The sequence below is a fragment of the Saimiri boliviensis genome, chromosome 12 (genome assembly GCF_048565385.1).
Source record: "Saimiri boliviensis isolate mSaiBol1 chromosome 12, mSaiBol1.pri, whole genome shotgun sequence".
NCBI lineage: Eukaryota > Metazoa > Chordata > Mammalia > Primates > Cebidae > Saimiri > Saimiri boliviensis.
In genome coordinates, this window is record NC_133460.1 from 57,622,506 (window position 1) to 57,694,594 (window position 72,089).

Genomic DNA, 72,089 nt, shown 5'->3' on the forward strand with positions numbered 1-72,089 from the left:
TAGCCTGTGTTTGCACTGATAGGCCCAAAACAAGAGGATATAAAGAGGAATTAGGGATCGTCTCTAGTCCCTGGAATATCTGGGTAAAACGTCTTCTGGGAGGAGGATAAGGGGCTTCTCCCTGAACCCCAGTAAATGTCATCCTAGGTCCCAGACAGAGAAGAGCAGAGAGGGGTTCCTGTAAGATGATGAACCAGGAAGGCTTCTCAGCAAAAATGTCAGGGCAAGACCTCTGGTCTTAGTGGAACCTACACATCCAGTTCCTTAGAGGAGGAGACAGCCAGAGAAAAGAAGGACATGGCTATTCATTGCCTTGGAGAAAATTCATCTCCATGAACAAGTCTCTTAAAGTGTATGAGGTCTCTTTGGGAAGTTTTGCTCCTTTAGGGCAAAGAATTTTAATATGGCTTTTGAATGTCTGGCAAGTGAATTAATGAGAAAGGATGGGGGATGATCCTTGGGATAATGTGTGGGGCCGCAGGCCTCTCTGGACCTTTCCAGAGATCCTGATCCTGCTGATGGGGTTCCTGAGCGGGTCCTCATCACCTCTGTCATCTTCCCTCACCAGCCCTTAGTCCAGTCTCTCATGAGACATAGATTGTGGAAACTCTCCCACCACAGACAGGTTAGGCAAACCCCTTGCTGAGAGGTTGGAGGGGCCAGCAGAAGGGAGATTGGTTCACGGTTTGAAAATGCAAATGCATGCCTGGGGAATTACTGCCCATGGCCAGGGGGATGCCGGAGATGAGAGGGCCTTTCACTGATTTTAGCTAATACTGAGAACTTGCAATGTGCCAGGTGGTCCTGGGCACTGAGAATGTAGCATCTGGCAGAATGGAGCTCTCGCTTGAGGGATGGAAGAAAGAGATAGAAAATAAATAAGTAGCCGGGCACCGTGGCTCAAGCCTGTAATCCCAGCACTTTGGGAGGCCGAGGCGGGTGGATCACGAGGTCGAGAGATCGAGACCATCCTGGTCAACATGGTGAAACCCCGTCTCTACTAAAAATACAAAAAATTAGCTGGGCATGGTGGCACGTGCCTGTAATCCCAGCTACTCAGGAGGCTGAGGCAGGAGAATTGCCTGAACCCAGGAGGCGGAGGTTGCGGTGAGCTGAGATCGCGCCATTGCACTCCAGCCTGGGTAACAAGAGCGAAACTCCGTCTCAAAAAAAAAAAAAAAAAAAAAAAAAAAAAAAAAAAAAAAAGAAAATAAATAAGTAAACAAACACATGAAGATTAAATTCAAGCATCATAAGCACTGTAAGAGTAGTATAATAGGGTGATATCTGAGAGAAAGAATGAGTGGGGGTCTGGCTCTTCTTGAGTGGCCAAAGATATTCTTTGAGGAGCTACATAGACCAGAGGAGGGACAAGAGATGATGCAGAAAGGCAAGTGAGGAGACTGTTGTCACTGTCCAGTGGGGATGCTGGTGGCTGGGACCAGGAGGGTGGCAGAGGAGATGAGGAAAGTGGACATATGTGGAACCTATTTTAGAAGTTTAACTGACAAGATACGTTGGTAGACAGGATATAGTGAGTACCAAAAAGGGAGAAGTGAAAGGTTTCACAGAGGAGTAAGGTTTTACAGAGAATAATTATATGTATTTATTTTTCTGCGTTTTCCATCAATGATCAGCAGCTTCTAATGAAAGAACACCAGACAATCAAATCAAATCTTTCATCTCAAGAATCAGAACAAAAGGAAAAAAAAAAAAGCACACAAATAGCCCCACCCTAGGGACCAACAGAGTTACCATAGTGAGTTTCAAATTTGACTCTGAGTTTCTTAGCAGGTGGGGCAAAAAGGAAAGAAAGTATAGTCAAGATAATATCTGTGATTTTTCAGAGCAAAAACCCAAAGCATACCATTGCAAAAAAGAGAAGCGTCTCTCAGCACTGGAGTCTGTATAATTTTTCCCAGGTGGACATTTTACAAAGAACTCTGCTTGCAGTGCAGGGTGGGATCTTCAACATGCCGGTGGCACCTGCATTATGACATTGTACCTGACTTTCCTGAGAGATGTTAGTAAGCAGCAGAGTGGGGAAAGGCATTATGGGAGCCTTATTACGGTTCACGGAAGAGGGAATGCTAAACTGTGCTTAAAAACCAGAGGAGAGAAAAATAACAGAATGAAATGCTAAAAAAGTATAAAGACTGGAAAATGGAAATTGCCTTGGGTGAGTCAAAAAATCATGTGTGTTTTTCCTATATTTGCTTTGAATGTTCTACAGGCAAAGTTTATTTTTTTCTGATTCAAAAAATTAATATATACATACATATCAGAAACAAAATTGAAAAATACTGAAAAGAATAAATAAAACAAAAATTTCTCCCCCAGAGATAACCATCATTCCATGCTTTATGTATTTCTTGTGAATCTTATGAGCTCACACACGTGCATACATGTACATACATTTGTGTGATGAATTTATGTTATATTTCCTTTCTTCCTGGTTGTAGGTTCTTTGTGTTTTAATGTTTCTGAAATCAGGATGCTTCTTATAGTTGATTTAATGTTTTCCTTTTTTCTGAAACATTATTAAGTCAATGATGCCTCTTGAAATTAGTGCCGGAGCAAATGTGGTATACAGCCACAATATCAGGGTTACTTGTATATATGTAATTTGGCCTCCTACTACTCCCATTTAACATTTGATCATGAATATTGTTGCATGCCTTGAAATATTCTCTGAAGATGTTATTTTTACTGGCTACATATATGCTACCATAGGATGTCCCAAAATGGACTTAATCCTTTCCTTACTGAAAAACAATTTCTCAACCACATACCAATAAGAGAGGTTACTCGCACATAGCTTGAAGCGAAACTATACAGCTCATGTTACCCCTGGAAAAGGGAGGGTCCATGTGTCCAGAGGGCATTTGACACAGCAGTGATCCGGTGGTGCAGAGATCTTGTCTCTTGCACTGCCTGAGCTGTGGCCAGGGCATGCTGTCTAACCTCACTGGCCCTGGTTGCCTCCTGTTTAGCATAAGAAGGCTTGCTGGAGTTCTTGCATGCTGATAGTTAAACCTTGGTTCCCCAGCCAGGCTAGAGGAAGCAAGTGGTTTTGAGGTTTGAGTTGTGTCATTGTGAGGAATTATGCAGACCTATCTTGATGCTCCCAAGCCTGGAGGGATGCTGTGTCCTCAAGATGCAGGGCTTGTTACTAGCCTGGCACACACATCCCAGCCTCCTCTCAGAAACTCTGCCCACAGGGCTGCTAATACTCACCCTCATCCCTATGTAAGGTTCAGCATTTTAGGCCAAATGGAGTTTCCTGATCAAAATATCTTCCCCAGAAAAACCAGAGCTTGCCATGTGAGAGAATAACCACCAGCCGCTGGGATTCCCATGTTGTGCCTGGCTGCAGCCACGGGCAGGTTACCAACCCCATGGGGATGTTCATCTCAGGCCCGGAGGATGTTAGAGGTGGAACGGGATTTGGAGGTTAGAGATGTTGCATTACTTAACTTTCCTCTTCGTATAAAATAAGCAGTCCTCAAATATTTGTTGAATGATGAGTGACTGAAAATGTTCAGTGTGGCTGCCAAGAAAGGTACCCGAGAGGAAATCAAAGGGCTTTGATGTTGGGGAAGAATGTGATCTGCACGGGTCTGTTTGTCTTGAACATCCTGTGATTCTGTGAATTGCATATAAAGGGAAGGAGGGAGGAAGCAGTTTTCTCCTCAGCCCCTATCACCTAGTGCTTGGGAAAGTCAGTTAACCCCTTGGGGACTCAGTCAACAAATGCATTCACGTAGCAGCATGATTCATTGAGTGCTGCTGTGAGTCAGCCTATAGGGGTCCATAGGGTCACCAGGGACCAACAGTCAAATATTCCTGCCTTGTGGAATGAAGGGAGGAGAATTATGGATGGCTCCAAGCTTCCTCAACTAGAAACAGGACTCTGGACTTCAGGTCTCCCAGGCAGATTCAAGATTGGGGAAGCTTCCCTGGAAATGAAGGCGTGAAACAGACTTATCCCCCTGACTGCCCCCCAAAATGCCAACCTACAGTGACAAGCCACTCGAGTGCATATTAATGACCTGCAGGTGGAGCCTTTAAGGGTAGCTTTGTTCCCTTGGATTTTATATTCATATATGTTTTTGTAATCAATATTTTTGTAGCTTCTAATCTCATCTCCTGGGGTCTCCGTGGGGCCCCTCAAATGAGTGTTGTTAAAGGCTGATGACAGAAGGAGAGTCCGGGGGGTGTAAAGCACTAGGACCCCATCTCCTACTGACTTGTGGTGTGACCTCAGCATATCCTCCCCTACTTTGGGGCTGAAACTTTCTCATCTGCAAGGGCTACCAGTCAGGCTGGCTCTCAAGAGGTCCACACTCAAGGATTCTAGGGTTCGGTCCAGTCATTTCCAGCATCCAATTCCTTTTGTTTATAAAGTGTACAGAGAAACCTTGGGCTGCTGAGCCATTGGTGTTGACCCCTCCATCCTTCACGCACTTAGCAAACACTCTAGAAGATTTTGCCCTTTCCTCTACACCAAATGGCAAGAAAAAGTTGTTTTAGGAGTGGTGGTGACGTTGACCAGTGACCTTCCCTTTGCATAGTCCTTAGGTTTACAAGCCATGCTGCTATTCACTGTCTTCTTTTGAGTTTTACAGATACCCTTGAAGGTGGGAAGAACAGGGCACGTTCTGTCCATTTTGTAGGTGAGGGATTTTAGGATGAGAAAGGTTAAGGACATGTCCAAGTAGGAGTAAACGGTAGAGTGAGTCATCCAATCCCTGACTCTAGATCCCCTTCTGCTCACCTTGCAGCCAGAAGCAGCTAACACATGCCCAACATTAGGTCAAAGGGAGCAGTGAGGAAAGTCCTGTGGGGAAGGGCAGGAGGTTTGAGTTGGGGAGACAGAAAGTGGGAGTCCTGGGTGGGTGGAGACCTAGAAAAGCCAGTGTTGTAGGGCAGCAGAGTCAAGGACCTTTCCCCCGAGGGCATGCTCTTCCTTCTTGCTCTTTATAACTGTGCTTCTGCCCAATTTCTGCAAAACATTTGATGTTACTTTTCTTTCTTTTTTCTTTTTTGAGATGGAGTCTTGCTCTTGTTGCCCAGGCTGGAGTACAGTGGTGTGGCCTCATCTCACTGCAACCTCTGCCTCTTGGGTTCAGGTGATTCTTCTGCCTCAGCCTCCCAAGTAGCTGGGAATACAGGCACGCACCACCACACCTGGCTAATTTTTGTATTGTTAGTAGAGACAGGGTTTCACCTTGTTGGCCAGGCTGGTCTCAAACTCCTGATCTCAGGTGATCCACTCACCTTGGCCTCCCTCCCAAAGTGCTGGGATTACAGGCATGAGCCACCACGCCCAGTGTGGTGTGAAAAGATTCTACTTTTCACAGTTACCAGGTGGACAAGACAGAGGAATGTGTCTTAATCCTAGCTAAATAGATTTGTGATAGGCTGAACAATTCTACTTGCTGTTTAGCGGATAGGAGTCAACAGGGAAGAAGGTGTCTAGAGGCCTGCCACTGGGCCCATCCTCAGCTCTGTCACTATACCACCTCCTGAGAAGGGGGATGATGGTGCACGTGACAGGCTGACAAAGGTCATTCGAAGTTGACACTAAGCTGGGTGAAGCTGAGGCTGTGTGGAATGACAGGTGTAGGATTCAAATGATCACAGGATGGGATGACTCAACCAAGAATACCAAGGCTCTGCTTGAGGATCCGCCCAAACCTATCCTTGCATAGGAGGGAAGCTGTGCACATGTGAATTCCCAGCATCATTTGTGGAGGAAAAAAGGAGGCATTTAAGTTTCAGTTTCTAGTGTACAAGGAATGACCTGTGAAACTGTCAGAAAAAGCTACCAGCGGCATGAATTATATTCCTAGAGGTAGATGTTTTGTCAGAGGGAGGTGGTGATCTTAATTTCTTCTGTGCATATTCATGGAAGTGGGATTACTGAGTTAAAGATTATGGTTATTTTAATAACTATTAGTATGTATTGCCAGATTGATTTCCAGCTGGTATGTACCCATTTTCCTGCTCACCAGCCATATACGAAGAATGTTCCTTTCACTGCATTCACACCAACATTAAATGTTATTCTTTTAAAATGTAAGTAAAAAAATAAAGTCAAATTTTAATTTGCATTTGTCTATTAACAGCAAGGATACATTTCATCTTAAGCATGCTGGTCATTTGTGCTTCTTTTATGAATCATAAGCTCATGTTATTTTCCAGTTTTCCTTTGGAGTTTTCACCTTTTTTTTTTTTTTTTTTTTTTTTTTAGTGATTCCAGTGAGCTCTTTATATTACAGATATTAACTCTTCTCCATCACGGTTGATGAAAATATTTCCCTTAGAAATATTTTCTGCAATTTCTCTTTTTCTCTCTCTGGATCCGGTTCTTGAACGTCTCGGTTTCAACTTGCGTGAAATGTCCCGTGAAATTCCTGGAGAGGCTTCTAGGCCATATGCTCGCAGCTCTGGTGCTCACATGTCAGAAACGATGTGGCTCATTCTCTCCTGCCTCTGCCACCATACGTGCGTGCCCCTAATCTGACCAGCAGCTCGGCCGCTGCGGAGAGGATGTACACACGGCTGGTAGAAGGCTGCCTGGCAAATCTTGACACCCTGGAAGAGAGAAGGTGGCAATGGAGATTCACTTTCTAAGAACGCATTCCTTTGTTCTGAAAGCAAGTCATGGATTTGGTGTTTTCTGGAAACTGGAACATTTAAATGCATCTCTAAATCAAACTGAGATTCTATTTTCCACATGGGAGTGTGGAGCAAGACGGAAGTGTCCTTGTGTTAGACCTGTGGCGTCATGTGGCAGAGAGCTCAGGTTCGGGTGGTGGTCTGTCACTTGCCTCTCCTGTCACTATGGACAGGCCATCTTACCTGCCTGCCTTCCATTTCTTTAGCTGGCCACTTGCATACCAGCAGGGCTGTGCTTACTAGGTTTAATATTGCCCTTCTAGGGGAGGTTCAATGACTTTGTCCACTCCCGTACTCCTCAGATGCGGGAAAAGGCAGGCTCTCTGTACCCCTGTGGACCAGCCAGATTCTTGAGCAGATTTTCCTGATCTGCTCCAGGAAAATGGTATGCCCAGCAGTTTCAGCAATTTCAGAGACCTTGGTGGCCCTGCGGGAATGGGGTCTCCCCAGTCACCCAGCCGTCCCTATGCGGCTCTCTACATCAGGGTTTGGCCATGGGCCAAATCGAGCCACCACCCGCTTTATAAATAAAAGCGTATTGGCACACAACACACATATTTGTTTATGTAATGTCTAGGGCTGCTTTTGTGCTACAATGGCAATGTTGAGTAGTTGCTACAGAGTCTGTATGGCCTGCAAAGTCTAAAATGCTTACTATCTGGTCCTTTACAGGAAAAGTTTGCCAACTCCTGCTCTAGATTGGTGGTTACAATGTCTGACACAGAACAGAGTTACAGGGCCATGGTAAAGCTGGAAAAACGAGGATCAGGAGGAGTCCAGCTTTCAATGAAGCCAAATCTATTAAATCTCCAAACTGCCCTTTACACCAAGGTTAGATCCATCCTTCAATTTTTCCATTAAAATATCTTGACTTTTATGAAATAAAGGGGATGGTAGAGACGGGGATGGTAGACTTGTAGTTGTTCATGTATTTACTTAGCAAGATGAGTGCTAAAGGCTGTGTCAGAGGATCTCACATTTTCTGATCTCAGGACCCATTTCATTTCTAAAAGTTACTGACAACACAAAGAGCTTTTGCTTATGTAGGTTATGTCTATCAATATGAAAAACCAATACTGGGAAATGTTAAAAAGACGTATTTAATAACGCACTTAGCAATAGCAATAAAAACCTACTATATATCAGCATAAATATTTTTTATTCAAAATAACTGTTTTTCAAAATGGAAAAAAATTTAATAAGAAAGATGGTATTGACCCTTTTGCAAATCTCTTTAGCATCTAGCTTAATAAAAGGCAGCTAAATTTTTATATCTGCATCCAGTCTCTTGCAAATGTTGTTTTGGTTGAAGTTTGTGAAAAGATTCCTGACTCATTCAGATTTATAGTTGGAAAAGAGAGGGATATTGCCTTTTCAAATAACTGTGGCTATTCTCTTTTGACACTACACCAAAACTCAGCATGTGGTAGTCTCTTAGTTTAGTTGTGATATGAAATCTGAGACCATTTCAGTGAATTTTTTTTTTTTTTTTTTTTTTTTTGAGATGGAGTTTCGCTCTTGTTACCCAGGCTGGAGTGCAATGGTGCGATCTCGGCTCACCGCAACCTCCGCCTCCTGGGTTCAGGCAATTCTCCTGCCTCAGCCTCCTGAGTAGCTGGGATTACAGGCACACGCCACCATGCCCAGCTAATTTTTTGTATTTTTAGTAGAGACGGGGCTTCAGCATGTTGACCAGGATGGTCTTGATCTCTTGACCTCGTGATCTACCCTCCTCGGCCTCCCAAAGTGCTGGGATTATAAGCTTGAGCCACCATGCCTGGCCCACCTGGTGGACTTCTTGAATGCATGTGGGGGACCCTTAGAAGTGCATAGAGCATCCTTCAAGAAGAACTGTGTTGGACACAGTGGGGGATGCTAGGTAAATCAGATTCAATCCTTGGTACCACCTTGTTCGCCATCTGATGGTGCAGGTTGACACTTGACAAATCAAATCTAAGTTGGAAGGGAAAAATACTATAGGACGTAATTTTTTATTGTGGTAGGATATGTAGAATATAAAACTTACCATTTCAGCCACTTTCTAGTGTAAAATTCTGTGGCATTACGTAAATTCACATTGTTATGGAACCATCACCACTGCCCGTCTCCAGAGCAATTTTCTGTCTTCCTAATCAGAAACTGTGAACTCATTAAACAATAACTCTTCCTTCTCCCCTCTCCCCAGCCCCTGGCAACCACCATTCTACTTGCTATCTCTATGAATCTGACTACTCTAGTTACCTCACATAAGCAGAATCATGTAAGATATGGCTTTCTGTGACTGGCTTATTTCACTTCACCCGATGTCTTCAAGGTTCGTCCATGTGGAATTTCCTTCTCTTTTCCTTTTCTTTCCTCCCTCCCTCCCGCCCTCCTTCCCTCTCTGCCTTCTTCCTTCCTTCCTTCCTTCCTTCCTTCCTTCTTTCTTTCTTTCTTTTTTTCTAGATGGGGTCTTGCTCTGTTGTCTGTATAGCAGCCTCAAACTCCTGGATTCATGAGATCCTCTCTCCTCAGCCTAACAAGTAGCTTGGACTATAGGTGCACAATCCCACTCCTGGCTATGTTTTTATTTAATTTTTTTAGACAAGGTCTCACTATGTTGCCTACACTGGTCTTGAACATTGTGGCTCAAGTGAACCTCCTGCCTTGGCCTCACAAAGTGCTGAGATTACAGGCCTGAGCCACCCTGGGCAGAATGTCCTTCCTTTTAAGGCTGAAGAGCGTTCCACTGGATGAATATACCACGTTATTCATTCATTTATGAATATTTGGGTGGTTTCCACCTTTTGGCAATTATGAATCAATATGTTAATTTCTGCAAACCTGGCTTAGTTCTCCAATCAGCTCCTGATTATCATGTCTTTCCTTGGCAAGAAGTCACAGGGTGACTCCAGGCAGGGCCCCCTTTGCATTCAGCCTGTCCCTATCTCTACCCAGGTGAGTCCACGTTAGTCAAGAATTCCAGCGTTCTCTTTCTAACACATACTGCTTGGGCCTGACACCCCTGCACCGCGTTTTCCTGTGGTTCGGTCTGCATACTATCTATACCAGAGTAGATTCAGCAAACCTCTGCTCTCCTTTCCTTTCATTTTGACAAGTCCTTATTGATCGTGCATTATTTGCTCATCAAACAGATCTGCAGTTTCAAACACTTACAGTCCTGGAGTTGGCTGCACGTTTGCCTGTTAAATCTGTATTTGCACAGGCTGGAGTTGGCGGCTCAGCTCAATAAAGACAAAAAGGTCTATGTGTTGGATGTAGGTGTCTTGGGGAGAGTTTCCAAAGCATGGGAATTTTTTAGACTAGCTGAGTGTGGCCTTACCTACCAAAGCCTCCCTAAACTGTGTTTATCCATCATTTAGATACTTTATTACTAGATTTATCATTCCACCCAGGATGTGGACGGTTGTGCTGCAGCATCCAGTAAACTGAGTGCCAAATGAGAAATGGGTAAACTAGACCTTCAGCAAGGAGACTTGTATGTTCTGTGAAACATACAAGAAGAGAAATTATATTGTGTTCTATCCTCCTTGTGTGTTTTACTGAAGCTCCAGGAAGGAAGCTGCCAGCCGGCACTCACCTTTTAATTTTGAAACAGCCCTTGACTCAACATCATTCATTGGCACGTCCCATTCACACACACTTACCCTTCTGACTGGGAAAGTCCCTCCTGTTTTCACAATGGAAAACAAGCACTTGAGATCTACTAATAATAGGGAAATGAAATATCTGCCTCATGTTTCACTATTTATAAAGCCCTTCCAAGTAGTTTATTTCACGCCATGCTCACAATAGACTTGCCATTAATGATGTAAAGTGATATCTAAATGCTCAGCCCAGGGTCTGGTATCCAGAGGGAATTCTGAGTGGGTGATTGTTAGGGAGGCATTATCATCCCCATTTACAGATGTGGCTCAGAGAGGGTAGGCCCATTAACCACAGCCACACAGCTTGTAAAGAGTTATTTCCTACACTGTAAATTTATCTCTTGGGATGTCACATTTAGTGTATATATATATACATACACACTATACATATATGCACAGAAACACTAAACATGTATATTATATATATATATATAGATAGATCTATATACGCAAAACATGATATATATATGATATCACATTTTGTGTGTATATGTGTGTGTGTGTGTATTGCTGTGAACAATAGATACATAATCACACCTTCCCCAGGACCTGCCCAGATGTCAGAACAATCTGATATACTAACTGCTTTTCTGTTCTTGTTTTAACTGGAGGCTAGTACCAACGAAAGGACAAGGGAGAGGAGGAAAGGGTAGAAAAGCAAAAATGATCTAAGAATTCTCTAGGTGTGTGGAAGTCACACACTTTACGTAATTTAATGCTTAGAATGAACTACAGGAGTATTATTTCACTGTTTTTTAAACAGAGCAAATGAGAATTGGGAAGGTTAGAAAATGGACTATCACAGAGCTAGTAAGAGAAGGAGCTAGGATCCCAAACCACGTGTTTTTGATTTCAAAATTCAAGCTCTGTCCACCATCACACAAGCCAAACTGCCGGGCTTGAGCTACCACAGCTGGGTCAGGAAAGCAGCGGGTCCTCAAGGGCATTTGGTCCAGTGGCCTCACCCTGAACTGCGTGGATGTGAGAGGCTCCGGGTAGCTTCATGTGTTTTAAGGAATTATGCATCCATGGGAGCGTGCCCAAGTGCACATACTCCATGGGAGGGTTTAGAGTAACCATGAGAAACCAACGGAAGTTTTGAGACTCACTGATTTATTCCAACACTAGTTTGTAAATGGAGAAACAGATGCCCAGGGAGGGGAAAGGTGTTCCCAAGCTGTGGCTGTTAGTGGTAGATCTGGGTCCCCGTCTTCTGCGTCCTGAAGTCCAGGCTACGCTCAACGCCCTTCCTCCCCCACCTGAGAGCTGGCAAAGCACAGAGGGCAAAGGTCAGGATTTTAAGAGTTATCTGTTTGGAATTGCACCAGCCGGATGTCCTTGGTGGACCTGCACCTAAGTGGCCTCAGAAAGTCCCAAGGTGAGCGACCGGGGCCTGAGAAGGGGAGAACAAAGCATCACTGGCATCTTATCCAGGCTCAAAGAGGCTTCCATTTGAAGTGTGAGAAAGGGTTGGAGCTTTGCTTTGTCTGAAAGGGCAGCCTCTGAGCTCCGTATCTCTGAGGTTTATAATTTCAGCTTGTTTCTCTTCCCACTCCACCATGCTGGTCATTATGGCAGAAAGAGCCCTTGAAGGAAGAAAGACAGGTTTGTCTTTGCAAGAACAATTTCTCTGCTGTCTGTAGAATGCCACCCAATATGATAAGTGAAATGTGGATACTTCAGACAGACTTCACTGCTCTGGGTATTTATTCAGTTGCCTTAGTTATCAGCAAGTCCAGCCAGAAGGCCAAGAAGCAGGTTTTAACTTCTTTGACAGGTAAGGACTCACTGGGACGTGGTAATGGATCTTCCAGTGTCATCATTGTGCAGTCCTTTGGATTTCTCCCAGCTTGTCCCCACTCTGGCTCAGGTTTGGTCCTGGGAGGAAGGTGGAGCAAGTGGGGAGGGCAAAGTGAAGGAAGGCAAGGTGATCCCGGGTCCCCTGACTGCTGATTCAACGCCTTATACCAAATGATGTGCACTCAGGCACCACTTCCATTTAGGGACGCTAGTTTTCAACCACTAAATCGGTCTGTGGCAGTGGTTTTACCTCCCTGGGGACAGTTTTGGTGTGTTTGGATACATCTGTCACAAGTAGGGGGTGTAGCTATCATCTAGTGCAGCAGTCCCTAATCTTTTTGGCACCAGGATCAGTTTTTGTAGAAGACGGGGGAGATGGTTTCAGGATGAAACTTCCACCTCAGATCATCAGGCATTAGATTCTCATAAGGGACTTGCGACCTGGATCCCTCACATGCACAGTTCACAACAGGGTTTGCACTCCTATCAGAATCTAATGCCATCACTGATCTGACAGGAGGCAGAGCTCAGGCGGTAATGCTCCCTCACTGGCTGCTCACCTGCTGTATGGCCCTTTCCTACAGACCACGGACCAGTACCAGTTCATAACCCCAGGGGCTGGGGATCCCTGATCTAGTGGATAGAGGCCAGGGATGCTGATACACATCCTGCAATGCACAGAACAGTGCCCACAGCAAAGAATCATCTAGTCCAAAATGATAGTATTGGTATTGATAGTACCAAGGCTAAGAGACCCTGGCATAGGAGCTTTGGCTGCATCACGGCATCAAGGAGACCCAGCATCCATGGTCATTCGCCATGCTGGTTAGCAGTGAGATACACACAGCAAAGAACTACCCAGTAAAAATGCTGGTAGTGTCAAGGTGAAGAAACCTGAACTTAGGATATTTGTGTTCTAAGCACCAGAAACCAGCTCCAGACAACTTAAGTATCAAAGGGAACTTAGTAGATGGAGAGAACAGAGGGAAGAACTGATGTGGCAGGCTTCTCAGAGCACAGGAGCAGGGCCGCTCCAGTGTGGGTATGCAACGACCTAAGGGCAATCTTACCCAAGTGCCACTGCCAGCTCAGTCAGTTTCTGCCTATTTGCCATTAGCAAGCAGATGTGAATTTCTTGGGAGAATACGGGGATTGGCTGGGTGGAGGCTTGGGTGCTGGAGAGGTCAGGAAAGCTTCAGAACTGCATGCCGGAGCTGGCCCCAGAGAGGAGCCCGAGGTGCTCAGATCGGAAGGGGACTGGATGCTGGCTGTGCAGAACCAACACAGGCCCTGCAGCTACCACGTGTTGTTAGCTCAGCATCGGAAAGGGCTTGGGCTCTGTGTCACGTGACTATTCAAAGGAGCCAGGCAGGGCAGAGATTGTCAGGAAACACTTGGAGAATTGAAGCAGAGGCATCCGAAGCAGCAAAATGCACTAGGATCAGTCTTGAAGAGAACATAAAGGCACTCGGTAGGGTGGCGTTTCACTTCCTGTTTTTCAACAAACTGTGTTTTCTAGTTCATGTTTTAATCTGACAGACATTTACTGGCTTCCTCTCATATCAAGGATTTGTGCCAGAACACGGAGCCTCATCAGGGCTGGCCTTGCCTGTGAAGAGCTTACAGTCTAATGAGGGAGAGAGGCAAGGATGGAAAGAGAGGGAGAGAAGGAGAGAGGAGCAGGGAAAAAAAGGAGCAGGAGAAACAGGGGTGAGATGAAAGACAGCAAAGCGGGTAGTGCCGTTGGGGCATGTGTGCTGGGGGCATGGGAGAGCTGATGAGGCTGGCAGCTGGTTCTCATAAGGGACTTGCAACCTGGATCCCTCACATGTGCAGTTCACAACAGGGAATGCCGGGATCCCACTGGGGCATGTTGATTCTTCTTACTTCGGACATACCCACTTAGCAGCAAAAGAGGAAGACAGGCCATGAGGACTCAGGAAGAAAGTGCTGCTGTTGCTGAAGATGTTCCCATGTCTCTAGAGCAGCATTCTGGGGAGGGTGTTGTCCTGCCGTTCCTGTGTGTCCAGTGTTGGGAGGCTACTCCCCTGTGACCCTCCAGGCCCCAAGGAGAGGCCACGTGTTATTGGCAGGAGAGTCCCTGCATCTGTTCCTTTTATTTGTTCTGTTAAAGAAAAAGGCCCGTTGAGGGTGTGCAGGAGATCCAATCCACCAGTCACAGGGCAATTATTTATTATGAGCCTTGAATATTTTCCTGATTGTATAAGGTTTTATTGTGTTTTTATAGGGAGGGCAGACTTGGGGAGTCATTTTGGCAGCTGACAGGGGGAGGGAAAAGAGCTTTCTGGGATCATTCTGGGAGTTAAAAGTTCACCTCTAGATGGGGGTTCATGGGCTAAGTGAGATTCTAGGGGCTTGACCAGAAACCTCAAATTACATTAGTGCTTAACCCTCTATGGCAAGTTACGAGGAAAAGTATCTTCCCTCTTCTCCCAACATGAATGAGATTTTCCTCTAAAGAGCTCAACTGTTGGGCTCTGGGAGAAAATGCTGCTCCCTCTGCGTGAGTCACTCCCTCCACTGCACCCTTGGTGGCCTGAGCTACCGTGAGCGTTTCACGGTCCCACTTGGTGGAGAGCAGAGGTCTGGCTCGGTCAGCTCTGAGTGCCCCAGTCCTGCAGACCTGAAACATGGTGGCTCCTTGGCCAGCCTATGAACCCACCACCACCTTTTCGGAAACACTGCCGTCAAACAGACAGGTTTCACTTTTGAACAGGGTTTGGGATACATCATGGCCCCCGTTCAGAGGAGAACCATTTTCCTAATACGCAAACACACACACCGGCTTCCCAGTGTGAATTCTACCCATCCTTCAAGGCTCAGACACCCGCTCTCTCATGAAGCCTAATCACCACCTCCAGCTTCTGCTCCTCCTCTCCCTGCTCCTCCTCCTCCTCTGTCTCCACCTCCTCTTCTTCTTTCATCACCACTGCTGCTGCAAACCATGTAGCAGCCAATAGTCTAAGTACTTTAAAGATGCTATTATTAATATCTTCATTAATCCCCACAAGAATCTTATTATTGCCTGTACTTTACACAGAAGCAGCACAGCACTCAGAGAGGTTTTGCTGCTCATCCAGAGTCACACACGTAGTAAGTAATAGAACCAAACCTTGAACCCAGGTAAGAGGGATGCATAGGCCATCACGGCCTCCAGGCCAGACTCAGGTGACCTGCACCCGCACTGGTCCCCACTCCCTGAAACTCTCTCTGGATGTCTTGCACATGATCTGGTGCTACTAGAGGCCACACTCCCCCGTGAGCAGGCTGCTTGGCCTCAGCGGAAAATGCATGGAAATCCCTGCTTCTTCATCTGGCTCCAGGGTTGCTTTATGTGTGACCTTGGGCAAATTATGCTCTGCTTCAGCTTTCTGGACTGGAAAATAGAAATAAAAATACTTACCTGGCAGGGTTGCTGTGATGCTCAATGACCTATTACATTTGAACGTTCTTGATAAATGAGAGATATAAAATATCATTATTTTTACTATGTCCTGTCTCCAATGCCACTAGGCAGGGTCACAAGCTCCTTGGGGGCAGACCCTGTACAGGTGCCTCATTATTCCCATGAAGTTTCTGGCCAGTGCTGAATACATAAATGACACTCAAAACAAAGGGTTCACCTCATTAAATCACCTTGTTCCTAAATGTGCTTTGTCTGTAATATTGCCAGAGTGCCCTCCACGGGGCCTGAGCCCCTCTAGACCTGGAGCAGTGGCAGTGAATGAGCTCGACTGTTTCTGCACACTTCCGTAACACCACGTGATAACCAACATTGGGATTTTTGCCAACCCTGTAGGTAAAAATGAGCATCTCAGCATGATTGACATGTGCATTTATCTCATTATGAATTAGGTGAAGCAGAGTTTCGTATGTCTAACAGCCATTGGTATATCCTTTCACATAATGGCTGTCAATGGTCTTGTACTGTTGGTCTTGTTTCCTCTTCATTGCTTGGTAGGCTATGTATTTGAGGGATCACGGCCGTATAATTTGCAAATATTCTTTCCTCATTCATCATTTGTTTTGAACTTTGTGTATGCTGTAACTCGTTTGAGAACACCAGCAAAGAGAAGCCGGCCCATAAGGCCCGGTGGAAATTTAGGAGAGTTCGTGTGAGCTCACGATGTGCTTCCTGTACTGAGGGTCACCAAGAGTGTGTCTGTGTGCCAAGAGAAATACAGAGATGCAGGATAAATGAAGCACACACTTTTTTTTAGTGGATACATATATATTAAGTAGCTTACACTGTTACTTTATAGTAAGACAACTATGGATATAACATGGTACAGAAGTCAACATTCTTATACATTTTTCAAGTAAAGCATTGAAGTGTCAAAGAAATGTCACCCTTGCATCTGGCTGCTTGGGGCCCTGCCCCCAGACACGCTATTAGGGATTTTTCAGTGAGAAAGTTTGAAAAGTGCTGCTCTCATGGGAACCTGTAGGCCCAAGTTCTCACCTCAGTTTTGCCCTACATTAGCTGTGTGACTTGGATGAATCCTGGTGGGTGCCATCAACGTCATAAACATCAGTGGTGTCATAAACATCCTAAGCCAGAAGAGCAGGTCTGGGGCCAGGGGTCGCTACTTACTGCTGAGCTCTCAGTGCCTGAGACAGATAACTTGTACATAGTAGAGGCTCAATAAGTAGATGTCCGATACAAATAAAGTATTTGTTGGTGACTGTCCCCAGAGGGACAGTTTTCAGTTCTGTCAGCACCTAAAGGGCTGCCTACACTCACAGGTGAGTGAGGTAGGTCCCTGTCCTTCCCGCTGCCTGGAGGAAGCAGACACGTACTCTGGTGTGAAGACACTGCAGGGAATTCCTGGCTCCATCCCCCTCCCCGCTCCATTCTTGCCTGGGTATTGTAGGACACGGAGGTCAAGACTGACAACTTTGCCATGAGTATCTAAGACCACCTTATTCATTCCTCTGCTATCTCAAACCCCTACCCCCGTTTTGTGGGGGACCTGGGGTGGTCCAGGCCCTGTGAGACTATCAGCTGAGACAGTCCTCTCACACCATGGTGGTCCCGACCCCTCTCATGCACCCTGCCCTAAAGACACATGATCTGGGCTGTTTATGGGGTATGGGCTCTGAGATGTGGGTGGCGGCTCCTGGGCTATCGGCAGGCAGTAAAGTCTGCAGAGCAGGCCTGTTTTCCAGCTACAGCTGCCACATCAAAAGGCCAAGCTCCCTGCAAACTTTGCCTTATTTAAAAAGTTATGGTAATCCTCAGGATAGAGGCCGGTTGGACACCCCTGGAGACAAAAGTTCTCTCTGTGGCCACAGACCAGGCCCTTCCACCCACCCCAGGCACTGTTAAAAGTGGGGCTGCACTGTGGGCATCACAGGCTCTGGTGAAATAGGAGCGGAAAGACCCTCTTCTCTCTTCGCACTCATAATTTGCTTTGGAGGGCTCTAGAGCTAAACATTTGAAAAGGGGGTCTGGCTTCTTGGACAGATTTCTCACTCTCACATGTCCCCGTATGCTTTGGGGTCTTTCCCAGCTGTGTTGTCAAATGCCTCAAACCCACGGAGGAAGTGTTGGAGAGCTAGGACCTGTGGGACACCCAAGTCCCATTCCCTATCTGTAGTCAACGTGGTAGTTCATGTTTTCATTTTCACCATGGGCAAAATGAGCCCTGGCAATGGAAAGGGGCTTGTCCATACCTACCCAGTATACTGGAGGCCAGCACCCTGCGCATGGCCCTAACCGAATCAGCCCACTGTTCTGAAAGGTGCAGAGACAGCAATGTTCACTGCACTATCCATTTGTTCCTCCACATTTCCCAGACCCCTTGTATATAGGCAGAGTCATGTGACTGGCCAGTGAAATGTCAGCCAAGTGAAATACATCGCTTCTGCTGCCGCAGGGAAAGCACATACTAGATTCTCCAGTCTCTCTCTCTCTCTCTCTCTCTCTCTCTCTCTCTCTCTCTCTCTCTCTCTCACTGTCAGGACTGATGACACTGTCCCACGTAGTGAAGTCTTCGTGGGTTTGGGGCCTGCAGAAGTTCTCCTCTCCCCTAGTGGTAGTGAACTCACGTTATATATTTTTGCTGTGCTAAGTCACAGGGCTTGTGTTCTTGCAGCACAGAAACCTAACCTAACCTAAGCAATATGCTATTTAATAAATTAGCCAATGAGCACTTGGTAGTTACTGACTCACTTGCCCATGAGGGCTCCAAAGAGTCCATAGATGACCAAGGAGAAGATGCATAAAGGAAGATTTCAGCTCAAACATAAAACAATGCTTTTCACAGAGTCATGTGGAGATGAATGTGCTGCTTCAGGACATGGTGCCGTATCTGCTTTTGTTCAGATTTATAGCTGAGGCTGTATACCTTTTTGTAGGAGGATGGTGGGGTCAAATCCAATGGAGTGGGGTGAAGATTTCTCTCCCTGTGCTCAGGGCCCTCTCTCCCAGAAATTCACTTACATGTGCATTGCAGAGACTCCACCACTGCAGGATGACTCTTCCAAATGTTTTCTGGGCAGATGATTTTTTTTAAGGGTTCTATATGGCAGACTAGCAAGTTAGAAAAGCAAAGCAGGGTGTCAGCTCCATCTGCCTCTTGGCTGGCATCCTTGCTCAGTACAGAAACCATGCGATTGCACATAGCAACACCAGATACTGGACACTATCTCAGCACCTTATATATGCCATCTCATTTTTAAACTTTCTACAATAGTCCGGCAGGATGGGCACCCCACGTAAGAAAATGTGAAAACCAAGGTTTAGAAATGTAAGTAAATTGCTTGAAGTCACACCACTAGTAAACATCAGAAGTGTAGTTCCAATCTGCTCTATTTGCCTCCATGTCTAATTCCCCCTCTCCCTATTTTTTGAGACGGAGTTTCACTCTTGTTGCCTAGGCTGGAGTGCAGTGGCATGATCTTGGCTCACTGCAGCCTCCACCTCCCAGGTTCAAGTGATTCTCCTGCCTTGGTCTCCTGAGTAACTGAAATTACAGGTGCCCACCACCATACCTGGCTAATTTTTGTATTTTCAGTAGACACGGAGTTTCACTATATTGTCCAGGCTGGTCTCAAACTCCTGACCTCAGGTGATCTGCCTGCCTCGACCTCCCAAAGTGCTGGGATTACAGGCATGAGCCACTGCGCCCAGCCCCAATTCCCTTTCTATCACCCTACAGCTGCCCCCATTCAAACTGAGAGTCTATGCCCAAGATCATACTGTGAGCAAAGACAGGGCTTAGGCAAAGGGTACTGGAATCCTAAGACCAGGCCACCTGCTCCACAGTCCTACCCAGAGAAGTGAAATTTCCACAGTTATGATAAACAGGGACTATTTGCAATACTGAGTCTTGCCTTAGTGGAAATATTTAAGGTAGTGTCAAAACAAAATCTATTATTTCATTTACGAAGACATTCATAAGGGGCTGGGGAGGGATACAATGAAATATTTGCTTCTATAACCAACCGGCATTCTCCTATTTCAGTCCCCAAGTGAGTCTGAGGATCTGGGCCCCGAACATAAAATAAAACATACTTAATTTTCTCAAATACCACTAGTTAGGAAAAAAGCAAAAGAAAAGCAGAGTAATTTCCTTCCTCATCTCCTGCCGCAGGTGATTGGATTGCAGGGTTGCATGGAGGGAGAAGTGATTTTGTTTCTCAGATAGTGAAATTAAGTGAGCACGTCCCAATTTACCCCTAAAAACATGGAGACACCGCGTTTATGTTCCTGAAATGAGAAATCAGTAGAAACACAACTGGGTAAAGAAAGGGAAATTAAAAAGAAAATCACCAATCATTTGATTATATGACAACACGTGAATGCTCACATGCTTGATTGTACTCTGCAAGTCTGTAGAAAGGAGGATCATTTAAGAAAAAAAAAAAAGACGCTGGTTTCAGCATGTTTTTTTGTAAAGACGGGCTATGGCAGCTGGAAAGCTAAGTGTCCTGAAACAATGGATGGCCCTCAGATTTGTGCAAGGTCTTCAGAGTTTACAAAGCATTTGCAGACATGTTGTATTTCTCCTCCACGGCCTGGCTCATGCCAGGCTCTCCAGCTCCCCCTTCAACCCATCCTCCTCATTCCTGCTCCATGCTTTCTGTACTTGGAACCCCAAACTGCCGGATGTCTCATCCCCTAGCTATGCCACGTGCACAGGCGCCTACTTACACAGCAATCTGCACTACTGCTGCTCAGCCCCATGCCTGGGTTACCTCCATCATGCCTTCCTCATCTTTACTTAAGACTTCCATCAGCTCCGGTGCCGCCTCCTCTTGCAGCCTTCCCGGAGTGCTCCCAGCCTTGCCTAGCTGTTCTTCTTCCCTGTTCTCCCAGGCCTTCTGTATCTCTCTGTCCATGCAGTCACCAGGATCTGAATGTAGACTTTGCTCCTCTCTCAGCTGAGTGTCTCCTGGAGAGCAGGGAACAGCTTCTTTCTAGGCAGACACTGGACCCAGCACAGAGTATGGCTTAGTGTCTGCACCCAAGAATTATTGGGCAAATGAATCCCCTGAGGGTGTGCCATTGTCCCTATTATACTGACCAAGAAGCTGAAGGTCCTGAGGGCTGGATGATATGTTCTATGTCCCCAGTGAGTTAGAGGTGGTGCCCAGGCTGAAGTCCAAGTTGGGTAATTCCTGGCACCCCTATTTGCTATGGAACATTGGGTCCCTCATGGAACACAGAGACTGGGGTGTATTTGAGGTCATGCCTCTTGGTGCTGGGGCTTCCTTCCTCTCTTAGAAGCAGAGTTGTCTGAAGTTTAGAAGCCATGTGATGTGGCCCCACTGCCCAGTATTCTCTGTATTGGAGGGCAAGAACAGGGTAAGAGTCTCCACTTTATTGACACTTAAGAACTTCAGAGTGAAGAGGTTAACCAGAACCAGATTAAAGGAAATAAAGTTAAAGGAGTAAAGTTATGTCAACTCCTTTAATTAATGTGTGCTTTTATAGTCTCAAGTATACAGATACTTTCTATTTAAAGAATAAGACAAAATTATGAAAGGGGATAAAATAAAAGTGAAAAGATGTGCTTCAAGAAGGAACTAAATAAAATAGTAAGAGCTTCCTGTGGTGGCAAAAGGAAATACAAAAGAGTGAAAAAAACACACAAGTCGAATGAGGATTTGACTATTTACAGCTGCCAGAGGCTGCCAGTGAATGGCCGGTCAGCAGCATGGCTGGCCTTCCTCCCTACAGGACATTCTTGTATAAATCCACAGAATCTTGGTGCAACTCACTTCTGAATGCCTGCTATCTGCATGACCCTTAGGACACAAAAGAGCACAGAAAAACGACAATAAAACATAATTAAGAAAGACCAGGACAATTTTCATGATATGGTGGGAGCCCAGAGGGAATTATCATCTCTGCCTACAGGAACTGGTTCCCAGAGCAAACAGGCACCTGAGCAACCCAGATGGGTGAGGGTGACAGGTGGAGGGTGAGGGAAAGGTCTCCAGAAGCAGCAGCAGCTGCACAGGGACAAGCAGCAAAGCTCAGAGCTAGGAAAAGGTGTGAGTCCTGTGTTTGCAGATCCGTAAGAATTTTGTTATAGCTGGAAGGAAAGGCTGAAAAAAATGGTGTTGATGCTCAGTCCTGTTTATTGAACCCTTAATATGTGCTGGGACCTGAATTAATGCACCGTTCACTGACCTCTTCATCACAACAAATGAGGTTGCCACTGTTACTATCCCCATTTTAGGGATGTGGAGATTAAGTCACTGAGGTGAAGTAACTTGCCCAAGATCACAAGGTTGGTGTGGACCCAGGCCCATGTCCGTATCTGTAAACCCATGTTCTAGATAGTACAATGTCTACTATGGTGTATCAGTCACCCATGGCTGTGTAACAAATTATCCCAAAACTTAGCAGCTTAAAACACAGTTTTAAGGTCAGAAAACAGTTTAAGGTCAGAGTCCAGAATCTGGGAAGGACCTTGCTGGGTGGTTCTGGGTCAGGCTCTCTCTTGAAGTTGCAGTCAAGATGTCAGCTGAGGCTATAGGCATTCAAAAGCTTAATGAGGCTGGGGCACATACATCCTAGCTCATGCGTGGCTGTTGGCAGAAGGCGCCTGTTCTGCATGATGTGAGCTCTCCATCATGCTTCTGACCTGGCAGTGTGCTTCCCCAGAGCAAATGACCCAAGACAGCAAGCACAACTAAGACACCAATGTCTTTTATATCCCACACTTGGAGTGACATGCTACACTTCTGCTAGATGCAATCAGTCACACAAACCAAATGTGATACCGATCCGGGGCTGAATGCTAAAAGGCAGGGGTCCTGGGGGCCACTAAGCGGTTGCCTCCCATGCCTGGGCATCCTAAACTTCTGTTCCAGTAAGAAATGGGTAAGGGGGGATAGGGATCTGATGTTTTGGTTCCTCCAGTGGGAATTTCAGGGGCATAAAATATTATAAAAGGCATGTAGAGAGGCCCAGCTTGACCCACAGTGAGAAGTTCAGCTGGTCTTCCTATCCAAACAGAATGAGCAGCAGAATGGCCCTTCCGTTCCCTGACAGCCCCTTGACTCTGCAGCAAGGCTGTCAAAAGATCTCTTTGCACACAGTAGGTGCTCTATGCTGTGCCTGCTGAGTTGAATCTGGTTGCAACTGAAGCTCTGGAGTCCCAGGCTTTGCAGCCATGTTCAGAACTCCCTCAGCCCCATGTGCCCACTTCCTCACATCAGCTCATGTTTACCCTCTGAGATGGTCACTGAGACAGCCACTGACTGCCCCTCTGAGCAGAAGCTCCCCGCAGATCCACAGCAAGCTGGGTGGGCATGAGCAGGCTGCTCTGAAAAGCTTGGCTTCCCTTTCTGAGGATTTTGTCAGTATATAAAAATAAACAGAGCTGGCTGAGTCCTTGATGTCTCAGGGTTGCATTTTAATTGCTGCTTCTTCCGAGAAGACAGGCCAGCCCCACTTCCTGGTAGACACCCGCACTCACAGAAACAGAGCTGAACTCCGGGTGTTGGGGCCAGCACATCCCAGAGAGTAACTGACCGGTTTGCAATTAGCACTTCATTAGAGGGACACCTCTGGTTCACAGGACCAAGACTGGCTCTCAGAGCCTGCACAGGGATGAGCATCTCTCGCCTGCCCACAGAGTGATCTTTATAGAACCCGCCTCTAGCCACACCACTTCTTGTTTAAAACTCTTCTTACTCCTCCCCGCCTTCAGGATCAAGTTCAGACTCTCAGCCTGGCTTACAAGGACTGCCGCAATCTGGCCTCTGCCTGCTCCTCAGCCTCATCCACACCCCCACCCCGACTCCCCGGCCCTGCTTCCTTCATTTTCTACTGCAGTCAGATTCAACTACTCGTAGCCGGTAGATGATCGATGCTGTCTTTCACCTCATCTCTGCCTTGAATGCCCTTCCCTTCCTAAATAACATCTATTCTTGCTTCAGAATTAATCTTCTCCCTCCCGTCCGTCATCTGGGAAGCCTTCCATTAGCCACCCTGGGCTGAATTACAGTCTCCTTTTCTGGCTTCCACAGCAGTGAGATGGTGGTGCTGAGCCCCGAATGCTGGCTGCTTCCTAGAAGTCCCGGGCAGTGTCCCCACCCCCACGGAACCCCCTCACCCATGCTCAAGAAAGCTGGATTGTGAAGCTGGTCATGTGGAATGCCATCTCCGGAGGTAGGGGAGGCCTGCCCAGCACAGCCCGCAGCAGCTCAGGCAAATACAATGCACCCCACTTGTGTGCATCGTCATGGTCCCTGGGAGTGAGCACGAGCTTCCGCAACCTTTGCTGGCAAACAGGGGTTCTGGCCAACACAGCCATGATGCCTCAGCACCCAGGGAGACCCTGGGTTTAATGATGCTTGGCCCTGGCTTCTTTCAAGACTTCAGTCTTCATTTGTGCGTCTGCAGGGAGCCGGGAGCGTGGAAGGGACAGCAAGGGCCGGGGAGTGGGTGCCGAGTCAAATCCCAGCATCACAGAAAGCGTGGTCTTCAGCCAGTTCATTCAACTCAGGGAGCTTCGACATCCTCACTGGTCCAGCACAGGCAACATTCTCCCTGGGCTGCTGTGGGGGTACAGGAAAAAACATAAGGTACCACTCATGATGTTGGGAGATGTGTCTGGGGGTGAGATTCCGAAGAGCTTCAAGCCCTGGGAGATTTGGGTCTTGAAGGCACACTGTGAACCTGGGAGATTTGGGTCTTGAAGGCACACTGTGAACCTGGAGCAGCACTAGCCCTGCATGGCAACAGGACCCTGCCCCTCACCATGAGCCGGAACCCTGTGCCCTGGAGAGGAGCTCACCAGCCAGGGCTGTGGGGGCGGGGGCAGAAAGCAGGAGCAACCCCTAACAGCTCAGTAGACAACAGCTTCTGGGAGCCTTTTTCACCAGGATCTGAGGTCTGTTTACATGGGTCCCCCCCTGTGGTCTCTGCTGCTTAATATGCCTTTTGAAAATGATGCTCAGTGGGATGGTGTGTGCACATTTGTAATTCCAAAGAGCTGGCTGGTTTTTCACAATCTGTGCCTGCTAATTTCTCAGTCAGAAGGGAAATAGCAAAAAAGTCTCTAACACTCCTTGTTGAGTGGGTTCCCTAATAACATTACATGGCGCTTCCTGTTTATCCCTCTCAATGAGGAAGGCAGACCTACTGCTATAAGCTCAGCGGGAACCAGCATCCACGGAGGAGAAATGACTTGTCCAAGGTGGCACAGTGTTAGTGAGAAAGAAGGGCAGGCACGGCTGCACCCCGTTTCTCCTGCCGGCTAAGTGTGTGCCTCTTCATAGCAATCTCTGGCATCGAAAGAAGGAGAGATGAAGCAAGAAGTTCCCAGAAAGAAGGCTGTTTCCCCTAAGTGGTGGGCGTCCCGCCACAAGAAATGGCTCATCGGGAAACAGAGTGAAAACCCACATTCAGAGCAAGGCTTCCCAGTAACTGAGATCCAGCCTGAGGTTTCCAGGAGCTGAGCCTCAGACGGAATGAGGGCGGGCTCAGAGCTCAGCCAACCCTTTGAAACTGAGCCTGCGGGTGAAGTCAGGTCAATACATTCACAGGCGTTTCGGGCCCTATCGACGTCTGGGGTGGGAAACCCACCCGAAAGCTGTTGAAATACAGGGGCCAGCACTGGTTTTGCAGAACAGTGGCTCTTTGAGTGGAAGGTGTTCGAGAATTAAGTTTCCCCAGTGTTCCCAGGGCTCAGACTTAAAGCCAAGGGGGGTCGGGGCCCCCAGCGCCTGATGGAGCCGCTGATAGGTCCCTGCTGGCTAAAAGTGATGACATTGGCAAGAAACTGATCTTTCTGGGGAGTAGAAACTCAAGAGCACTCAAGTGCAGAACACAAGGCAAGTTGTGTTACCTGCCACAAAGCCCCAGCTTTCAGGACCAGGGGAGGGGGAGAGAGGGACCACTCGGTGTTGGGTATCAGGAGTCCCAGACCAGACCCTGAAGGAGGAAACTGCTGAAGCGAGACCTCTTATCTTGTCTTGCCTCCTTCTTCTTCATATAATCAGAACATGCTCAGGCTAGAGGCAAGAGACCATATAATCCACTACCTCCCTCTGTGTCATAGACAGGAAAATTGAGATCCTGTGGCATCAGGAGGCTTGTCCTTGGGTAATAGAATGCCAGACATGGAACTAGGAAGCAGGCCTCCAGATTCCCTGTCCACTGCTCGTTTGGACTTGGAAAACAAACAAAACGCAAAGCCTCCAGCCCGTTGTCATCATGCAGCAGGCCACAGCCACAGCACACCTCCATCTGGCCTCCTTCATACATTTTTTCTGAGCCCACGGAGTGCTGTTCCCTGCTGTAAGCTGATGCTTGCACACAAATGTCTGACCAAAGCAGGTTTTGTTTAAAAGCTAAGTCCGTTTGTGCAAAAGCATACCCTGCCTGACATGGCTCCCTTAGCACATTCCCACTGCTAGTCAATGCTTGGTTGAATTGTGAAGACCAAGGACATCCAATGTGGGTGTCACCTGTGCATTGCTGAAGATAACTCCGGTGGCAGGGGGCAGCTGCTGACCCCCGTATCTCAGGTGCAAAATGCGGCTGAGATCCAACAGGGCTGAGATAGACACAAAGAGACGCAATCCTGAAGCATGGTGGTATTTTAACAAATATGCCTTACGCTGGATGGCTCATAAATAGCAGAAATTTATTTCTCACAGTCCTGGAGCTAGAAATCTGAGATCAGCATGGTGGCATCATCAGGTTATGGTGAGGGCCCTCTTCCTGGTTGCAGACAACTGACTTCTAGTCATATCCTCACATGGATATGACTAGTCCCTTTTATAAGGGCACTAATTCTATTCATGGAGGCTCCACCTTCATGACCAAATTACCTCCCAAAGGCCCTGCCTCCTAACCCCATCACATTGAGTGGTAAGGTTTCAACATATGAATTTTGAAAGGACACCAGCATGTAGTCCATAACAAGTGGTCCACGGGTAGGCTTGAGGTGGCCAAGGGTGGAAAAGAAGCTGCTGGAATTGCAGGGAACACTTTACACATATTTGTGCATGGGCATTTGTCTAGGAAGGGTGTCTCCAGCATTTGTCTAGGAAAAATGCCCTGTCTGTATCTTCCTTAGGTGTCTCACAGTGACCTGGTCCCACATAGCCCCATCTCAGCTCAAACACCCTCTTCGGACTTCAAAAACTTAAGTGTTAAGAGTTTGTGTCATGCCTATGTGACCTTGGCTGCTAAAAACTCTGTATTGTTTTCTAGTGACTGTGTTCTTTCCATAGGATATCATTCTGTTTTGTGCTACAGGTGGAGATGAAGGGCTGCAGTGGAACCATGAGGGCAGGGGTTACAGAAAAGAGGTTTAAATTCTCTTGGTGTTAAAAAAAATCATTTCTCATTGAAGTGCAACCTGAAAACAAGCCCCCATTGGAGAGCACCATGACACTTCCTGTGTAACGTACTCAAACTTCCCTTGGCAACTAGGAGCCGGGGAACCTGATAAGGTATAAGCACAGATATGCCTGGGAGGTTGTGGGAGTAGCAACTTTTTGTCCTCATTCCAAGTCTAGTCAAGAAAGAACTTAGAGTTTTAAAATAAAATAATGATTAGATTGGAATCATTGAATACCAGATCTAAGAAAAAACTTCAATTTTCTCCATGTCAAATGAGACTTTAGGACTCGCCCACAGAGGTGATGTGGAAAACCAATCCTTTTGACTCCAAGTTAAATGCCTACAAGCCTCCTTCAGAACAGGGCCTTGAGAATTGTAACTACTCATATTCTTGTTGGGATAATCACTCTTTGGGAATGGCATCATGGAACCAATCCCACAAAGGAAATATTAAAAGTTCCCATTCACATGGCTAGATTTTGTCAGTACTTCACCAGTTGGAGAGGAGAGCCCCAAATGCAACCTCTTTGTATACATGTCTTTCCCGGGGACCAGGGTAAAGGTACTTTTTCCTAAAGCACTTGGTTGCAAAGCACTTTAGAGGCATAGAGAATCAGTACTTTGGAGTACCTGAAAGACCACCTAGGCAAGTCTTTCCATTTTGTTGCAAGGCTTTCTGAGGTCCAGAGAAGAAAAGAGGCTCAAACAGATCGACTGTATCCATCCGATTGTCCCTTTCAGAAGGTTGAAATAAGGGGGGAAAAGAGCAGTTTCTAGCTATCATGGGCACTGGGGTTTGAAGTTCACACAGGCTTGGGGAGATGGGTGGCAGTTATTTTATTTTATCTTTAATTTTTTTGCTAGGATGAATAACCTGATAAGTAAGTCGGTCCTCAGAGGATGGGGAGTGGAGCAGGTGAGCAGATGGCATTTCTTGCCCTGCCTTTCCTGCAATGCTTTATTCAATGGAACTAAGTTAGTTCATTGAAATCTAAAAGAGCCCTGACCAGAACAAGGGGATTCAGCTATGCACAGGAGCTGGGGTGTATGACCTCTGAGAACTCTTTAACCAGAGCTGCTCTGATCTCAGGAGTCTTAGGTTTCAGGTCCCATTGCAGTCAGTGAGCCCCAAGCTAAGGCACCTTGTGCCAGTTCTGCTGGAGTTAAAGGTGGCTCCTGGGAAAGGGTCTTTTGAGCTCCTCACTGAGCATAAGATAGTCCACAACCTAGCAGCATTGGCGTCAGCTGGGAGCTTGCTAGAGATGTAGGATCTCAGCTCCACCCAGACTCCCTGAATCAGAATCTGCATTTTTGCAAGCTCCTCAGTAATTCCTTTGCACATTAAAGTTAAGAAATGCTGGTTAGGAAATAATAGCCTTTTTTTTAGACAATAAGAAAAAGACGGAGTGGAGCCATGAAGAGCTGGTGGTAATACCACCAGCGGAGGAAACTCTCTGCGTGGCCTTGGGAAAACCACGGCCATACTCAAAATGGCTGCTCTCTCATCTGAAAATGAGGGGGTTGGACTGGATGATCTTTATTCTCTACCCTCGCAGGCATTTCTCCTATGAGCTGAAAGAGGGGAGCCCTGCTCAGCTGAAGATCAGAGAGCTTCTTGGTGTGTAAAACACTCCCTAATCAGCCTTATGTCAAGTGCCCCACCCCCTGACTAACCACAGTGACAAGTCTCAAGCGTGCACCTTGTCAGGCTATGAATAAAGTTCAGGCAGTTTGGTTAATTACCCTGACACCGACTAGAGTTAGCTACCCAGCAGCTTGGGAACTGGTCTTAATGATTATAGGAACACACACGCCGCAGCTTCAGGCATAACTGCCCCCTTTGCAGCCTACAGTCTGGTTTTGGAACCACAAGTTCAAGCAGAACATTCCCGAGGGCATCAGGGGTCTAGGTAGGTGTTAGGAGGTTGCCCCTTCCCATTCCAACAGGGGTGTGAAGTCATTTTCCCAGTGTGCCATAGTGAAGCCTGGTAAGCATAGTAACCATCTCAGTTTCTCTCTCATGCCTCTGCTTGGAACCTGCCTGTGGTACTCCACTACTGTCAAGAAAAAGCCATGCAGGATATGCCCCTCCTAATCCTCCAGCCACGTGTCCATTCATCCCTACCTCAAACCTGCTGCCCTGACCCAAAGGGCTACTCTTGGGTGTCCGCATGAGCTGTGTGCTTTCTTCTGCTGCACACGTTGCTTCTGCTCAAAGCACCCTTCTCTGCTCTTGACCATTATCTCTACCCATCTTTCCGATTTTAATATCTATATCACTGCCCCCAGGAAGTTTTCATGACCCTCATGACCAGGTTGGGTGCCTGTCTTTCTACAGAGTCCTGTGTGACTTCATTCATACCAGATATCACACTGCATTTTAAGACAGCTTCCTCCAGCAACAGTGAGCTGTGGGCTGGCAGTGTTCATGCCCGACTTAACTTAACATCTAAACCTTACGAGGACAGAGATTGTTTTCTGTGTCATTGGCAACTGTATCCAGAGTGCCCAGTACATTGCCTGGGACATATAAGATGCTCAGTAAATGCCTAAGGAAGGGAGGAAAAAAGAAAGGAAAAAGAAATGGATGGAAAGAGGAAGGGAAGAAAGAGAGGAAGGAAGGAAAGGAAAAAAGGAAGCAAGGGAAGAAAGGAAGCAAGGAGGAAACAGAAGAAGGAAGGAAGGAAGGGAGGGAAGGAGGGAAGGAGGGAAGGAGGGAGGGAGGAAAGGAGGGAGGGAGGGAAGGAGGGAGGGAGGGAAGGAGGGAAGGAGGGAGGAGGGAACAGCAAGGGAGGGGAGGGGACTGAAGGGAAGGGAAGGAAAGGAAAGAGGGAGGGGAGGGAAGGGAAGGGAAGAGGGAGGGAGGAAAGAAAGGAGGGAAGAAGGAGAGGAATGCTTATGCTTAGCATTCCTCATGTACAATGAGCACTCGAAAGTTGGTTCGGAGTGACTGCATGCATGAATGGAGGCCTTTCTGCTTCTGGCATAAAGTCTGGAGAGTGAGAGCTCATTAGGAGGGTTTGCTTGACAGGCAGAGGCACAGAAATGTCCACAGGGCCCCTCAGCTCTACAGAGGTCTAACACCAGATGAGGAGATAAGACTTGTCCCCTGACCGTGGGACCTGGGATGAGAGGTGCAGAGTGGGGACTACCGTGAGAGGTCGGGTGCCTTTGAGTGAATTACCAGGGGGAAGTGTGAGGACCCCTCTCCCTCCACCCAGAGCACACATCGCCTCTCTCCTGTGGGCTGTCTGAAGATCTAGAAGGCCGGTTCTAGGTCCAAGCTTTCATCTGGACCGAGAGGTAGAAGGGAAGAAGGAGTTTCTCTAGGCAGGGTTTTCAGAGAGGAGAACACTTCCTCAGTTCCCATCACCAGTAAACGACCGAGCTGAGATTGGAAGCCACCTCCAAATGGGCCTCAAGCCCATGGCTCTTTCCGAGCACGATACTGTGGAACAAGCTGGAGAGTTTTATATTTTTAAAGCAAAGCCTGTTTTAAAAGATCTATTTCTTTACATGTGGTGGCAGCAGTGGGATAATAGTCTAATGTCTATAAGCAAAAATCAGGGGGGAAGGAGTTGGAGCATTTCTGGAAGACCCCCCTCTTTCTCTAAGCCATTTTGATTCCAGTTTCTTAGCTGTTTCCTATGGGTCAGGGGTTGGAGAGGAAGGGTTATATTTTTTCATTTCATAAAAGGATGGAAAGAGGGAGATAAATATTCCCTCCTTCCTTCCCTCCCTGTCTTCTTTTTCCTTCTGTAACAACCCATTAGCCTAGCCAGGTAGCTTCCCAAGGAGCTGTGTTCTTCTCGTGTGACCAGTGGCACAGAACAGAAGAGGCAGGATCGGATGAAAGCCGAGCATGCAGGTTTGGATGCCAGACACACCTGGGCTTAAAGCCAGTGTTACCATTTATGGGCCATTTGATCTCTACCAAGTAGCTTAATGTCTCTGAGTCTTCATTTTCTCATCTGTGCATTGGGAACAATAATGGCATTAATCACCTGAGGATTTTACAAAATAGTGAGATAAATATAAGCAAGGTATTTAGTATGGGATCATAAACCCTAGCCACCACTCCAAAACTAGAATGTCCTAAAACCTTAAGGCATTTAAAATAATTCATTTGGCAGTAAAGTCTGACATCATCTGAACTCACTTGGCAACAAAATCTGACCTGAACTGATATGAAACTATTTAGAGTTGTTATTGTGACTACTCATATGTTTTGCTGTAGAAATATTGATGTGTTTGATTATAGGGTAATACCTCAGTACTTCCTGGGGAGATAGGTAACCCATAACCTCTATGTACCATATCACCTTTCTGAAAATCTAGAATGGTTTGTTTTTCAAACTACAGATGGTTCCAAAGATTTTTATACAAGGGGTGTGGACCTGTAGAATACCTGGCCATGGTGACTGCCCAGGATTTAAGAGCCATCATCCATTCTGCTTCTGGATGGGATTTGCCCAAGGGCACACAGAGATTGGTCTGCATGTGAGACTGTCCTCAGGTAGTATTTATTCCACACCCATGCCCTTGACCAGAAATATCTCTCCGACTATCTAACTTAAACTTTCTCCAATTTATTTCTTTGAATTGTTCGGGTTCTTTGATCATTAGGAGACCATTTGTAAAAATGAAAGTTGGTTAAGTGAGGGTTGAAAATGAGAGGTACTCATGAACCACAACCAAAGAGAAGGTTAGGGACAAGGCATAGAATCACGGTAGGAAAAGATGACATCCCTAGCTTCTGCACTCAGGCCCAGCTCTGGAAGTTAAATAGAACTTTGACAAATGAGAAACTTAAGATATACAAAGACAGTGGATAAAGCAGAAAAATTTCTAACATTCCCTCCTGTCTTAATAATTTTTTCTCTCTAAAGTATCTGGGAGAGATTTTATGATAAATGATATAAATCTAATATAATTAACAGAGGGTTAAAAGATCAAGTTTATATACATGAGGCAAGGAGTAAGAGTAAGTTAAGGGAAGTTGCTGCAATTGAGCCAGTAACCTAGTTTTGAGCTTCCTAGCAGCCAAGGACAAAAGGGAAACATAAGGGTTACGTGTTCTCACGGCATGTGTTTGGGGTATCTATTGTTGCATAACAAACTGACCCAAAACAAAGTAGCTTAAAATAATTATTTGACTTTGATCATGATTTTATGGATTAGGAATTTGGGGAGGGTTTGGCTGGGAAGTTCCTAGGGCATCAGCTGGGATTGCTGAAACTGAAGGATCAACTTCCAGGACGGATTTAGTCACATGTCTGGCATATCCCTGCTCCTTGCTTTTCTCTTTCTCTATGCAGTATTTCATCCTTCAGAGATGAAATATCTCTGTGGAATCTGGACTTCTCACTATGCAATGGTCTTAGGGTATTTGTACTTTCAACTTGACAACTGGTTTCTCAGAGCAGGAAGTGGGAGCAAGACCAGCGAAGGGCCATCCGCAGAACTCTTGTAGCATCACTTCCACCAGATTCTCTTGGGCAAAGTGGTCAGAAGTCCCACCCAGATTCAAGGAAGTAGAGAAATAGATTCCTCCTTCTGACTGGGATGAAAGGCAAGGGCATGCTGTAGAAGAGCATGTGGGATGGTAGATACTGCTGTGACCATCTTTGGAAAAATAAACTGCCACAACAGAATAAAAGGAAGCATGTATATTTGTCAGGAGGAATGACATTTTTTCTAGCATTGAGCCTGTAAGATGAATTATGTGGGATCTCTTATAGACAATCATTGCGCACTGACTGCAGCAACGTCAGTAAGAGCCAGTTTGCAGAAGACACAGGAACAGCTCAGGAGCTTATGCTTGGTAATTCTGAGAACCGAAAACTTTATTTTCAAGAGTTCTGGTCCTTAGGAATTGTTATAGTTCCTAGAATGACATTTTCCACTTTAATTGATTGAGAGCCATGAAATGCAGCATCTTCAGTGTGCCAGGCCCTGGTGCAGCTCTGTGGAAACCAGGGAGCCAAATATCTGACACCTGTCCTCCTGGCCTTCCAACTTGCTGAGAAGGCATCACATCTAACAACCCAAGGTATAGGGGTGCGAACCTGAATTTTTTAGATGTGATCAGGCAGCTGCTTACATAAGGCTTATGCTAGACGCAAAGTAGACACCTGGACACAGGTGTTTGTTCACCAGATGCTTAGTCTCAACCTTCCCCTGTTGAACTAGTTGTCTCTGGCAACTGCAACCCAGCACATTGAATACGCTCCCCAGGCAACTGGGAGAGCTCCTTGTACAGTCCATTTGTGAAAGTTCAGAGCACGATGACTACTAGCAGCCAACACTAACTGAGGTCTTCCTCCTGTCTAGGGACTGTCCTAGATTCTAACATGAGTCAGTCTTCACAAGCTCAGTGAAACATTATTCTCCATTTGCCAGATAAGAGACCGGAGACACAGAGAGGCTCCAAAACTTGCCCAAGGTCACACAGCTTCTAAGTGGGTGATGTTGGAACCTACTTTCGGGGATCTGATTCCAAAGCCCTCACTGATACATTCTGTGAGTCCAGATGAATAGAGAGAACTTTAAGGAAAATCCATTCAGTGCCAGGATGCTACCAGCTCCCTGGGGCATGGGACTGCCATCCTCTCCTAGGTATCCGTCCCGATGTGGAAAAACTCAAGTTCCTAAGTTTTGCTCATGTGCTTTGCCTTGGAGAGGGCAGGAAGTAGAGCAGACACTGGCCTCATATTTTGGTGCTGATACCTGTCAGGCATGTGACCCTTGTGCCAGAGGTTTCATGTCACGTAGCCCCTGCACAGCTCATCTGTGAATGGGAAATAGGGTTGGGCCATCACCACGTCCCCTTCCAGCTAAATATTTGTCCCCAGTCCCGGAGGATTTGATATGACAGCCCCATGCCTAATGCTGTTTGTGGATTCATTGAATCAATGATTGTTTCGTTCATTCAATTCATCCAACAAATAGCTTCTCTGTGTCTAGTACTATTTGCACTCAATTTTCAGAGAAGTAAATGTCTAAAGTACCCACTTAATAACTTAAAAGCTGATTTTACCAATTTCATTTCACTGTAAGGCCTCCCAAAGGATTAACATGTTAGTGTGCGCCCCCTCTCGCACTGGCGCCCTTGCCCACAAAACCGCCTCCCATTGTTTGAAGGGAAACCTACAAGTGGATCCCTGCCCCCACGCCCACAGGACTTTCTAATTCAAATCAGCTGCCATTCACTGGCTTTCTGCCCCGGGGCAAATCCTCCACCTTCCATCTTACTTTGATCCTCTGGCCCAGGCCGCTTTCATTTCACGGTAGAAGTAAGGAAGGTGAAAACAGATGACAACTATTTCTAGAGAGCTGGGTATTTTGCCCCCCAACTGCGCACTGTGGTGAGGCGCTGAGGAGGCCACATCACAAGGCTGGAGAACCCTGGGAGCTTGGTAGCCTTGGTGAAAGAGTTTGTTCTTCTCTAGCCCACTGTCCCAGAGGCAGACTTCCTTCCAAGCCCTGAAGCTGGAAATTGACCATGCAGGGCCCGGGGGCTGCTCTCACTCTTGCCAGCAGCTCTTAGGGCATGATCCTGGACTTGGGGGCAGAGTACTATGAAACTCCCATCTATTCCTCCAGGAGGGAAGGTGGGGGAAAGCAGGGAGCCAGTAAAGGAAAAACAAACCAAACCCCTGCAAAACAGATCCCAGTGCGATATTCCTCCTGGGGGCAGCCTTTTGATGAATGCATCCCTGGTACGTAAGAAGCCAGCTCCAGCCAGGCCTCACCTATTAGGCTGAGGACCATTCTCCCCAGACAAGGTCTCTGCTCACTGGGCCATGCCCTTTTTTTCCCATTCCCCAACAACAACTCCACCTACTTCCTTAGCAATTGTCTTTTCTCAGTAACTAAACACAGCAGCCGGAGCTTCATTGGGGAGCTGGGGACATGTTCCTGGGAGTCCCTAGATGGAAGGCTTTGAGTTTTTCCAGCAGAAGAGGAGGCAGCCAAACACAGATGTGAGGGCCCTCCCGCTCCGAGCCCAGCCTGCCCTGGTGGCTTCCTTCCCAGAGTCAGGTCTTCTAAGGAGTGCTTAGCAAGTATGTCAGCTTCCAGACCAAGGTCTGCTGTTCTTGGCTCTGGGAGATGTTTTTCAGCACAGAATGCTCGCTATAGACTTCTCTGCAGGGGTAGGGATGGGGTTGGGGGTGGGGGTGGGAGGGTGAGGGCAGACCTTTCTACTCATCAGAATTCAAAGTGTGACTCCTCCACTCTGTCCCCTTGATGACTTTACATGTTCTCAGGACAGCTTTCAGAAAGCCTCCTGCCTGCTACTTGAACGTGAAGATGTGGGGGGAGGCGGGCGGCCGTCGTGCGGGGACTATATGTGGAATTTGTTGAGATCAGGCAGAAGGAAGTGAAGACACTCTCTTCTGATTCGTGACATGTGAGAACATTCTCTTGACAGAAGCAGCTCCTGGTAATGGTAACAGCTTCCAGGCCCTCGACAGGCCGCAGCCCATCACCTTCAGCGTCCTGCCAAGCTCAGCAGCAGCAGCAGCAGCAGCGTGGCAGGAGGGGGCGGAGAGCTGGAGGCAGCAGCGTCTGCCTGGGAATGGGGGCTAGAGGTAGACGCCGGGAGAGGCAGAGCTAGAGCAAGACTGAGAGAACGGAGACAGGGGCATGAGAGAAACAAAGGGAAATTGAGGCAAGAAGAGATCAGATCAGGAAGGTACAGGGGCCTGGGAAGGCAGAGAGTAGGAGGCAGAAATAGTGCTAAAGATGGAGACAGGTGGAGAAGGACCTGCAGAGATTCGGCCCCAGCATTTATTTTTTGCCTGTTGCTTCCACTAGAACACATGCCTCATGAGGGCAGTGATTTTTTATGATTTGCTGACCCCCATACTTCCTGAAGGCCTCCCTGAATCCTCAAGGCACACTCCCTGTTTGGAAGCCTAGAAGCTGGCCCTGCTGAAAAGAAGGCTGAGAAGTTGTCTTAGTCCAGGCCACCAGCAACAAAAGTTTCTGGACCTCTGTAGCTTATGGAGGCGTTTAGGACCCAGGATTTCTGGGTGTGTAGCTCTGTAGGAAGTTGTCTTCCTCCTGATGTCAAGATTTGGGAACTCGGGGAGATGCTATTTCTCTCAAAAAATAGTATCTTTTTAAAAATAAAAGGTTGCTTTCTCTCATTTAAAAATAACCTTTTCCCACCCCTGTTACCTCATTACAAAAGAAAACAAAGCAAGTTCATCATGGAGAACTTGGAAAATGCGAAAAGATACAGGAAAAAAATTAAAACATGACTTGCTGTCACATCACCTAATGATAACCACTGCTAGCAATGTGATGGTTTTCCTTTCAGTCTTTTGTCAATGTATAGAGCTATATAATTAGCAGCAATATGCCACAAGCATTTTATTAAATATTATTTGATATTATCACTTTTATTAGTGTATATATTTTAATGGATGGACAAGGCTTTCTTTATTGAATCTATAGCTGAATATTTAGGTTGCATGTAACTTTGCCCCATAAGCAATGCTTTGATAAATATCTTTCTGCCTACATCTCTGCCTGAGTTTCTGAATATTTCTTCAGAATATATTTAAAGAAGGAGACTTACTGTGTCAAAACTATGAACATTTTTAGGGCATACATACACACATATGAATATACACATACACACTCATACACAGACACACACACTGATATAGTTTGGGTCTGTGTCTCTATCCAAATCTCATGTCAAATTGTAATCCCCAATGTTGGAGGTGGGGCCTGGTGGGAGGTAATTGGATCATGGGGCAGATTTCCCCTTAGGTACTATCCTTAAGATAGTGAGAGATTTATTGTGAGACCTGGTTGTTTAAAAGTGTGTGGCAGCTCCTTCCTCTCTCACTTCTTCCTGCTTGGGCCATGAAAGACGTGCCTGCTTCCCCTTCCTTTTCCACCATGATTGTAAGTTTCCTGAGGCCTCTCCAGAAGCTATTGCTGCTGTGCCTGCTGTACAGCCTGCAGAACCATGAGTCCATCAAACCTTTTTTCTTTATAAAATTTTCAGTCTCCGGTATTTCTTTATAGCAATGTAAGAATGAACTAACACACACACACACACATCTTCAAATTGTCCCCCAGGAATCATATACAATTAAATTTTTAGTGCAAATAAGACCCAAGTGCTGATGACAGAGCATTTGCTGGCTAATGACAGTCCTCTGCAGCCTTGTAAGGTAAGTTGACATAGGTGGGAGTTAAGTGTAATTATCTCTATTTTTCAAAGGAAGAAACTGAGGCCCAGAGAGGTTAAGTGGCTTGGCCAACATCTGAAACTAAACTAAGTGGTCTTCTGTACTGGCTTCCCCATTCTAGTCATACCATCAGCACCCAGAGTCAGACCCTCACGGGCCCTAGCTTGGACTACCCCAGAACCACCTTGCCATTGTGGCAGCCACTAGCCACACATGGCTATTTAAATTTATATTTATTAAAATAAAACACAATTTTAAAAACTAGCTCCTCTGTCTCTTTGACCATATTTCAAGTAGCTAAGAACCATAGGTGGCTATCATGTTGGATAGTACAGATATGAAGCATTTCCATCACAGAAAGTTCTACTGAACAGCACTGCTCTAGAAGGTGTGGATTCTCCCACCCTCTCCCCCACACACCAACTATCACTCATTCTATACACCATGGATGTATCAGACCTCCTGAAAACATAAATTTGATCATGTCACTCACCAGTCCAAAACCTTTATTGATCCTTGTTACCTGTTATCTCCCACATTAAGAGGAAGCAGAAATCCACAGCTACCTTTGTTCTTCATCTCCATGCCTTTCTGAAAAATTATTACACACCATCTGTGTCTGGACTGAGGCTCTATAGGTACAGAGATGGACAAAGCATAAACTCTACATTCAATGAGCCCATGATTTGATGGGTTCAAATACTACACACTGCCTGGCATCCTGCCCTGCTTTATTGTTTCTTATAGCACTTAACTACTGCCAGCATTTATTTATTGCCTGTTGCTTCCACTAGAACACGTGCCTCATGAGGGCAGTGATTTTTTATGATTTGCTGACTTGCAGTAGAGCCTACTGAAGTGCTTGGCACTTAGGACTTGCAAAATAAATATCTGTGAATAATTAACTACATTGCAGGATACTGAACTTCTGATTCTTTCTGATGGGCTAGAAAAATTGGAAATGAAGCAATGCTCCACCACAGGAGTTAGTACCTCAAGCCTATAATGTTTGAAATCTGACCTGTATTCCCTCTTGATACTCAAACGCCAGGATATTGCATTTCTGCAAACCACCACCATCCCCTACATTGTTGGGATAGAGAAAAAGGAACAATACAAGATATATTTTATGACAACTATTTGGTCCAAAGGAGGCTCCCAGCTGGGACTATCTCCTACTTGAAAAGGTAAATCAAGCACTCAATCCTTGCAAGTTATCCAGCAGGAAAGTTTAAGAAGATTATGCATCAAACTTTCTGAAGCTGGGGTCAAAAGAAATGAAATAAGCAACTCTCTGCAATTCTTCTGTGGTATTAATTTCTGAGAAGTTTTTAAAACAATAGGTAGCATTCAGGTTAAGTGGTTAGAATCCTTTTTAGTTTGCCTGTTCATTTTTGGCACTAATGGCAGTAATGGGGCAAGGAACTGTTTAAGAAACAGTTTAAGGAAGAGTACTGACAATGGTAGTGGTAGAATTTCAGGTCGTCAAACATACCATACAGAATCCCTCCATCTTTACCCTGTTTTTCTTCATCTTTACCTTTATTTGGAATCTTCTTATCAAATAGAAAACATTTTCATCTCCTTCTGTTGATTTTTAAAAACCAGCTGAAAAGCCTCTATCTTTTAATAGGAAAATTTAGTCCATTCACTTTTAGTGTAACCACATTTTTACAAAATTTTTTTCCTGATAGTTGGATTTATGTTTACTATTTGTTTAGTTTTCTTTTTCTTTTCTTGATTTTTACTCCACTTTTCTATTCCGTTGATGGTTTCTATTTTCTCACACTCATAATTGAACATATGCTTTTCCATTATATAAAAACAGAATGCCATTATTTCCCCTATTGTTTCCTTTTTTACTCCAAGATCATATGGCCTTTAAAATCTTTTTAATTCCCCTCTTTCTTTCTACAGATGAGAACTTTAAAACTCATTTACCTGTACCTTCTTTCCCCATACCCCCTAAAGTTCAAGTTTTTCCCAAAATAGTTTTATTATAATTAGTTTCAGACTGTTATTAGATTTTCCCAATACTGCGTCATTTCTATTTCAAGATCATTACTTAGTACTTTCCTTACACCTTCCAAGAAACTCTGTAATTATCAATTTAAATTTAACCATATGTAGATTAATTATTCACTGCTCTTTCTCTCCTTTTATTAAACTGTTTAAGGAATTCTCTCCCCCCACCCTCCACCAATCTCCCAGTCTGTGTTGTGATCCCCCTTTTATTTCTGATCAGAATCCTTCCTTTTTTATTGTCCTTAGATGGTATAATGGTTTTAAAATAAGTCCAAAAATAATTTGATGCTCCTTCCTTCATGAGGTAGAGCTTAGTTCTCTCCTCTTGTGTGTGGGTTGGGCTAGCTTCTAATGAGTAGAATGAAGTGGTGTGACTTCTCAGAGTAGGCCATAAAAAGCACTATCGTTTCCTCTTTGCTGTCACTTTTGGATCACAAGCTATGGAGGAAGCCAGTCACCATATTTTGAAGAGACTCAGGCAGCTCTATGGAGACATCCACATGGTAAGAAATGTAGGCTCCCTACAATCAGCCAGCAAGGGCTGAGGCCTTCTGCCATCAGCCATGGGAATCAGTCGTCTTGGAAGCAGATCGCCCTGTCTCACTCAAGTATTCTGATGACTGCAGCTGGCAAATCAGAACCGCTGTTGAGACACCCAGAGGAAGCCTCTTTGTCTTCTCATTATCTACTCGACACAGCCCACCTGTTCAGCAACCCCCAGCATCTTCTCAGAGGCCAGGAAGATCAGCAGGTTCTCTCGGGAATGCTCAGGCTGGCCTATGGGGTCCTTCTGCTGTAATCTCTGGGGATTGAGGTCACTCCAGGATCTTCTGCTGTTCTGATCTTCTCCTTGGTACTTTCAGCTGCCAAAACCCAAACTCTTGCATGGACCAGAGGGGAAATGAAATTCCATGCTTTCTGTCAGAGTTTGGAAATTTGCTCACAATTTTCAGATCCTGTAACTCACTGACCCCAGCACTGACTAGCTGTGGAGGAGTGGTGATTGAATTCAATGGGGAGGTAAGCCGTTTTCTTCCCAGAATGCCTTGCTCCCTTGTGAGACTGACTCCCCAGTCCTCCAAAAAACTCAATTCATTGTCTTGGATGCAGCTAACCTTGACATAGGCTATGTAGGCTGGTGGATGCCAGGGATCACATTTCATTCATTTCACTCTCCCTTGTTCTCCCAGCACCTACCTAGTACCATGAGACTTGTGAAACAGAGCTTATTGTTTTCCTCTGGTGGCTTGAGTAAAATACCGTTCCTCCCCTTTCATAGAGAAGGGCACTGGTGTGCCTACCTGGGATCCCAAAGACATATGCTCTTGGAGTAGTCGGAATCTGGGATGAAGTTGCTCTCAAACCTCCCTGTTATCTTGCCTGGATTCTCCTGCAATAGAGTATCTGCTTCAAGAGTTTATAAAAGGTATAAAGTGTGATCCATTTGGCTAGAGAAGCAGGGCTAAGTCTCTGTTTCGTGCAATCCATATTGGTTCTAACCCACTTCTAGGAGTCTATCTGGAGGCCTGCAAGGCCTCCTCATATTGGGAATGGTGAGCATTGACCTGGCTGGTGGTTCTCCAGATGTGTTCTGGGACCATGGTTCTCCCTGGGCTACAGTGTGGATGTCTCCATAGGGCTGCCTGAGTGTCTTCAAAATATGGGGACTGGCTTCCTCCATAGCTAGCGATCCCAAAGAGACAGCAAAGTGGAAACAACAATGCTTTTTATGGCCTACTCTGAGAAGTCACACTACTTCTCCATTCTACTCATTTGAAGGCAATTGACATTAAATATGTTTAGAAAACTTCCCAAACTATGCTGTAGAGAACATGTGGATATTACCCTAACACACACAAAGTAGGTAACCAGTAAAGAAACCTATTTAAATGTATTGAACTAAAATTTCTCAAACATACATGACCGTCGATTTCATTCCCCTTTTCAACATGTAATACCCACCAGCAACCTGTGGGTGTATTTTCCATGGATAATATTTTGGAAAACACAGGGATCCCGAAGCTCCAAGGGACCTTGGGGTTCACACGAAGCCCAGTTTTTCCCTTTAACTCTGAGGCAGTGTGGTCCAAAGCAGTAGGTCTCAAAGTGTGGTCCCCAGACCGATGTCACCTGGGAGCCTTTTGAAAATTCAAATTCTTAGGCCCCACTTAGGCCCGGTGAATCAGAAGCTCTGGGGGTGAGGTCCTTCAGCCTGCATTTTTATGTCCCACCCAAGTAATTTAAGTCTGAGACCCACTGGCCCAGTGGATTGAGAAATAAACTCAAGCTCCATTGTCTGGGTTTAATTTCTGCCTCTGCTGCTTGGTACCTTTGTGACCTTGGGTGAGCTTTCTAAATTCCTGCGTGAAACAGTATCCATCTCAGGGGTTCGTCATAAGCATTCAGTGAATTAAAATACGTAAAGCACTTGGAGCAGTATCTGCAATGTGTTAATTGCCATTGTGTTCACCACTATTGCCATTATTGAATAGTTTCTCTGAATTTCCGCTAAATGGAAAAATAGAGTGTTATTGAGACTTACTATGTGATAGGAACTAAGGTATGGGTTGGCAAGGGAGGGTTGCAAGTTGGCATCCTAAAATTCTGGAATCTGATTACTGACCTTACAGAACACAAGACATTCCTGTGCCAGGAAATGCTTTGCACTGTGACATTTTAGGAAATGTCTTTTCATTACAAGTCATGGTGCTTCATTATAAACTACTGGTTTTGTGGGATGAGGAACTCAGAGTGAGTAGGATCACTTCCAGCTGTATTTTCTGCATCAGCTTCTGGTAGTGAATGGAATCCCATGACTCCACAGGAGGGCCTTCTCTAGGCACTTACAGAGAGAATCTCCTTTCAGTTTGTGTTACAATAAACCCAACGACATAGTAACCTCTGCAATTTGACCAAGGTCGCTCTGTGGCAGAGTTGAGATTCGAACTCAAAGCCTCCAACTCTCTGTCTAGTGTTCCCACTGCAATACTAGAGTATGTTCCATCTAGAGGAACATAGAAAGACAGCATGAATTCTAACCAGCTCAATTTGCAGAGAGAAGATTGAAGTGAAAGGGAGCCTGTAGCTGGCTTAAGGCCATACAGCAAGGGAGAAGATGATAGCAGAAGCCAAGCTCTGCTCCTCTAAACTCAGTGCCCTTCACTTCAAGATGCAGTGAGTCCCCGGCCTGACTTCTGCAGTTAGACGTAGTGTGCAGGCTGGCTTTTGTGGATTTTCCTGTTCTTTTCCAAGCATCTTGCCATGAGTAAGAAGGACTAGTCACCTGAGGTGGGGTGGGTGTGGATTTGCTGTCAATGGCCTTGTCCTACCCCAGATGTCCCTCTTTGGGACATGCTTGGTTGACAATCTGCAGGAAGCTCTGGGAAAGCCAAACAAAAAGTAACTAGAATGGGCCACAGGGGGCCCATTAGCTTCCTGGAGCCTTACGGAGCATCCCCTGGAGAGATCATTGCTGGGAGTGTGTGATCAGTGCAGGCACCATCACAGGCAGCTGCTGGCATATTAATATTCCAGATAAATGGCTTTTGGCTCAGGCAAAAGATCCTGCTTTGGAGCAGGTTTCTTTTTGAAGCTCCTAAGAGGGGCAGCTTGCAAAAGAAGGCGAGGGAAAAAGGCAGCTTTGCGGAATGATTCCACTTGAAACCCTCTGCTCCCATCCATCTCTGTTTATTTTGTTCCTCTGCCTCTCCTGATTCATGGCAGGCTCACAAAAAAGGAGAGGGAGAGCTCAGCTGCACATATCCTCAGGGAGAAAGATGGTTGGCAATTACCCAGGACACTAAAGCCGTCGTCTGCACAACCCATCAGCTTCGGAGCCTCACCACCTTGTGCTTGAATCCTAGCTCTGCCATTTCCCAGCTCTGTGACCTTGGCTGGATCTCTCAACCTTGTTGAGGTTCAGTTTTCTTGACAGTAAAATGGGAGAGGATAACATTTTCCCTACAGGGTGGCTGAGGATTAAAAGCAGCCAGGGACTTAGCACAATGCCCGCTGGTTGGTGAAGGTAGGTGCCATTATCACAAAGGTGCCAGCGCAGAGCTAACAGAGCTAGCAGAGTGTCCTGAGCAGGGCGGGTGACATTCATTCCCTGCAGTGACCCTGCTCACAGGCTGCTGAGAGTCCTGCTTCTTGTGCTGGCTCATGTGGAGTGTGTCCAGATGTTTCAAGCATAGGGAAACTCCATCCTAAAGTCCTTTAAATCTGTTTTATAGGTTCAGAATCTGAGACCCAGAGAGTGAGTGATTTGCTCAAGTTCACACAGCAAATTAGATGCCAGAGTGGAACAAAGCCTGTTTTTCCCTGTCTTTCTGAGCATGTAAGATACATTCTCAGAAGGCACTTTACTACTTGAGGCCTTTCTCTCTTTCTCTGAAGCCTTGCACTTAGAAAGGGCCATATTTGTCTTTGCAGGTCCATGACCAGACCGGGCCAGACTGGCAGAGGGGCATATGGTGTAGATGTTCCCAGACCTTGTCAGTATTGGGGTCACCTGGTGAGCTGTTCAGAAATGGGTCTCCAGCTCTACCGCTAGAGTAACTAGGGAGGGAAGCAGTGTGGACTGGGTCTCAGGAACTTCACCCATGGTGCTCCCCTGAGAGCTCTGTGAGGAACAGGTGGGAAGCCTCCTGGCCTGGGAGGACCTCATCCCCTAACGCAGGGAGGGGCATTGCTCCTGATTCTTTCGTGACCCTGAGAAATTACCTGTCTTAGACTCAATTTCCTCATCTGTACAGTGGAAGGCAAATATTTCTTTTCTCAGGGATTGTGGGAACCAAACAGAAAAATATGTGCAAGCGTGTCTGTCCAGTGCCTGGTTGGGGTAGATAAATGAAATGCTTGCTCAGGCAAGTCCAGGAGTGCTCAGCACAGCACCCAGGGAAGCATGTCCCATGGAGGGACGTCATCCCATCTTCCATGGTTACCAGAGGCAGGCTTTCAGTGCAGATGCAGGCCTGGACTTGGTCTCTAGCAGGGCTGGCCAAGGTACTGAGCCTGAGGATGTAGGATGCAAGGCGTGATAGACATGCACGGCAGTGACAGCAACAACAGGGCAGTTCTGTGTGCTTACCATGAGCCACACACGCATCAGGCACACTGGATGGTAGTCATTTCTCCTTCACCTGGGACACAGAAGGGAGCCCCATTTGACAGTGGTGGACAGCTACCTAAGGCTCATGCCTACGGTCTGGCAGGAGCATAATGCCTGGTCCCTCTAGCCCTGGTGGCCCCCACCTCCAGCTATGGAGGGAAGGGCTGCTGCAACATGGTAGAGAATGTTCCCCAAGGGGGCCACCAGCCTTCTGGGCTGCAGAATCAGGAACCCAAGGAGCTCAAGTCTTGGCACTAGGCCAGGGTTGGAGTAGGCAAGTCTCAACCTCTCACACCCTCCAGCCCCAGATGTGTTTGTGACCAGAAAAAAATGCTGCTCCAGACCTGGCCGCCTCACAGAACCAGTGGAAGGGTCTCCGGAGAATGAGAACCTGACAGCCCCTGTGGAACACAAAGCCATTGCTATGTGAGGAAGAAGATGTTGAGGATACAGAAGGAGTGGGAGGAGAGAAATGTATTGCTCTAATTTCAAGAAAATGATCATTATCAAAAGCCCAATTTGAGCTTTCCATACACCCAGCATTTCCAGGGCTGGTGACGTGATCCATCCACCAACACTATCCTATTCTCCCCAGCAAACACACAGTGCTGTCTCTGTCCTTCCCCCTGAGGACAGTCCAGTGTCCTGAGCACCTGTGCACCCCTACTCCCTGGCCATTGCGGACCACAGTGCCTCCTGAGAGTTTCTCACTGGGACCAGACAGAGCTCCAGAGGGATGTCCTGACTCTTGGGGGTGGACGGCCACCAGACTAGGACTGATGCCTTATTTCCAGGATATGTGCAGGAAATACCAAGGTCACTGAGGAGTGAATCACCATCTAAGTCTCCTGGAACTGTCAGGAGGAAGGAGCCTCAAGAAGATCCATGTGAGGTCTGGCCAGGGCATATGCTTCCCCTACTGTCACATGGTTTGCCAGGGTTCCATCCATGAGGTCATACTACTGTGCCTCCGAGTTTGACAGCAATCATTTAATTCTAAGAGTCTATGACCCTTGGCCATTTGACTCCACCATCTATCCACTGCTTACTGGCATTCAGAGCATCCTTGGGAAGCAGACTTCAAACCCTAATTGCACACCTCTCATCACAGGGAATCATTCTCTCCCTTGTCAGCCATTTCATCTCCCCATGGCTCTGGCTTTGTTAGAAAATTGTTTCTAGCGTGAGCTAATATGTTTGTCTTCCTCGGAACCCACCCTCTCTCCCTGTCCCCTGACTACCCTTTAGAGATCTTCGAAGTGAAGTCTTCCCCCTCTCTGAGTTCTCATGAGACAGGGAGTCACCAGAGACATGAGATATACCATCTGTATCAAACTCCTAGGGAGTATAAGGCAAATCGGTTTTCACTCTTTTTTGTAAAACTTTCCCATCTCTTAGCAAATGAAGGCAGGTCTGATGCTGTTACTCCCATTTTATTGATGAAAACAATGAAGCACAGAGCAGGCAACTGACTATCAAAGGGCATGTGTTGATAAGTTGAAGAAGGACCTGAGATTCAGGTCATCCTCCTCCAAGTCTGAGGCTCTCCAGGATGTATTGTGTGAGGCTCAGGGTCTGAATTGCAGGGGGTTCTGGGGTGTCCTACTGTCCTTCAGGGAACTTGGCCTCATCACACCTTTTCTGACCAGCACACAGCCCCCTGCCCTGTGTGACCTTAGGAGCAGAGGACATTACATTTCTTAGAATAGGGCCAGACAGCCTAGGCTGCTGGCTTTCCTCCAGCAATTCTTGGGGCTGCTTCAAGCAGAAATGTCTGGAAACTTGTGGAGTTCATGAGTAAATGGCTTCATGGAAGTGCCTGTTAAAATTTCCTCTGCTGGAGACTAAAGTAGACAGAGCCAAAGGCAGTGGGCCTCCCACCTCCCTCATGGTACCCCTGGGTCTCATTCTTCTTTCACTCCAGCCCAGCCCTGGAAAACCCACACCCTTGTCTAAACACCAGCACCAAGCCGACCCAAGCAGAGGCCATATGTGTTAGATTATATTATTGTTTAAAATATTTGCTGGTCTTTTCCATGGAAGATTATTCCTCCTTACCCCATTAGGCTTGGCCATTTGATTCGATTTAGCCAATGAAATGTGAGCAGAAGTGAAGTGTGCTACTTCTGAGCAGAAGCTTTAAGAGTTGTGGAGTTCTACTGTTTTTCCTCAGCCATGAGACTAGCTATGCCCCTGAGAGAGGCTGCTCCCTCTGCCCAGTACTGGAATGACAATGGCATAGGACAGAGCTACAGATGGTCAGAGAGGATATAGAACGCAAGTGAGAACTAAGCCTTTGCTGCTGTAGGTCACTGAGAGTTGAGAGGTACTTGTTACTGCAGCATAACTTAGGCTGACTGATACACAAGGCATGGGAAGAGTTAGTGTGCTGTCAAGAAAGATGGGCCCGAGGGTCCCTCCAGAGCAAATCTCCCATGACAAAAAAAAAAAAAAAAAAATTCTTCTCACATGGGAAGAGAGACAAAATATCTGCAGGGAGACCCAGAGGTGAGAGAGCTTTATTCCCCCATCTTCCCTCTGCAGACTTCACTGACTTAGAATGTAAAAGGCAGAGTCTGCATTTGCTCCCATCTCCCCTCACACATCTCCCAGCCAGAAAGCTCATTTGGGGCCTCTGATAGGGATGATGTGAGACCCAGTTTTTATCCTCAGGAGAAAATAGTTTGTGATCTTTAAATAAGAAAGGAAAACAGCTCCTGGAATTGATTCCTGAGTAATTTAATCACCTTTTGTCCAGACAGTTCAGAGCTGGCTCAAGACTTAGCCACACATTGACATATGAACTGCACTTCCAGCAATGTCCACATGCAGAGGGACCTGAGGAGCTTCAGTACCACCCCTTCACCACCCCTCTGTCTCCTGGGAGAAGCACTGGGCAGAGAACTGCTCTGGACCATACCATCTTCCAAAGCACCCAGAGGACTGGGAGGGCCACTGAGACCGCACCCATGCCTTTAAACATAGGAGGGAAGCTGATGCTCAGGAAAAGCACACACCAAAAAAATCCTGAGGTGCTGGGATGTGTTATGTAACTGTTTTCCTCATCTATGGAAGAGAGAACGATTGTCTGAGTGGAGGTCAGGAGGCTGGCGTCTGACTCCTGCTTCCTCCTCCCAACTGCAGCAACATCTTGGCAAACCATCATGTCTTGGAGTCTCAGCTTTACTAACAGAAGACTGGTTTCTGTCATTCATTCATGTAATAACTACTTTCTAAACACCTGCTATCTACAAGACATGGCATATAGATGACAAAAGCAAATAAAAGTAAAATGAGGTGTGGCAGGTTGGAAAAATGACCACAGATTCTTCCCATCTCTGTGCCCTTTTTGCATCAAGAGGTAGAGTGTAGGTAGACTTGGCCATGGGACTTTCTTGGTCACGGGACTTTCTTGGCCACGTGAATTTCTTTGGGCAATAGGGTAATAGTAAATGTCACACAGCAGAGACTTATAAAGCCCTTGTATATTGGGACTTCCTTCTTTCCTGTGCTTGTATCCCTGAGACCACCATGGGAATACGCCCAAGCTGGTCTCCTGGAGGATGAGAGTCACACATCCCAATTCTTCCTATGTCTCATGCTGGCAGCCGGCAAGCCACCAGCATGTGTGCATGGCACACCTAGACTGTCCAGCCACCAGCTACCCATCGACTGACCACAAATGAATGATGATGCCCAGAATGAATTGGCTAAACCAGGAAAAAACACACCCAGATGACCCACATAATTGTGAGCAACATAAAATTATTGTTATTTTAAGCCTTTAATTTTGGGGGTGATTTGTTACAGAGCAAAATCTAACTGATACAGAAAGGAAGACATTCATTGAGCATCTTTTCATGGTAGGTAAAGGTCCTTTATACAGATTTCCTTATTACATCTTTTCTATGACCCTGAAGAGTAAATCATATGCACCCCACTTTACAGTTGAGAAAAACAAGGCTGAGAGAGGTCAACCCACTAGTCAGACCAGAGTAGTAGGAGAGCCAGAATTAGAACCCAAAGCTCAGATGGGCTTAACCTGCCAAGGAGGTACCTGCCAAAGGAAGGGTTCGTGCAGCCAAGTCTGAGTAGACTCTGCTTGGCAGGCTCAGGATTCTTGGTCTGTAGGCTGTACAACCCACCCTGAGACTTTACTCCTGGTGCTCTGCAGAGCGGCATGCTGTGCAGGGAAAAAGTATGATGAGTTCAGAAAGCCTGAAAGAAGATGGGGTCATGATGAAAGATACGAGGAGAAGAGGTCAAGGCAGTGCTTTACAGCTGAAATGCCTCATAAGACCAGCTTATGGGAGCCTGCTTCTAAATGATCAATTCCAATCTCATTATGACCGCAGCTGCCATTAACTCAGGAGCTAATTGCTATTAGCTTACAGAAACTCAAGAGGGTTTAGCTGCAAAAATTCCACGACATGGGGCCATCTCACTGCTTAAATGGCCACATTCCTGTTATTAATTCCATTTGACTATTAGCTTATTACTGTTAAGTTATTATAACTTTGTATGAAGTCCTTGAACCGGATGTATGTCCTCCATGTACATTTCATTATGGGGTGCAGAGTGCACCCAGAGGTTCGATATTTTCATTTTCATTTTGCCTTAAAGTATAGGCTTATTTAAAAGCATCAGGAAGGCTCTTGATTTGGAAGACAGCTCTGTAAGCAAAAGCCCTAACAAAAACCAGACTTTGCTCAGCGTTTTGATGCAATTAAGGTCTTGGCAAGTGTAGAGTGAGTCTGAACAGCAGAGTTGAGCTCTGGAAAGGCCCTGGGAGACTCTAGTCCATTCTCATGTTACAGTTGGGGAAACTGAGGACTAGAGAGGAGGCAGGACTCAGGTGAGAAAACATGCCACGTCAGCATCAGGCAGACAGCACTATCTGAAACAACCAGCTCTCGGTTTTAGATGAATTAAAAGTCTGCTGAAGATGCCAAGCATGCAAGATTACCAACACCAGACCATTTCAGCAGGGTCTGCAATCTCGCCTGCAAAAAATACCTACGTGCTGAGAAACGGGCCAAGATGTAATCATTCAGTCCTTTCCAGTGGAGAGGCAGCTGGATGGAGAACTACATGACAGTGTGTAAAATTAGACGTATTTAACGGGTGACAACAAGGTTCTCTCTGTCTGCGTTCAGAAGCCTCCCTTAACAAGATCCAGTTGGTTAGTTAAGAAAATAGGAGTGTGTACAATTACCAAGTTCACCGTTTGTTTTTGTTTAACTCTGTAGCTTCTTCCCAAGATGCCTCCAGGCACGTCTGGAAAAATATCAGCACCTGTTGCTAAGCAGAGTCTGGGCCTGGGAGGTGTTCTCTAAATGCTCCATGGAGTCCCTCTGTGGTCAGGTCCAGAGGGCTGCTGAGGAGGAGGGGTTGGTGGGGCCGGGGCTCTGACACCAGCTCTGTCTCTCACTGGCCGCGTGGCTGTGGAAGGTCACGGTCCTTCTTGGAGTCCCAGTTTTCTCATCTACACAACTGAAGAAGCAGACTGGCATGTCCTCAGTGCTTTTCTCTTCTGCATGTCTATTCTAAATCTCTTTTATTGGATTTTTGCTCTTAAAAGCATGGAGGAGGGAGGTGATAAGACGGAGCAAAGGAAATTGGCAGCTCTTGAGTGCAGGGCTTTCTCTGGGGTCAGGGTTTTTGAAAGGATCCTCATTAAAGCCAAGTGAGTTCTTTCGAGTGAAGATCTCGGCAGAGTTGCTTGTTGACCTTGAGAGGTAGGGATTGCTGAGTGACAGAGAGAAAGAAGAGAAAAGAGAGAGGCAAGGAGAAAAAGGAGTCAGAAAGGAAAAAAAAAGAAGGAGGAGGAAAAGGAGGTGGAGGGGGCAGCGGGGCAGGGGAGGCAAGCAGCCTCAGAAATGGGAGCGATTTAAAGTGAAGAAACAAGTTGGCGAAAATCAGGCGGGAGGAGCAGAGAGCAGAAAAGAATAAAAGGTAAGGAGGGACTCAAATGGAGAAGTGGGGGATAGAAATGCATGAATCTATCAGTTAATTTCTGGAGCATACAAAACAGAAATAATCCTTCAAAGCGTGCATTTGAGGGCGAAGTGGGCGATGGCGTGACATGAAATGAAAGGAAGCATTTTTTAATGCAGACACATAAGCAAGGCTTTAATTATTAACTGATTGCTTGTGTATGTGCGTGCACGTGCACACACACACGTGCAAGTAACAGGCCATTGTGTCCAGGCATCGCAAAACAGGCCACAGAAACCACTGGGCAGAGTCAATATTTCCTCAAAATGGCAGTAATTTAACCATCGTGCCTGTCTCTGCGCTCTCAGAATGTAGCTAACGTCTTAAGTCAATAGCTTTATGGAATCCCTGCAAATCCCTTCCCTCTTGCTGCCACCCTGGAGAGACACGGTTGTGTGTTTTACCTGGAAATAAAGCAGCTGCACCCCCAGCGCAGGCAGGTGAAGAGACAGCGATGATCTCATCGCCTACCCAGCCCGTTTTCCTCGTGACTCACCTTGCAGCTGGCGTGTAGTCTGCAGCCCTCCGATTCAGTGGGCTTGGAGTCCCCTTGCTCAGTTGCAAGAGGACAGGAGCTCTGGGAGGCTGAGGAGGGAATTTGGCTCAGTGGCTGTGCCCCTTCCTGTTCTCTTGCTTCTGGGTCAGGTGATTTGGCCCCAAACACCACACAAAGATGAAATATTTTGTTCCCTCACTGCTTGATAACTCTTCCCCAAGGTCCCTGGAGTCTCTGAGCTGTGAAAACAAAACAAAGCCCATCTCAGGACAGCTGAGGCTCTTTTGTCCTCTTGGTTTGCCTTGATTTTGTTAGTTCCACCCAGAGGACAGGACCAGACACTGTGGTCCACGCTAGGAAGAGAAAATATTGTCTGTTTCTGAAGCAAAACAGCTGAGGTTGAAAAAACAATTTGAATTGATAAGGTCCCTACAGAGGCTTGAAAGAGAACCCTGGCTTCTTTGTCAGCTTCCGTGTGAGGCTGTGAGCCTACTTGCTTGGTTAGCACTTGAACTATCCAGTGATCTGTGGGTAAACCAGAACTCCAAGCAAAAAGCAGCTCTGATTTGTAGCATTCGCCGATTTCCATGGTGTAAATACTCCCATTACGGGCAATTTCAACGGGTAAGTGGTGACGTCACTGAAGGAGGAGCTGGAAGGAGAGCAAGATGTTTGCTCTTGCTGTTTTGGGAGGAAGTAGCCACAGCACACCACTGTTTGAAACCATTTTCTCAGGGCTTCCTTCCCCTGCTCCTAACTTTCTTCAATACAGGGCCCATCCTGCTGCACATGAGTTCTTCTAAAACACAGGGATGATCATGGTGCTTCCTGGGTTAGAAACCATCAACGACTCCCCATGGTCTATGAGATAAAACCCAAAATTCTTAGCCCAGCTTTCAAGGCCTTTTTAATTTGGCCTCACTGTATATTTTTTTCAGCCAGATACATGACCCATGTAATATACATTATATTTGGACTCTGACGATTGCTGTCCTGTTCTCCCTTGGATTATAAATTCCTCATAGGCTTACAGTCTGTGTTCTTTTTTGCATCTCCAGCTCCTCACATGTTGAACGTGCTCCCCAGATGTTGCAGGAAGGATGGGGGTAAGGCCCTGAGTAATATTGGTTAATGCTGGACCAGCGGCTTTCCCTGCATGGCCTGTGCTCACCAGTTCCTCCATGGTCCCTTACTCTTGCCCACCCTCTGCCCAGTCTGCCCCTCCTACCACTTCCTCCACTGACAAACTCCAAACCCATGTCTCCTGACCCTAGCATCGGCTGTGCACGGGGAAGTCTTCTCCACCGCCATTCCATCTGCTCCGCAGCAGACATGAGTCGAGCTTCCCCTGCATGCCAGAGGCGGCTCCTGGCATGTGCTGGGGAAACAGCTATGGATGAGACAGATGATATCCCTGCCCTCCTGGAGCTGGTACATGGGGGAGGTCGATGATCAAAAGAACAGCAGCAATGCCCCAAAGCCAAAGGGGACAGGAGAAAGCTGGAGCAGCAAGGGAGTCGCAGGGGCTCTGATTTGACAAGAACAGCCAGGCAGGTGTCTCAGGAGAGGCTCTGGGAGGGGAGGCATCCTGTCTTTGTCTCCCCCATGAAGTCTGGCCCCTTGTGTCTCCTCCAGGCCTGTCTTGTGGATTGTCTCATGCATCTTATGCAATCGGAACATCCCTTATGAGGCTTCTTCCCCTGAATGAGTGTGCTTCAGTCTGTTTCATCCTGAGAACATGGCCTGTCCTTGACCTTAGCTTTCTCTTGAGATGATGCTCTCTCACTCTCCTCTTCTGTCCCCAGCTTTCCAGCTGCCCCTTTGCTCTGACATCCACTCCCAACTGCCACAAAATTCAGTCCCAATCATAGTCAGTGAGCCCGAAGTGCCATCCAGGCACTTCTCAGCCCTTCCCGGGCTGGGCCTCTGTGGGGTTGGACCTACTGAGCATCGCCTCCTCCTGAGACTCTCCTCTCCCTGGACTCTCCTTCTGTGGTTTCTCTTAAAGCCTTTGCTCTTCCAGGATCTTTCTTTGGACTCCTCTATAACACTCCCAGGACATCAACCTCCAACTCCATCTGTAAGCAGGTATACCCCCAGCCCACACCTACAGCCAATGTCCCTCTCCCAAGCAGCGGGCTGCAGAACCACCCCATCATGGGCATCCCCTGCCTTGAGTGGCCCACAGGCCTCGATGTGATCGTCGCTCAGATCTGCTACTCTCCTTAGGTCCCTGCTCATGAATGGGTCCACTGCTCAGCCAGAACCCCAGCAAAAGACGTGGACGCCACCCTAGACTCCTCTCTCTCCCATACTTGCCTCAATAATCCAGCAATTCCTGCTGCTTTTACACCCTAACTTATTTCCAAGTTTACTTCTCCATTTCTGCCACTGTCCTCATATCTGCTATTTGCACTCTCACTACCTCTCACCTCCTAACAGATTTCTCTGACTCAGGCTGGCCTCTGATTCACACCAAACTTCCAGAATAATCCTTCAGAAACAGAAATTTGCCCCCACCCCTCCCTGTATAGAGGCATTCTGTGGCTCCACGTAGCCCCCAGCGGAGGCCCACACTCCCAGGCCTGTCCCGCAGGCCCTCCGGGGCCTGGCGCCTGCCTGTCTGCCTGCCTGCCTGCTCTCACCACACCATCCTCGCTCTGCCTGGCCCTCGGTATTCCAGGCACACCCGGCTCCTTGTCATTCCATGCACTCAGCAGGCTGTTTCATGGCTCAGATCCTGTGCTTACTCAGGGTCCTCTGCCTGGAATAACCCGACTTTCTCCCCAAGCCAGTCCACCTGGCTCACCCTTCCTGACTCTGCACCTCTCAGCTCAGGCATGCCCTGCTGCCAGAAACTTCTCTCACTTGCCAACCCATCCCCGAACAGATCCCACAGGAGAGACTGCTCTTCCTGTTCCAGGCACCCCCCACCACACACACACCATATTGTAATTCGCCATTTGCGAGCACCCCCCACCCCTGATTGAGAGGGGAGCACACAGCCATATCATACTCATCTTTCATTCTCCATTCATAACCCATATGGTTCACTCGAAAAATCATTTGTTCAAGTAGTTCAGTGTTAGGCACCTGGTTAAAAGAAGGGAAAGAAAGGTACACTTGGCAGGGAAGCAGGACAGCATCATGGTTCCTGCCTTTCTGCTTAAGAGCTGTGCACCCTTGGGCAGGTCCTCAGCCTGTCTGGGCCTGTGTTCCATCACCTGTAAAATGAGCTGATAACAAATCAGCTCATCAGCGGGTTGCAGGAGGATTCATTGAGATGCGCACTGCTGAGCGCTTTGAACAGGCAGCTCCTCTTGTTATTCCCGGCACACCGCAGGACCTGCTCATGGACACATGTTCTTCCATTCAGTTTGCATAAGGCTCCAGTGAAATAGGTGGTGTTATCCTGACTTTCTCTGTTGGGGAACTGTCGGGTCTCCCAAAGGCATGCAGTCAGAGATGGAACAAAGTGTCACTGGCTGTTTCTGCTCAGAACACCTTGGGGTTGCTCCTCTGCTGACCTGACTTGAAGGGAAAGGGAGACCCTCCACAGAATCTGAAGGAGACCATTTCCAGCAAGCCAGAGAAAACCCTGCAGTGGGCAGCCACCAGGGGACATAGGGCACTTCTCGTCCCTTGGGTAACTTCTCCAATGGCCCTAGAGCAGACGGGAGAGTTTCTGGACATGAGTCAGGCAGGAAAGCTGGATGGTGTGTGTTTAGGGGAACCTCTCCACCCCTTGGGGTGATGTCTGAGCTGACAGCCTAGCCAGGTGCCTCTCACACAGACCTGCTTCTTCCCTAATCATCAGATGGACTCCTGGATGGGAAATGGATGGTGGGGGGCAGGTGGGGCTTACACGTCAGGGCCTCTCCAGCAGGGCCCCCTTGGGGTGTAAGTGACTTCTGATTTGTGCTTGCTGTGTTGCCAGGACGCTTGCTTGGATTTCAGCACCTGGCCTTTCACTCAGCATGCCTGCCCTCAGAGTCCGTGTGCAGGGATAAGTGCCCTTCTATTTGGGATCTAGAGCTACATGGCAGGGATTCAGCCCCGGTGGCGTTTCCTGTTCTTCCAGGAGCTATGTCCGATGGAGGGTCTGCCCTCACACAATGCTGGCCTCCCAGCTTGCCATCGTCAGCACAGCCAAGTCCCCAGGAAGTGTTCCCATGGAACGCCCAAGTAGTGGGGTCCCCAAGACCTTTGGGAAATCCACCCTGTGGGGAGTCGCTTTCCTCCATAAACAGCCAAGGTCAAATGACACATGTGTTTCTAATTTGGGAGAACTGGGCACCAGGGGTGGGGAGTGCACAGATCAAAGGGGCAGGGAGCTGAGAGGAAGCCTGTTTACAGAATGGGGAGATGGGAGACCTTTTTTACTTCCTAAGCAGTCAGCAGAAGAGATTTTCTGAGGGGGTGCCTCTGATCTCAGATGGAGCAGGGGGGCTGATGCCAAGAAAAAGGCCCCAGCCCACAGTCCTGGGAACAGATTCCTGGCTCTGTCTTCATTCATTCCATGGCCTGAGGCCCATCTTGTTTCCCTCATAAGACTTAGTTTCCACATCAGCACGATGGGAGACACACCCAATTCATCAATTTCCCCATTTGTTATTTATGAGTGTCTGTGGGCCAGGCCCAGTGCCAGGTATGGGGATAGAAAAATGAAAGTCTCAGTGCTCAGTCTCAATGTACAGGGGAACCAGGCCATCAGCTGCACTGTGAGCGAGACGAAGGCCATGGAGAAGCCGTGCCTAGGTGTGTGGGAACATGGAGGAGGGGCTCTGTGATGGGTTTGAAGGTGGCCCCCAAAAGATAGATCCGGATCCATGGACTCCTGGTACCACAAAAGTGACCTTCTTTGGAAAGAGGGTTTTTGCGGATGTAATTAACTTAATGAGGTCACTCTGGATTATCCAGGTGGGTCTGAAGACAGAGGCAGAGACTAGAGTGAGGCATCTGCACACTGAGGTCTGCTGGCAACCACCAGAAGCCAGGAGAGACACCATCAAACACCCCTCAGGAAAAGCTGCCAGGCCAACACCTTGATTTGGGACGCCTGGCCTCCAGAACTGTGAGAAAAGAATTGCCACTATTTCAAGCCACCTGGGCAGTGGTGCTCTGGTGCGGCAGCCTACGGGCAACCCAGTGTCTAACTCACATCCAGAAGGTTGTCTTGGGAGGTTTCTGAAGCCGTGGCATTGGAAGTGAGTCCTGAAGTCAGAGTCTTGGAGTCAGGCAGATGGGAGGCCTTCAGGAGAAAGGACCAGAGTGTGCATAGGCAGGAGGCGAGAACAAGCCTGGCGGGGGCTGAGCACCACGAATGATCCAGCAGGACTGAAGCCTGGGAGCCTGCCACAGACAGCGTCAAAGACAGCGTCTAAAGATGGTACTCTGTGGGCCCAGAGTCTGGATGTCATCATGAGGGTAACAGACTCATTGAAAGCGTTCAGCGGTGGAGTGGCCCAGTCGGGGTGTGCTTTAGAAAAGTTTCATAGGAACCCAAAGGGAAGAATGGATCCAGAGCCGACTATCCGAGACCAGGAGGTCTCTTTGGCAGTAATGCCAGCCTGGAATAGTAGGAGTTGGAGTGGGCAGCAGCAAGGCAGGCACAGATCCCAGGGGATGGGAGGACATTGGGGGAGGAGGCACCATCAGCAGAGCCTGGACTGCCTATTGTGGGGCACTCTAGGATGCCACCTAGCTAGGGGTCCGGGTGATGGTGTCATTTCACTTACTGAGCCATGGAGACAGAGTGGCATCAGGAATCCACGATGAGTTAGATCTGGGGACATGTTGCGTCTTTATGGGATTGCTAAGAGGATCAATGGACTATAATGCATGCAAAGTGCCCAGCACAGTGGCCAGCCAGCAGTGCTCAGTATTTGTCAGAAGACTGCAGAAAGAGGCCCAGGGGAGGGACTAGACACTTGTCTCCCTGTCTGTGCCTGGTACCATCTGCAGTGCTGGGCACAATAGGTGCTCAATGAATGCTCACAGAATTGAAATATGGGCTGCACCTCAAACACCATCTGCCGGGCCATAAGAAGCCCAACACACTTTGCAGCAAGAGATTCATCCCACAGACCACATCGACATCCACGCAGTCGCGGGGAAATCAATCGGTCCGGCTCCAGCTGTCGAAACTAGGAGCCGAGAGGAACCTTGGACAAATAGTCCTCAGCTCAGCACTTTCTCTGTCTGGAAGGAAAACCAGGTGGGGGCAGGGGAGGAACACCAAGCCATCAGAAGGTTATGAGGCCATAAATAAGAGATTTGTGGTAAATAAGCTGGCGAACATATCCGCTGGCTGCTCTTTTTTATCACTCACCTATAGAGCAAAATTCCCCTGCATCTTTTCTGCAGGCCAATAAATATCCTTCAAGGAGGCTGTATTTACATAGAGAGCAAGGGGGGTGCTGCTGCTCCACAGGCCCCATGTCAAGAAGGAACAATGTATGGCCCTAAAGAGAATGGCTGTGCGGGAATCGATGCAAATGCAGTTTCTTTTCCCAGGATGATGCTCCCAAGCAGGGTTCAGCCCGAGTTCAAGGATTGTGCTCAGGCGGGTGCTGCAGGGCCCTTTACATGGAGGAGGTGAGTCTCTCCCCAAGGCGGGGTCCCCAGCCACCTCAGGCCCGCTCTGGGGCTCTGCACCCATGACCCTTTCTCCAAAATGAAAGAGGCCTGCAGGTTATACTCTGGGTCCTCTAGATCACCCAGCTGGTGTTATGCCACAGAAGGATTCATCAAGGACCTACTGTGTGCCAGATGCAGTAGGTAAATGGAGACAAGGACAGAAAAGGCTTCTGCCCTTCAATCAGAGAGCTGTGGTCAAGTGGCTTCACCCAGTAGTGGGGAAGGCTGGTCTGAGGGGCTGGAATATAAACGGATACAGCCACTGGGATCTGAACATGAGCAGGTATGAAATGTGGGGGGAGGATCCTGAGTACAGGCCATGGACTGCTCAGAGCGCCCCAGGTAAGAGACACGGAGGCAAGGTCAGATTGGGGTGACGTGCCGCAGACGCGCCCACCTCAAGTTCAAGGGGAAGGAAGAAGGAGGCCTTGCTGTGGCCTTCTGGCTTGTGCAGTATTTGCAGCCAGGCTGTTAGGGAAGAGCCACATGGGAGCCTGCTGGAAGGGCGGACAGCTGCGTGCTTGTTCCGTTGTTGATAAGGGAGGCTTCCCCACCTGCCACTGGCCCTCTGGCTTCTTGCATGTGTACGGTTTGAGCATCCCTAATCAAAAAATCCCAAATCCAAAATGTCCCCAAATCCAAAACTTTTGAGTACCAACATGACCCCACAAATGGAAAATTCTGCACCTGACCTCATGTGACAGGTCCCACATATTACTATAAGCATTGTGTAAATTACCTTTGGGCTGTGTGTATATGGTGTATATGAAACGTATGAGTTCTGTGATTAGACTTGAGTCTCATCACTAAGATATCTTATTATATATATGCAAATATTCCAAAATCCCCAAACACTTAAAATCCAAAACTCTTCTGGTCCCAAGCTTTTCAGATAAAGGATGCACATCTGGTATAACCTGTCAGAGCTCCTGGGGAAGAGGAGCTGGCAGGAGGATTTGGATGTAAAGCACACACCATATTAATGAAGCAGAAACCTCATGGGCAGCTTCTGGGCTCTCTCCTGGCGACAGTAGCTGGCTAGTGACATTGGTAAATAGATGCTTACTGGATAGAGGGGGCGGTCAGAGAGGCAGGTGGCAAAATCTAAACTGTGAGTGGCTGTGGACGCAGGATAAGACCTGGCTGCTGAAGCCCTGACGCTGTCTGTGATTGCTTTGAGACTTCAGGCCGAGCATTTGTCCGGTGGGAATTAGAATCCCCATCCTCTTGTCTTCATAAAAGGCAATTGTGTGGTTGCAGAATGAGTGCCAGTGTGAATATTGGAAAACTGTGATGTGCACTGTCATAGGTAAAAGAGAAGTGATGTTATTAGGCCGTTGGCAAACACTGGTCACTGTACAAGACCCGCTAAACTTCCTTTCAGAGGCAGGCCTCCCAAGGGACCAAAACCAGTCAGCACCCCAAGCCCTATCCAGGCTTTAGGCCGAGTTGGATATCTGGGCAAGGAGAGAAGCCCCTTCTCAGGTGCTAGGAGCCTTGGAGAGTGCACATATACACACAGCCTGCGTGCACACCAGCCTCTGTGCTTCCCTGGGCACTGCGGGTGGGGCTGGGCTGGGCACAATCACTTCTTGTCCCCCTCATGTCCCCCAAAGCGGCCCTCTCCTCCTGCTCTTCTCTGTTACTGATCACTGGACAGATCTTTGGTGGGAGGATGATTAGCAAAGAGAGTCTTAGATGTAGAAATTCTCTTGGTTCCTTCAGTAACTCCATGATCAGCAACAAGCTCAGACAGCTAGGCTGGAGGGCGTCCCTGGTGAATTTCCAACCAGCCTGTTCACTGAGGTGGAGGCTCGGGGAGGCTGCCCCCTACTCTTCCTGTGTGGTACCTGGAATTCAAAGAACCCTTGGGAAGTGCTCCAGCAGGGGACTGTGGCCTTGCTGAGGATCGCTGTTTCTCCGATTTTGTTTCCCTTTTCACCCAATAAAACCCTGTTTTGCTCACCTTTTAAGCTACCTGTGACCCTAAATTTTTGTGGTGTGGAAAGCACAAGAACCCTGTCTTTAGCTGAACAAAGGAAAAGTCCTGCAGCAAAGCTGTCTGGTCTTTCTGCACTGTAGTGTGTAGAATCCATGCCCTGATTAATGCACAGCATTACCTTAAGAATCGAAAGAGAGCATCGGTATGAAAACGGTTCCTAGGCTTGAAATATCCTTACATATGTTTATAGAAGGTTTAGGGCTATCCCAGTAGAGTCCCTAAACATAGGCCTGAACCAGAGAGCTAGAAGTTGTTTAACTTGGTTCTTAGAACCAATTCATGCCTCGTTAAATACCATAGAGTATAGAATAAAGGTGGTGTAGAATAAAGAATTTCATGCTGAATTCAATATGGTTTGAAAGATAAACACTGACCATCCAGACAAAGCCAAGTTTCTGCCTCCGCAAACACTGATGCTGAAATCGTCCATCTCAGGTTTATAAAGATACTCAGCAGCCTCTCCACAGAGCTGAGACCCCTGTAGGCGGCTGTAGAGATGGGCTCTGGATTATGGAAATGAGACCAGGCTTTGTTTACAGGCAAAGACATCTGAGTGGTCCTCCAGCCTGCCAGCCCCATTTATTCTTCAAGGCAGCAACAGCATCCCCAGCACGACTTAGAGTTCTCCTTTCCAGGAGGACATTCCTGGAATCCTTCAATCACCGCAATTCTTTGGGGTTGGATGGGGACGTCTCTTCTTAGGGGATGATTTTCACAACATTGTCACTCGCTGGTGGGCCCGTTAACACCTTGGAGGTCAGGGTTGATCATTATGTGCTCATTTGAGATGCCCTTCGGCAGCATTACTTGTAATATATTTGGGTGAGGAAGGGTGTTAAAGACGCTGCCACAAAAAGACTCCCTCTGGTAAAACGCAGGCAGTTTGAAAATGCAAATGTCCCCTCATGGCAGCCTTCCCCTCTCCATTCAGAGCTTTTTCAGAGGCCCACTTGCTCCGGACACGGCGCTGTGATGACAGGTAGGAACCAGGAGGATGGCCGCATGGGGAGCCTTGGTCCTGTCACTTCCCCTCTACATCTGTGAACAAGTTGTTCCCCTCTAGGTGACTCAGATTCAACCTCATAGAGATGCCATTGTCAGAGACCTGAGATGATGATTCACTGAGATAGAGGACGAGAAAGTGCTTGCAGGATGGTAACTGGCTGTGGGCGTTGTTAGCGTTGCTGCTGGCATTCGTGGACTTCCTGCAGCCGGCCCTGTTCTGAGCCCTTTACATATGCTAAGGTACAACTCCTCTATGTGGGCCATGACGTGGATGAGGAACCAGCTCTGATGGACCAGTATGGTTGCCCTTGGCCAACAGATACGGAATATACTGTGGGCTTCCTAGGTGGGAATATCCCAGCAGGCTTCCAAGAGCAGGTCAGATTTGAGAGGAGTGTTAAAATGTGAAAGGAGTGTCATGCACTTAAAACCAATGGAAGCTGCTTCGTATTCTAAGAGAAGATGTGGACATGTAGGGAGCGCCTGTCATTGGAGCACAAGATGAGCACATATTGAGGCGGGGAAGAAGGGTGGTGCTGAGGCCACAAAGGTATTCTGTGCCTTTATTCAGGCACTTTTCTGCTTTGTTGCCAGTATCACCCAATGTTCTAGAAAGGATCAAAAGCAGCATTCTTATACTGTCTAATTTTGCCGAAAACGAGTGGCAGAAAGTTTGTATCACATCCAAACTGGTCTTCGTTTTTGGCAGCTGCAGGTGCCACATCCAAGAGGAGAGTTAGCAATTCTCTCATCAAGAAAATCTCCCCAGGGTCCTGGAAGCAGCTTTACCCACTTCTCTGGCAGGGATGCCAGGAGCCACTGTTGCTGGAAAGGTTGTGGTCCCTCTGAGCCACCGCTCTCCATGGCCAAGGCCCATGATGACAAGGTACTCCTGTTCTGGAAGGGGCTTCCTAGTGTCTGCAGCTCACGAGAAGTCTCCAGAACTGCCTCTTGAGGATGTTGGTGACTTCAGGTAATTAGGTGTATGACCTGACTCTCCGAGAAGGTGATGAAAAGGGAGGTTGTCTGAAGCACTTTTCCATTTAGATCTGAACTATGCAGACTGTCCTGCAATCAAAAAGAGGCTATCTGTCCTCCAAGCTCTTGCCAGAGAGCTCAGCCTGGAGCCAACTGCTGGCAGGAAGCCCAGCTGAGACAGCAGAGAACAATGGCTGCACTCCTGCACCACTGCGTGCTGAAAGGCTGTTTCCACACATGGCATCTCAGGGCCGTCTCTCCAGCCACCCCTCTAACTGGTTCTTAGTTTTCAGTTCATAGATGCCTGGCAGGTTAATAGATTAATACATGAGATTTAGGGTTCCACGGACCCCTCTATAGCTGTATGTAAAATGTTGAGTAAAGGTGTGTTTTTCTCAGGAGAAAGGCTTTAGTTATTGGTGTTTTTTGTTTTGTTTTTATCGGATTCTTTGAAGAGGTCTCTGACTCTAAAATGGATAAGAACCTCCACTCTGAGAATGGATGAGGTTGGTCCTTATACTATGAAAGTGGTCAAAGAAGCCACCTGTCCTGACCTTATTTATTTAGGTCTTGCTCTGAGATGTTCTCAGATATTATTATAATTATTATGGTCCAGCTGTTATCCAAAGTCAGAGGAAGAAATTTCTGTATCTTCTAGTTAGCTCCTATGAAGACATGATCCATTAGCTCCATTAGGGTATTTGGCACCAACCTGGGACCTAAGTGATATACTCTTTTTAAAAAATGGCACTAAGAAAAAGTTTGTATCTTTTGATGATAGGATGTGTGTCTTTCTTTTTATCAACAGTTGAGAACTGTATGACTCAAGATGTTTCCCTGGCTGCTGGGCTGCTGTGAAGTTTTGAGTTATATTTGATGTTCACTTAGTCTGTGGTTACATTTGATGTGCATTTATTCAGGATTTTTGCTCATCTCCTATGTTCTAACATCACACAAGCACTGGGGAGAGAGGATTGAACAAAATAGAGGTGGTCCCTGCTGTAACACAGAATGCCTGGCCTCAGGTTTTTGTACATATACTTTTCTGTTCCACTGTAGATGGTGAGCAGTGGCGATCACCAACCCCCAGTGCCCACTGTGTCTGGGCATGATCTAACTGTTTACATCTACGAACTCATCTGGTGTCCCTGAGACACAATGACCTTAAGAGGTATATACTATTATGACCACAGTCTAAATATGAAGAAACTGAGGAATAAAAAAGCTAAACCTCTGAAGTTCACTGTGCTGGCAAGTGGCAAAGTCAACATTCAAAGCCCTTAGCTCCAGGTTCTGCACTTAGATGAGGAACTCACACTTCTACCCTTTCCAGTATTGTGTGTTTGTGTGACGTAATCCACTCTATGGCGCATTTTACCCCCACTGCTGACTGTAATCCCTGACTTGCCCTTGGTCAGTAAATATTGCTGTTCCCATTGCTGAGATAGCAGTGTCAATGTTCAAAAAGGTGAAGCGATTCTGTGCCTTCAAGACCAATCGCGCCCCAAAAAGTCAAGGCCTCTGAGCCCAAACCCAGAAGGCCTTCTTCCCACTTACCTCACTCCTTTTCTCCGAATGCATATTTATGTGTCATTATAAGTGGCCCCAGGCCTGTGCAGGGATGTGAAAAATAAACAATACTTGGTGAATTTCATTTGAATACTGAGTGAGAAGTGTCCAGTGGGCCCGTGTTTGTTTTGTGACTTTGAAGATTCTCCTGTGCTGGTTAAATGTGAGATTACACCTGGTTAACACCAAGAGGAACCTGGAGGATCACTGATTTAGAAACTTCTGAAAGTTTTTTGGGAGGATAAAGTCTCCCTAGAAAATCTTATGCAAGTTATGGACACTCTTTTTCCAACTCAGTTCCCTGATCCTCACTCTTGTTCTGACAATTTTAATGATACTGTGACATTTCGGGATAAATTCTCATTGTTTTCAGAGCAAGCTTTCAGAAAGAGGCTCATTGCTTGTTTTCTGCAACTCTTAAATACCTTTCTCCTCGTCATTGAGTGGTGGAATATTTTCCTTTTTTTCCGCAAAGGGGAAAAAGGGAAGTGTAATTTTCAACTCTCAGCGTAACGTGTCTTTGATTAATGTATATTGTAATCATCACAGAATACACAGCTGTCTATTAACGATGGAACCAAATGAGTTGAATAGATTATCAAAGACCAGCAGCCCCGATTCTACTCTGAGGTACATGCTTGTCTTTAGAACATTAATCTCGTTACAGGTTTAAGTCTGATTCCAATTTCCCTGACAGTAGGCAAGAAGGGGAGGAAGATTGATCAAATATGCCAGAAGCAGAGAGAGCTCAGATCTCAATGGGGCTGAGGAAAGAGAGCAGCGTGGTTTTTTAAAATGATTATTCCGAAGGGATGAGAGAGGCGGAGAAGAGATTCAAGGTGCATTGAGGACGGGTGTCAGGATCCTGGGATGAGCAGGCAGGTGACAGGAACAGGCAAAGGGGCTGCCAGGGAAGTGGGTATCTCTGAGCCATTGTTGATGAGGAGGAACAGAGCTGGTAGGAGGCAGGAGAGGGATGGGGGATGTGGCAAAGTCACCAGAGCCAGACCTTCCAGCCACACCTCCCTTAGAGGCCCTCGCATGCAGCACAGTGGAGCTCTGGGTTTGAATTACTGACAGCTCAATCCAACCCCTGGAAGAAGGCCCAGGCTGTGCCACAAAGCTGGCCTGGAACTCCGGGGCCATAAAGCAGGTCTTATCCTAATTCCCTTGAGAGTGACCTTGAGGGCCTTGACCTCAACAGTCTCATTGATCATGCTTATACCCAAGCCGCAGAAGCCCAAGTAACTCCGGCACTCCCAAATATAATCAGCAGCTCTTTTTCTATATCATACCAGACAAAATTCTTAACACAGTTAAACTCTTTAGAGCCCCAAACAACGTCCATACCATGTGCACAGCTACCCACATTTATACCCAACAAGAGTGCACATTTTGAAAAAGGAAGTTGTACAGTTCATGCCCTATCTTCAGCTCCTCCTGCACCAGCCTGGGCATTCATCTTCATTCTTCTCTCCCAAATACTTCACTTACCAGCTAAACCTACTCACTTTGCCTCAAAATCACAGATTTTTTGTGCAGCTCCGTTCTTTTGCATATGCTGTTGCCTCTACAGGAGCACTCTCTTTCTCCTTATCCATCTGAAAACCTTCCTCTTCGAGTTCAGTGTCCATTCAGCAGTCACTCCAGCAGGGTAAAGGCCTTAATTTATCCCCCTTGTAACAATGGTCTTCCTCCTAGTCAGATTTCAGTGCACACTCTCTCTTGGCCACTTGTACACCTGTATTAATGCCCCCACCATGTAGGGTAAGAGTCAAAAGTCCACCTGTCTACCTCACCTCCTTGTCTGCAAGTGCCTCAAGGATGAAGACACTAGCTTGCTAAACTTTGGGATCCTAAAGCCGATCATAGAGCCATAGTAAGTTATTGGAATAAATTAAGGGCTGCACTCAGCTTTAAAATCTTTCCAGGTCCCCTCTCACCTGCCCCTACCTGCCAGGCTCAGTGCCAGCTTTGTTCACTTGCTTGCTCTTGATGAGATGGGAGGGGTGTGCTTCTATTCCAAGGGACAGAACAAGGACTAAAACGTAGGAGAACTGAGCAATGTGTCCAAATCCCAGAGCTCATAGGTGGCAGAGGATGGAGTCCAAACTCCGTCCACAGTCCAACACCACCTCTGAGAGAGTTAAAGTTCACAGGCTAAATGGTGTGTGGTTCAAGTTTTGTTTTAGACAACACCCCAAGAGCTAGCCCAGAACTAGTGTGAGGTGGGAGAGATGCAGCATCTAAGGAAGTTCTCATTCTCACGTGCCAACCTTGCCTTTGCAGCAGGGTGACTGCCTTCTAAAGTTCATGCCCTGGGCTCATCACTGACCTCACCCTAGCCTCTGACCTGCCAGGGATACACATCAGCTGTGTAGAGAGGAAGAGCTTTTTGTTTTGCCAAACATTTGGGTTTCTGGGTTTGCTATTGTTTTACAGGTTTGTGGATAATCCTTCCTGGGCACCAACTCTGTGCCAGTTACTGGGGACAGAAAGGAGAAGAAATCAAGATGAAATAGATACAGAGCCTTGCTGTTGTGCCAGAGGTCAACCCCCCTCCCTCCCCGCATGTGTGTGGGGGAGATAGAGAGAGAGAGAGTGAGAGAGAGAGATCTGCCCCTCCGGCAGGTATTCAAAGGTAGGCTTCACAACTCTGAATGATGAGTGGTCAGACTTCCAGGATGTGGTGTTAGCCAAGAAGAAGTGTGGTGTTTCAGACACAAGAGATAGCCAGGAAAAAGTTACAAAGCCAGGAATGCAAGAGCATGTTCTAGTAGCCCTGTGTATAAGGCAGCCCTGTGGGTTTGCTCCTGGAATGTCTCCAGGCTGAGCCATTGGCATCACACTTGGGAGACAGCAAAGTCAGGACCTCCAGAGTCACAGGGCTGGGTTTCCCGCAGCGAGGGGCTCTGCCGGAGGGCAGACAGTGTCAGGGACGAGTGTCTAAAGCAACCACCGTCTTTAAGAACTGTCACTCTAACCTCAGCCAGCCCTGGTCCCTCAGAGTCGGAAAGGTCTCATGGCGGCCCCTGTGCTCACCCTCCTTGGTTTGTTGGACGTGTTCAGCCAGCCCCAGTGCCTGCCAGGCATCCTGTTCTGCTGTAAGTTCACAGAACATGTCAGGTAGCAGCAGGGGATTCTGGCCCAGCACCTCTGCTCACAGGGCAAGAACTGGCTCTGCAAGGCCGCGGCTGGGAAAATCATCACAGTAGGATGGGGGTAGGATTGGCTGCGATTTCCCCCTTCCAGTTCCCCTGCTCCATCCTCTGCTGTGACCCATAAATTCACCGGGATGAAGTCATTCCCCAGTCCAGGCTGTAAAAAGTCAGCTGCGTAGCTAGGGAGTTTGCAGCCGAGTTAGATTATAAAATAAAACCAGGGGTTCTGGAAGAGGAGGGTCAAACCCTCTGAGCCCTGCGGCGGGAGGGAGGAGAGAACACTGTTCTGTTCTTTTAACAAGAACCAGCAGGTTTTCAACTTTGTAAGATTACTCACCCCACTCTCCCATTTCTCTCCTAACTCCTTTGAGTAGGAGGGTCATTCCTGCAACACCATGGTGCTTCCTTCATGTTAAATAATTAAACTAAAATAAAAAATCATAAAACTGGCCTGAAAATTCTCTCCTTCCTGCTGTTTGAAACATACCTCATTGTTCTGAAGTATTCTGAAATTTGAGCAGACTCTGAGAGCTAAGAGAAGCCCCAGATCCTGCAGGCTTCCCCTCTGAGACTGGAGCAAACTCTAATGCTGGGGAGATTGGCTCCTGATGAATGATGGAAAGCCTCAGTCTCCTCATCTCTAAAAAGGGCACATGGGCGTTGTTAGGATATTACATTGCCTAAAATCTCCTCCAGCTCAGTCTTCAACCCTTTCATTAACCCCAAGAACTATTTATTGAGCACGTGCTGTGTTCCAGACATTGGGATATTCCCTGGGGATACAGCAATGGGCAAATCAGATGAAGCCTTGCTTTTGTCCGCTTCGCCTGGAAAGGGTTGAGTATCTGGTACCCTCAAAAATGAAGCTGCTCACGTCCTTGTCACCTTGATGGTGAGGATACTCGTGAAAGTGAGGCTGGTGATATCTCACATATGCAAGGGCTTCACAGCTCAGTGAACACTTCTTCAGTCCCATTCTACAGGGCCTCCTACATCAGCATAGAATAAATTTTCTCCGAGAGGACCGTGCAAGATGCATCATTGGCTGGATGTGGGCTTTGCATCCTCTTCCCATTACATGACCCTCTTCTCTCTTCCAGTAGCTCTCTCTTCCAGTAGGAGGAGATGGGAAGAAGTTTCCAAGTGTGTGCTGAATACTTTCTGTGTGCCAGGCACAGTGCTAGGCACTTGTACATGCATTTGATCTTTACAGTAACTCCCCAGAGGTGTGCAACAGTCTTGTTTCACAGGTGAGGAAACGATCATATTCCAAAGACAAGGTTCTTCGTTGCATCTGAGTTCTGCAAATTTTATAGCTTATGGAATACAGAGCTAGGAGGACTTTGAAAGACCTTGCAGCCAGCAGCCCATGTCTCAATCCTTTTTTCTTTCCCTGGTTGAAGGATCTTTTTTTCTCTTGAGTTTTCCTGGAGTTCTTAGAATAATGACTTCTAAGGATTAACTTCAGTGGTATGCTAGCAAATGTTTAACATTGTTCTTAGGAAAAACCAAAAACAAACCTTGATTTGAAGCATTTGCTGATTTCCATGGCATTGCACTCCAATTGTAGCTAATTTCTAACTATTAATGTGAAAATTGAGTTAGACAGTATTTCCCACCGTACAGATACAAGCATGAAGAAATGTGTTGATGTCTTTGTGTCTCACCTAGAGAAGCTGAAATACTTTATATGTGGTCGAATTGCAATAAATTCTTCCTTTTCATAGACCACAGTTCTCACTGGGCATTGTTATGTGTCTTATAAATAGAACGAGTTTGGAATCACCTTGGAAAAACAGTATATCGGAACTGGAAGAACTTACTGCTGTGTGACCAATTTCTTCAAACACGTATTATCTCACAGTTTCCGGGAGTCAGAAATCTAGGCCTGGCTTAGTGGGGTCCTCTGGGTCAGGGTCTCCCCCAGTTGGCACTTGATGTGGAGACTGGGGCTGTGGTCTCATCTGATGACTCAACCAAGGAAGATCCTTTCCTTAGTGCACTCAAGTATTTGTTGGAGGGGCCATTTCCGTGTGGGCTGTTGAACTGAAGTGCTCAGTCTCTAACTGGCTGTTGCCTGGAGGTTTTTCTCCATTTCTCACTGCATGGATCTCTCCATAGGAAGGCTTACAACATGGAAACTGGCTTCCTTCAGAGCAAGCAAATGGCAGAGCGAGAGAATATACACAAGATAAAATGCAGAGAATTTTTATTGCCTGGTCTTAGATGTGATCCCTCTTCTTAAACTCCATTTTACAGACAAGAAAACTGAGACTTTGACAAGTTATGTAAGTTTGCAGGTAATTACCTGCAAACCATCCATCTTGGAACTTGAGAGAGCTGTGAAGCTGGCGGCTGGTCTCCTCTGGATCCCACACTGTCATGACTTGGGCTGCCTCTTCTGTGAAGTCACTTAGTGACTTTGCTATTTTGCCCTTTTTGCATATAACAAACCTGAGAGCCAGAGAGCTTAAGTAACTGTCTCAGGTCACGCAGAAAGCTAGGAGCAGAGGCAGAATTCAGGTTGTAATGTCTCCTGAGTGCCCTGGTTTTTTGAAGAAAGACTAAAGAGGGGGGCAATAAATCCATACAGTAGTATTAAACTTTCAGCTCTCTGGAAGTGTACAGGGGACTGACACTTGGCCCAACTCTGAGTGTTAGCTGAAAGTCAAGTTTCCCTCCACTCTAGGTTCTGACATGAAGGTGATGGCCCTCAGTGGTATCTATGATTAATCCATGTCATTATTCTGAAATACTTAAACTCGCTTTCACTGGGTGGTGGGTGGGGGGTGTGTGGAAACAGGCCTGTCTCAGACATCAGAGTAATGGGCTGGTTTTAAGTTCTCCTGGGGGCTTAATAAAAGGTGGTAGTTTGGGTAACGTTTCTGTGATAGGCCCTTCTGTTAATACTTATCTAGCTAATGCATCTTCCAAATGGCCTGGTGCAGCTTTCAGGACATTAAGGAGATTTCGTAATGTTGTTCTACATATGGTATTTCTGCACTGGATTTTTTTTTCTTCTTTTCCACTTGTATAAATTATTTTATGATGAAGGTGGCAATGCTAAGGGAACAGGGGTGGGAGGAAAGGTTAGGATTTCATGGGACCCAGCCTGAGGTATTTTTGGAGCCCAGAGGGAGCCCGGCCCCACATTCTTGAACGCAGGGGGAACAGGAGGAATGGAAGCTTAGTGGAGCAGCGGGGTTTGTGGCTGACAAACACCAGCTGTGCTGAGAACGTATCACATGGTGGCCTGGCCTGGCAGACATCTTCTCCTTCAAAATGACACAGGCTATTAGCAGACTCACTCCAGAAGGATATGCCAGGAGTGAATGCATGGAATTCCTGCTGATACACTGGAATCCCAAGACTGAAGTAATCATCCCTGCCCTTATCAAACCAGCCAAGATACCTGGGGTGAGGGTGGAATCTGCACATGAGAAAGAAATTCCACCTTACAAATACCAGGCCCCAGATCCAGGCCCTGTGTTGGATGAATTTATTGATTCCACATAGCTGAAGGCCTGTTCTGTGCCAGATATACTGCTTGGAGTTGTAGACACAGGATGAACAAAATATAGTCGGCGCTGTAAAGGGACTCGTGGAACAATGGGAAATGTAAATGACATCTAAACCAACCACAAACATGCAGTGTGATGAGCCCCTAGACAGAATGAAGCCAGGAGTGGGATGGAGGCATGGAGGAAAGGCACAGAGTCAATTCATGGGTGAAGTCGAGTTTTGGAAGATCACGCTTGAGCTGAGTCTCTCAGGATGAGGGAGGAGAAGCCAGACCAAGAAAGATAGTCATACAATGTCACGGAGCATAGTTCTTTTTGGACCTTCTCTGAGAGATACAGTGTGGACCAGAATTGCAGGACCACGGGGTCCTTTATTTCACTAACATTTCTGTATGATTCCCCTGAGCGACAGCAACGCAATTCCTACAGCTGTGCACAAGGGTACCTGTTTTTTTCGTATTCGCGCACAGCATCAATGTTTTCCAGTTTTCTAATGTTTGCCAATCAAATGGGGTTGAAAAAGGTTCCTCACCCTAATTTCATTTCTTTGCTTTCTTGATAGTTTGCTTTAGCCACTTGGGTTTCTCCTATGAATTGCTTATTCATATTCTTTGCCTGTTTTTCTATTTCTTTTTCTTCTTGTTGATTTGCAGGAATTATTTAAGCAATCTACTTATTAATCATTTGCTGGTTTTAGGCCTTGTCAAAGTCTTCTCCCAAACTGTCACATATCTGTTAAGGTTTTTAATAGTGCACTTTGATAAACATAATTCCGCCCTTAAATTCTGATGTAAATCCAGTTGTTTTTCCCCTATGGCTTGTGTTTTTGGAGTCTTATTTAAGAAACTATTCAGGACTCCAAAGTTAAAAAGAAACCTACATGACTTTTCTATTAGTTTTATGCTTAATTTTGACAACTAGATCTTTAGACCACTTGGCGTTTATTTTTATAGAAAGAATGAGATAAGGGCTCAACTTTATTTTTCTCTGCAGAGGAAGTTACTAAGTTACTACTCCTAATATAATTTTAGCTAATTTATTCTTTCTCCAATGATTTGTGATGCTAGCTCTTACCATATACCTGTTGGGAGCCAATTCTTCATGTGTGTCTTGCATTTCTGCATATCTTGTAAGCAGAGACTGTGACAGACTGCAACTATCTTTTCAAGGATGTTTGTATAGCAAACACTCTTGGAAATAGAGATAGTGTCTCCATGCAGAGCAAAGGGCAGGTTTGTTTACTGCCGAGTATAATAAAATAACATCTCCCTCTGGGGCAAAGTTCAGGCAAGCTTTCCACCCATTACAAAAGGTTTGGGTTTAAGCTAAGTGTTTCTCTCCTGACAATTAACCTACTGTGTGTGCAGGCATCACCTAGACCTCTTCATGTCATCCTGTGGAAACTGGGACTCCAGGAACCAACACAAATGCTGATACTCTGACTACTGCCATTGCTATGAGTAATAAGCTGCCCTTTGTCTTTGAACCTAGGGTCTTGTGTCTTCTCCTAACAACCATGAAACTGTGGCAAGCTCAGACTCTTAAGAGCTCATGATTGTACCAAGTTCTCATATAATTGGGACTCTATACTTTTTAATTAATGTATTTGTTTCTTTTTTGTTTATATAAGTATCAACTCTTTTAATTACCATTACTTTGTAGTAAGTCTTAATGCTGATAGGGCAAGCTCCCAAAGTTGATATCTGTCAATATTGGCTTAATTATTTCTTAGCATTCATTCTCTCATAAAAAATTTTTGGAATCAGTTTATTAAATTGTCTGTAAACTCTTGTCTGGGCTTTGATTGGAATTATTTTGAGTATACAGATTAATATAGGGAAAATGGCATCTTTATAATACTCTGTATTCGTGAATATGGATTTTTCTCACCTCCTTAGGTTTAAATTTTCTTCCATAAATGTTTTGTACATTCTTTAATAGATTAATTGCTACTTTGGAGTATTTGTTGCTATTGTAAATCATCTTATTTTTTATTGCAATTTCTTGTTGTTGAGGTATAGCAGAACATTATTACTTCTCACATCTTCATCCTGTACGTTGCTGTTTTTTGTAATTGTAAATAATCATATCATCTGTTAATGATAGGGGAAAAGTCTCTTTCTTTTCACTCTACCACTCTTTTCTTTCTTTGTTAACAAGAACCTCTAGAATTATGTGGCACAGTAGTTGTGATAACAGCTCTGCTTGTTATCTTCCTGACCTAAAAGGAAATTTCTCTTACGTATGATGTTTTCACTATATGTTTAGTATGTAGCCTTTGTTGAATTAAGGATGCTATCATCTATTCCTTTCTGTAAAAGCATTTTTAAAAATTAGAATTTCATATTAAACTTTACGCTATTTCAGCACTGATGACATGATGATTTTCCCCGTTTTTATCA

The 72,089-nt window shown here is 46.7% G+C and overlaps 1 pseudogene; it reads left to right on the forward strand.

Annotated features, from left to right (window-relative positions):
* The first annotated feature begins 6,793 nt into the window (after positions 1 to 6,793).
* On the forward strand, positions 6,794 to 35,105 carry LOC120367338 (uncharacterized; annotated as a pseudogene).
* The last annotated feature ends 36,984 nt before the right edge of the window (positions 35,106 to 72,089 follow it).